At 42.1% G+C, this 72,089-nt stretch overlaps 3 protein-coding genes across 4 annotated transcripts; all 3 read right to left on the minus strand.

Annotated features, from left to right (window-relative positions):
* Positions 1-1,880: 1,880 nt before the first annotated feature.
* On the minus strand, positions 1,881-20,337 carry LOC106579880 (dihydropyrimidinase-related protein 2). Its single transcript, XM_014160210.3, has 14 exons — positions 19,930-20,337; positions 13,255-13,343; positions 11,482-11,666; positions 10,202-10,366; positions 9,961-10,022; positions 9,104-9,184; positions 8,760-8,828; positions 8,348-8,468; positions 7,961-8,117; positions 7,616-7,757; positions 7,196-7,366; positions 6,281-6,460; positions 5,945-6,134; positions 1,881-4,137 (listed from the first exon to the last, which is right to left on the minus strand). Exons 1-14 carry the CDS (start codon positions 19,969-19,971, stop codon positions 4,046-4,048), a joined length of 1,746 nt encoding a protein of 581 aa, XP_014015685.1. The 5' UTR covers positions 19,972-20,337; the 3' UTR covers positions 1,881-4,045.
* Positions 20,338-24,207: 3,870 nt separating this feature from the next.
* LOC106579879 (BCL2/adenovirus E1B 19 kDa protein-interacting protein 3-like) lies at positions 24,208-36,595 on the minus strand. Of its 2 annotated transcripts, none has more exons than XM_014160207.3 (6): positions 36,481-36,595; positions 30,612-30,867; positions 30,420-30,501; positions 27,063-27,169; positions 26,719-26,868; positions 24,208-24,850 (listed from the first exon to the last, which is right to left on the minus strand). In XM_014160207.3, exons 1-6 carry the CDS (start codon positions 36,563-36,565, stop codon positions 24,802-24,804), a joined length of 729 nt encoding a protein of 242 aa, XP_014015682.1. In that variant the 5' UTR covers positions 36,566-36,595; the 3' UTR covers positions 24,208-24,801. The 2 variants fall into 2 exon arrangements, with proteins under 2 accessions (XP_014015682.1, XP_014015683.1); XM_014160208.3 differs by lacking the exon at positions 36,481-36,595 and adding an exon at positions 31,179-31,302.
* A 2,784-nt stretch (positions 36,596-39,379) lies between these two features.
* LOC106579878 (serine/threonine-protein phosphatase 2A 55 kDa regulatory subunit B alpha isoform) lies at positions 39,380-69,120 on the minus strand. The gene is made up of 10 exons (XM_014160206.3): positions 68,848-69,120; positions 68,276-68,353; positions 46,662-46,759; positions 46,380-46,545; positions 45,198-45,310; positions 44,873-45,050; positions 42,980-43,144; positions 42,588-42,757; positions 42,188-42,279; positions 39,380-39,994 (listed from the first exon to the last, which is right to left on the minus strand). Exons 1-10 carry the CDS (start codon positions 68,852-68,854, stop codon positions 39,718-39,720), a joined length of 1,344 nt encoding a protein of 447 aa, XP_014015681.1. The 5' UTR covers positions 68,855-69,120; the 3' UTR covers positions 39,380-39,717.
* Between the last annotated feature and the right edge of the window lie 2,969 nt (positions 69,121-72,089).

A 72,089-nucleotide genomic window follows, 5' to 3' on the forward strand; every position in this document is an offset into this window, starting at 1 on the left:
AGTCCCGCAATGTTATTTTAGGCATATCTGACGCAGCTTACTTGCCAGCCATGGTCCCAGCAATTTAGCGCCCTATAGGCAATATCAAATGCGCAAAAATAACTAGGAAATAAGTTCAATTACAAGAGATTCTCACATGGCCCTTACATTGTGTTACTGGGCTATATCAGCCAATATGATAGACGCAGTTTGAAGAGAGCAAAGCTGGAGTCTTGCACCTTCTCTTGAGCTATTTTTATAGTCTACCTTTAAGGAGTGGGACAATTCCCAGCAGGGTCAGACAGCCAGGGAAGACCAGTCTATGGAGCTCAGGTGAATTTTGCAGTATATTCTGTTAATGATACAAAGTTCCATCTTGAATTCATGGGTAGACCTACAGTAGCTACATGACAGCAGCTTAAGCTTAAAGCTACAGTCTGAGATCTGAGAATAATCATCATTTCAATTATTGAACCATTTATTATATTCTTGGATAATATAATGTATAAATGTACACCAAGGTAATTCTTTGTCATGCCTATTTTTGCAGACACAACACTTTATTCTCTTTGTCCAGCAAACACTGGACAAGCCAGATGCTATTTTAAGGTAGTCTAACAAACCTCCAAAGTTGATTTCCAAACTGTATCAAGGGTTGATAGAAGATTTTCCTGATGACACAAAACATGTAAAGCAAAAATGTGAGGAAGACCCGGGAAACGCTATTGATGATGATGAATGGATACAGATATGTTAGAATGCACAGTCATGTTCATAAAATCTCAGACATAAATTACTGCAGTTTAAGAACATCCATAGAACGTACTATATGCCAGGGAAACTGAATATCATACACTCAGAAATGGTATTATTCTGCTGTAGGTAAAAAGCACAAAAGGGGACATTTTTGCACATGTTGTGGTCTTGTGAAGGCTGGCTGAATTTTGTCAAAGAGTATGTTCTTTTATCTCAGCATGTCTACAGATTCTCCCTTCTCCCTGTTTGCTTGGAATTGTTGATACTGTTATCAGAAGAAACTGTCTAACCTAGCATTTACAGTGGCTAATAAATACGCTGTCAGTAATTGGAAGGATGGTTATCCTCCCACAATGTATGGAAGAAATTTCAAGTTATGTACAGTATCACTAGATTTGTTTTAAGATTAAGGGTACACTGTGCAACTTTCATAAGGTTTGGATGCCTTATATGGAATACTGTTAGACAAAAGGAGTCTGTATTGAAAACATGCCCATGTCAGGGGAGATACCTACATCTGTACTTTGGTCTGATGAGTCCAAGTTTCATCATAGCGCTTGATGATTTTTGCGACTGCACTTGAAGAAACTTTCAAAGTTCTTGAAATTTTCCGGATTGACTGACCTTCATGTTTTAAAGTAATGATGGACTGTCATTTCTCTTTGCTTATTTGAGCCTTTCTTTCCATAATATGGACTTAGGGCTATCTTCTGTATACCACCCCTACCTTGTCACAACACAACTGATTGGCTCAAACTCATTAACAAGGCACACTGTTAATTGAAATTCATTCCAGGTGACTACCTCATGAAGCTGGTTGAGAGAATGCCAAGTGTGCAAAGCTGTCATCAAGGCAAAGGGTGGGTACTTTGAAGAATCTAAAATATATCTTGATTTGTTTAACACTTTTTTGGTAACTACATGATTCCACATGTGTTATTTCATAGTTTTGATGTCTTCACTATTATTCTACAATGTAGAAAATAGGACAAATAAAGAAAAACGTTGGAGTAGGTGTGTCCAAACTTTTGACTGATATATATGTTTATGCCCCCCCACTTCTTAAACCAAAGCTGCGCCTCTATTTTATGACCACCAAAAATAAACCAGTATCTGCTAGCACAATAACTGTTAGAGACACATCATTTTGTTGAATTTTTTTATGTTTAAAACCATTTACGTCAACACCGATGGGATTCAATGCCGTCAGGAATAAGTACCCCAAAATCCCAGTAGCCTACAAAACATACATGGTCAACAGTTTATCATTAGATGGTAGGGGAGGGAGGGCAATGACCGTGCTAAACTCCAGAAATAAAAACAAACACTATAGGAAACCTCTCCACCTGCAATTCACTTACATCACATACAAGCTTGGCATAATGACCTATACCTAAACAAGGCAAGGAGGAGGAAAGAATACAATGCTATACAGAAAACTGATCAGATAAGGAGCCTACTGTAAAAGGTCCCTACTGTACCTTTCACACAGTGGGTGCTTAGTGAGTAGTTAACTAGCATTGCCCATACCCTGATGAGTGGCACTAACAGTGGGGTCTAATGTGAATAGGTAAGAGGGTAACGAGAGTGATGATGGAGCACCTGTTAAAAGTGTCTCCCATCATCAACACTCACAGAGCTACAAGGAGATGCTATTCTAATGTCTCCAACAATAAGGACAGGAGTCAAACCACATAATCGGCACACTGTAAATAATGGATTTCATTATCATAGCTTTTTTCACTGGATCTCAAAGCACCACTTGTACTAGCTTTGTCACTGATAGTGCTTAAGATATATTTTTCATAAATACATGGTTCATATAGTGTGCAATCAATCAATACTTTATAGAATAGGCAGGCAAGTGATATTGAACAAACATTCTGAAAAATAACTAAAACAAACATCTAATACAAATCAACATTTTCACAGATTCACCTTTTGCACTTTAGCAGATAGAAAATGAAGACCTGTGACGTATGAGACCATGATGGAGGAATGGTAAGAGCTAACCCCGCTTCCCCCATAAAGTGGTTTTCACAAAGCTTGAATTTGTGTGGTTGAGTGGAAAAAGTAGGCAGCACAATCTGCACATACACAGCATTGATCAAATAGCACCAGAGAGGTTGTTCGGGGCAACCTTCTATCCAGCATGGCTGTCAGTGTCATTAGAAATAAACAGCAGTGTGATTATAGGAAGCCTGGTGTCTTGGCGAGCTTTAACTTTGGACAGCTAGAGAAGAGAAGAAAAAGGATGAAATAAGAGGCAAAATGTCTCTCGTCTGGGTTTTTTGCCGAAGGTTCTCCCTGCTGTCATGTATTGTGCATGCTTTGTGTCAAAGGTGTTCTGAGTGAGGAGATGAATGGTTTAACCCTACAATACTTTCACCTTTGACTTCTGTGCATTCCATCAGCAAACAAGCTAAGATCTAATAGTCAATATTTCAGAGATTACAGTAGTGTTTTAGCTCTAGACACGATTGAAAATGTAGAATATTAACAACAAAAATATTACAACAATACAAAAAGTGCAGCAATGAGAAAGGAAGATTAAAGTAAATTTGTTCAGCTGAAACTTCTGTGGTAATGCTGACCAGAAAGACTGGGAGGATAATACCTAGAACTCACAGCTGTTTAAAGTCATTCAAATACTGCAAACTGACAGAGAGGTTAAACGGTATTCTCAGTTACTTAAACAACACTACTCTAAAGCCTTAAAAATATGCCAAATGCAAGAAACCATTCCATTCACTTACAGGATGGATGGAAAACAATAAAGACGTATTTTAATAAAAAATGCCACACGTTTTTGACAATGATTCAATTCAGTGTCTCCGCAGTTCATAACGACATTTATCACTTCGTGGAAACAATGCGTGTCAAGGCCCATTAAATAGCAGATACATCAAATGCCACGACTGCAATCCACAGTTCCTCTTGTACAATTAAAAGCCAAAATGTAAACAAAGCCCAAACTTTAATTGGATATAAATATATTTGTCACAAAACAGTAAAACATCAAGCGCTGTCTAAATTCACTTGACTCTTCCTTTAAAAAAAAAAAAAAAATGAAGATGGCATATAGGTCATACAAAACAAAACATTGAGTGCTATCTCTTTTTTTTTCTTTGAATGAGGTGACAGAGTTGTTAAATATGGATGAAGATGAAGTGTTTTTGACCAGGGTGCAGTTGAGTCAGGGAGAAGGATCACATTAGAGGAAGCACCCTCCGTTGGTTGTGATGTTTTGTCTGGGAGTTGGGGTGGATTCTCCAGCTCATCTCCTCCCTGGCTCAGCTGACAGGAGAGCTTAACCCAGGCTGGTGATGTTCGACCTCCCACCTGGGGGTGCCGCGATGCGCTGGGTGTTGCGGCGAGGAATATTATCATCAACTTGTGCACCTGGGCATGAGAGATAGAGAGAAAAAAAGTCTAATCTTAAAGGGGATTTGAATGAGACATCGCTCTGATTCCCCTGACAAAAAACAACAACATGATAAGTTGTTTATTTGTAACAGATTAAATATATTGTAAAATTGCAGGCCAAATGATAATACTGGAGTGCCTACAGTCGTGGCCAAAAGTTTTGAGAATGACACAAATATTAATTTTCAGTCTGCTGCCTCAGTTTGCATGATGGCAATTTGCATATACTCCAGAATGTTATGAAGAGTGATCAGATGAATTGCAATTAATTGCAAAGTCCCTCTTTGCAATGCAAATGAACTGAATTGCAAAAAAAAACCATTTCCACTGCATTTCAGCCCTGCCACAAAAGGACCAGCTGACATCATGTCAGTGATTCTCTCATTAACACAGGTGTGAGTGTTGACGAGGACAAGGCTGGAGATGACTCTGTCATGCTGATTGAGTTCGAATAACAGATTGGAAGCTTGAAAAGGAGGGTGGTGCTAGGAATCATTGTTCTTCCTCTGTCAACCATGGTTACCTGCAAGGAAACACGTGCCGTCATCATTGCTTTGCACAAAAAGAGCTTCACAGGCAAGGACATTGCTGCCAGTAAGATTGCACCTAAATCAACCATTTATCAGATCATCAAGAACTTCAAGGAGAGCGGTTCAAATGTTGTGAAGAAGGCTTCAGGGCCCCCAAGAAAGTCTAGCAAGTGCCAGGACCGTCTCCTAAAGTTGATTCAGCTGCGGGATCGGGGCACCACCAGTACAGAGCTTGCTCAGGAATGGCAGCAGGCAGGTGTGAGTGCATCTGCACGCACAGTGAGGCGAAGACTTTTGGAGGATGGCCTGGTGTCAAGAAGGGCAGCAAAGAAGTCACTTCTCTTCAGGAAAAACATCAGGGACCGACTGATATTCTGCAAAAGGTATAGGGACTGGACTGCTAAGGACTGGGGTAAAGTCATTTTCTCTGATGAATCCCCTTTCCGATTTTTTGGGGCATCTGGAAAAAAGCTTGTCTGGAGAAGACAAGGTGAGCACTACCATCAGTCCTGTGTCATGCCAACAGTAAAGCATCCTGAGACCATTCATGTGTGGGGTTGCTTCTCAGCTAAGGGAGTGGGCTCACTCACAATTTTGCCTAAGAACACAGCCATGAATAAAGAATGGTACTAACACATCCTCCGAGAGCAACTTCTCCCAACCATCCAGGAACAGTTTGGTGACGAACAATGCCTTTTCCAGCATGATGGAGCACCTTGCCATAAGGCAAAGTGATAACTAAGTGGCTCGGGGAACAAAACATCGATATTTTGGGTCCATGGCCAGGAAACTCCCCAGACCTTAATCCCATTGAGAACTTGTGGTCAATCCTCAAGAGGCGGGTGGACAAACAAAAACCCACAAATTCTGACAAACTCCAAGCATTGATTATGCAAGAATGGGCTGCCATCAGTCAGGATGTGGCCCAGAAGTTAATTGACAGCATGCCAGGGCGGATTGCAGAGGTCTTGAAAAAGAAGGGTCAACACTGCAAATATTGACTCTTTGCATCAACTTCATGTAATTGTCAATAAAAGCCTTTGACACTTATGAAATGCTTGTAATTATACTTCAGTATTCCATAGTAACATCTGACGAAAATATCTAAACACACTGAAGCAGCAAACTTTGTGAAAATTAATATTTGTGTCATTCTCAAAACTTTTGGCCACGACTATACATGTCTTAGTATTATGCTATTCCTACTGATGTTCCATGTAAGAGCTGTGAGAGACATTTTGAGCTGTAGTCACCAGACAGGCTGAAGCCAGACTGGTGCAGGTTGCGGACTGGCTGAGGACCCTGCTGATGCTGTTGCTGCTGCTGCTGCAGCTTGGCTGGAGAGGTCTTCACCGAGGTGACCGGAGTCATGACCTTAGGGGTGACATTCTCACACACCGGCCCGTCATAGAGACCCCTGGGGACCCCCCTTAGCTCCGTCAGCTTGGAGGAGACAAACAGAGAGACAGACAGACAAGATGACAGCATCAGTTTGGCTGTTCTAGTTCTGCGATCATCACTGTCAGTGGGAATGGTCATAAACAATCAACAATCTATTCTGTGTCAATTTCACAGCACTATAGACTCACCCTGCTGCGAGCCTTTATTCTCTTGTAGACATGGTCAGGGAAGGGCTTGCGGCTCACATAGCGCCCACATCCCTCAGTGGTATGGAGGTCGCCCTCTTCCAACACGATTTTGCCCTGGCTGATCACCACCAGGGGAGCTCCACGCACCTCAATGCCCTCAAAGATATTATAGTCCACAGCCTGCAGAAGAACAGCTCTGATGAGAAGTGACAAATAGACTGACACTGTACAAGAGGGCAAATAACATAGAAAGACAACACCAAGACTGCTTTCACATGCACCCAACAACAACACATTTAAACACGTTGAGGCCAAATATGAACTTCCGTCTGGGCTTTAGTCTTTCAATGACTTGTGCCAGCATGGTGATGGCCATCAATCACATCAACACAGACGTCCAGAGAGAGACTGACTCACTGTTACACAGTGAGTCACTGACATTCAGCTGACATCTTAATGGGAAACTAGTGCTAATGTAGCCAGCTAGCTCCTCTAAATGAAGAGTAGTGATGACTCAGTAAAAAAATATTTAAAAAAAATACACATCGTTTGTCACACCAGATAGGTGCATTGAAATGTGACGTTTTACAGGGTCAGACATAGCAGTACAGCGCCCCGGACCAAATGATGGTTAAGTGCATTGCTCAAGGGCACATCAACAGATATTTCACCTTGTCGGCTCGGGGATTAAAACGCTCTAACAGCTAGGCTACCAAACAGTCTGCATGACGTGTTCTATGACAAGTCCTTTCAGGTGAGTAGATTTTTACTTGTTAGGCTGTATCAAAGCTTTGTTGGTAAAAGAGCTTCAATGTTTCATATGAAAATGAGTCCTACATACAGTAGGTAGTAGGTGCGACTAAAACCATGTATAAATACCATGGTCAATACAGTGTGGGTTGGCCAGGCTCTTACCACGTTGTGGCTCTTGGCAGAGATGATCCTGCTGACGTCTGGGTCCCAGAGGACCAGGTCGGCGTCAGAGCCCACTGCGATGCGCCCCTTACGGGGGTACAGGTTGAAGATCTTAGCTGCGTTGGTGCTGGTCACAGCCACAAACTGGTTCTCGTCCATTTTTCCAGTCACCTAAGGGAATCAGAAGACAAGGCGCTGTCACTTCCTTTCTAACAAAACAGCTGCAAACATTCACGACCAACTGAGACAACCGCTTGATGACATGAATAACTGTGGCACAAACAGGGAAAGTAGATTGATTGTTAATACCACAATACCGGTATCTATTTACAATAACAGGATACATTTAAAAGAAGCATGTGTGATTGGGGTATGTTTGATTGTAGGAAACCCGGCAGAAAAGTCAGTAGTGTGCCTCACCACACACTTGTCCCAGATGAGGGAGAGTCTCTCCTCAGTGCCGTTGGTGCCCTCTGGGATGAGGGTGAAGTTGTCTTTACCCACGGCACGCTGGGAGGTGTGGAATGTGCAATGAGCACTACCAGTCACCTGCAGGTCACCACTGGAAAGGAACAAAGGATGGAGGGGAAGAGGGAGAGAGACTACTGACAGGTCTTATGTTTGATGTTTTTGTCTTGAGTGATATGACTTTCCAGGAGGCTAGGATGACATACCGCCCTCTGGTGGAAGATGTGTGTAAGTAACACATGATTACTGCATAGCTCTGTGTTGAGTAGAGGTACATAGTGTAAATGATGCACCTACCAGGAGAGCAGTGAGTTGAGATAGTCGGGGGTGGTGGGGTCAGGGCTGAGGGGTGGGGAGGTGATGAAGGCAGCTGCCTTGGCCCAGTTCTTACTCCAGTAGTGGGTGCCGTCCGTGCCCAGGCTGGCAGAGATGGGCTCTCCATACACCACGGCGCCTAGAGTACCACAGAAACACAGCAAAACACGAGGTCAGCATGGAAGGGAGAGTCAGTGTTCTATACACCTCAGAGTGCTCGTGCCCTGTCTCCAAGGCAGGACTGATTTACAAGTGGAATAATTTATGTGGGATTTGACATTTAGTGTATCTATAACCACAGAGAGCAATCAATATAAAAGCTTTTTGCAGTAGTCCATCACCACACTTCTTTCTCCTTTTTACTAGTACCCTTTTTCCTGGCCAGGGCGATGACGTCAGCAGCACTCTTGCTCATCACCTTGGTGATGTACAGGGGGCAGTTGGTCTGATTGGCCACAGTGACTGACCGGTTGACTGCCTCTGCCTCCACCTACACAACAGACAGACACAGAGAGAGGGATTTCAGTCCCAACAGGCCAGACTCAGTGACCTTCATGTTGAGTTACAGACTAGCTTTAATGCTTGTAGGCATTCTGGAAGAAGCAAGCATAGGAAAGAACACTCAGACACTTGACTCTCTCATTTACTTTACATCTGTAGTGAATTCTGTTAATATCATACAGCCTCTTCCCTAACATCCATGTAAAGCAACCAAAGGCACACATCAAATACAAGCAGAAGGCTGATAGAAGCGCAGGACTTGGCCAGAGGTCATACTTACCTCCTCTGGGCGGCTCAGTACATGACCCTCAGGGCCAGTGATGCCCAGCTCCAGGATCCTGCACTGCTCCTGCAAACACATCAGACAACAGCTTTAAAAAAGATATATATAATTTATTGTCACATACAACAAAACTGTGAAATGTGTTGTTTTACAGGGTCAGCCATAGTAGTACGGCACCCCTAGAACAACCTAGGGATATCATCCTATCTTTCACCTCGGGTATTCGAACCAGCGACCTTTCAGCTACAGGTGCAACGCTCTAACCCTTAGGCTACCTGCGCTTGGCCAGCGGAGAAGGCACGCTGGGACAAGGTGATAGGGTTTATTAGAGGTTCTGTTACCTGGGCAATGATGTCCCCGTTCTCTGCGTGCACCTGAGCGATGGCACCCAGGTCTCTGATGACACCGAACACCTCGTACATCTACAGGAGGAAAGCAGCCGGTCACACACAGGGCAGGGAACCAGAGGCTTTAGCAATGAGGACATTTACAAGACTGGAGATCTCTTTATCAGAGCAACACGTGTTGGGTGAGAATCCGAATCAGAAGGACAGCGCTAAATGCACAGATTAGTTCATTTACTCCACTTCTCTCTTTAGCTTGGACCACTTTGTTCAACTAGGTATTCACAGCTGCAATCAACTAGGTATTCACAGCTGCAATAGGCCACAGGAAACGGTCAGGCAATCTTTCAGCACGTGTTGCAAGAGTCATCCTCAGTGTCAGTCCTAAACACTAACCAGCCTGTGCTGAGTGGGAAAACTCAATACTGGCCTATAGCAAAGCTCTCACAGAAAGACATGAGGCACATGGGAGAGTTCATTCACCCCACACAGACAATCCTTTACCTAGCATTCAGAAAGCAGTAGACTTTTCAGAAGAGGTCTTCAATAATCTCGGACTTCTTGGAGCAGTGACGTACCGTAGCAAGCAGGATACGCAGGCGTAACTTGGAACACTCGTGCAAATCTCTCATTTTACGTCAACAACTACTTTTTACGCCTGCTAATCTATAGTTAGGATTCAGCCTTCAAAAGAGTTTATCAGCAATGTAATACAGAATATAATTCTGTCATGCAATTTAGCTACACAAAGTGCAATGCAATCATTACTTTAAAAAGGCACAAGCCTCCAGAAATGTTGACTCCTCCATCCGTCGCCAGTAAATCATACCAATCTGAAATGCTTCAAATCGTACCTGGGAGTCGGAAAGTTGGAAAACATCCTTATAAGCCAAATAGACCAGGAAAGAGTTGACACCTAAAGATAGAAAACTTATGAGCAATAGTAGCAATAAAAGGTTAGAAAAGGGTGAGGAAAGGACAGTCACAGGAAGGAAATAAACCACAAAGAGTCTTAGTAGAAGTAATAACTGCCCCAATCCCCTGACATGAGTGAATGTAGGGAGAATGGGTTGTGTAATTGTGTTAGCGGCATACCGTGGTCCTTCACCAGGCTCTCCATCTCCTCCTGCATGCCCTGGTGCCAGTTAGTGATGTCCACATGCAGAGAGTAGTCACAGCAGGACTTGCTGTCGGCCCATTCCCTCCACTGGTTGAACGCTGCCAGCAGGCTCACACCAGGTTCTGGAACCACATGATCAACTACACAGACACACACACAGACACACCATTGAAAACACACTAGCAGTAACATTATCACATTTTACAGAGGCCAGATATATTAAAAATCACGAGACAACATGGACATCTGGTATTTAGTATTTTATTTAGTAATTTATTAGGATCCCCAATTAGACCGCTGCCAAGGCAGTGGCTACTCCTCCTGGGGTCCAAACAGGAAACAAAGCACAACAAATAAAATACATAACACAATTAAAAATACAGTACAAAATATTGTCCCTGTCGTGCCGTAAGGTGTTCTTTTATCTATTTTACTGTTAGCGGGGTGGCAGAGAGTTCCATGTAGTCATGACTTTTTAATACTGTGCGTTTCCCAGCCTCTGTTCTGGACCAGGGTACTGTGAAGAAACCTCTGGCTGCATGTCTTGTGTTGTACTGATGAGTGTCCGAAATGTGTGCAAACTGCTTGAACAGACAGTTCTGTACCTTTAACCCATCAACACCTCGCACAAAGACCAATAGTGATGCAGTCAATCTCTCCTCAAATCAACATGCGCGCAATGACGGACGGACATGCGCAGGCAGTCTGGTCAGCATGTTAGAGAGGCTTCCATTAAAGAAAACCCTCTGATCTATTAGATGGGTAACTCTCAATCCATGATAAGGCAGAGAATGTAAATCCAGAACACCTACGTTTTGTCAGCAATAGGTTATGATCAATGATATCAAAAGCTGCACTGAAATCTAACAAAACAGCTCCCCCAATCTTATTATTATCAATTTCTTTCGGCCAATCATTAGTCATTTATGTCAGTTTCGAGCATGTTGAGTGCCCTTCCCTATAAGCATGCTGAAAGTCTGTTGTTTTCTGTAAAATAACATTGTATTTGGTCAAAAGCGATTTCCAAAAGTTTGCTAAACACTATTAACAGGCTGATTAATGGTTCAAACAGCCAACCAAGGGGTGATTTGCTATTCTTTGGCAGTGGAATGACCTTTGCTTACCAACTTCAGCAATTTACCATCTAGGATGTCAGTACCAAGTATCAGTAAGTCAGAATCTACCTAGACATCACATGTATTATGGGTTTCTGTCAAGTGTGCCAGTGGGGATGAAGCGTTTCATTAGTACATACTGATCATGGTGGTTCCCCCAGCCAGAGCAGCTCGGGTGCCCTGGTAGAAGTCATCTGCTGACACCATGCCCCTGTCTGGCATCTGGAAGCGTGTGTGCACATCTATGCCCCCGGGCATCACCATGCGCCCATGGGCATCAATGATCTTCACCCCACCAGGTACAATCAGGTTCTCTCCAATTTGCCTGAGAGAAGGAGAAACGGATTGAGAGAAATGATCAAAGGGTATTACAAAAAAATATACAGATTTTCTTCATATAAACTCAGCAAGAAAAGAAACGTCTCACTGTCAACTGCGTTTATTTTCAGCAAACTTAACATGTGTAAATATTTGTATGAACATAACAAGATTCAACAACTGAGACATAAACTGAACAAGTTCCACAGACATGTGACTAACAGAAATGGAATAATGTGTCCCTCAACAAAGGGGGGGGGTCAAAAGTAACAAGCCGTATCTGGTGTGGCCACCAGCTGCATTAAATACTGCAGTGCATCTCCTCCTCATGGACTGCACCAGATTTGCCAGTTCTTGCTGTGAGATGTTACCCCACTCTTCCACCAAGGCACCTGCAAGCCCTCACCCTCCTATCCAACAGGTCCCAGACGTGCTCAATGGGATTGAGATCCGGGCTCTTTGCTGGCCATGGCAGAACACTGACATTCCTGTCTTGCAGGAAATCACGCACAGAACCAGCAGTATGGCTGGTGGCATTCTCATGCTGGAGGGTCATGTCAGTATGAGCCTGCAGGAAGGGTACCACATGAGGGAGGAGGATGTCTTCCCTGTAACGCATAGTGTTGAGATTGCCTGCAATTACAACAAGCTCAGTCCGATGATGCTGTGACACACCGCCCCAGACCATGACAGACCCTCCACCTCCAAATCGATCCCGCTACAGAGTACAGGCCTCGGTGTAACGCTCATTCCTTCAACGATAAACACAAACTCGAACCATCACCCCTGGTGAGACAAAACTGCGACTCGTCAGTGAAGAGCCCTTTTTGCCAGTCCTGTCTGGTCCAGTGACGGTGGGTTTGTGCTCATAGGCGACGTTGTTGCCGGTGATGTCTGGTGAGGACCTGCCTTACAACAGGCCTACAAGCCCTCAGTCCAGCCTCTCTCAGCCTATTGCGGACAGTCTGAGCACTGATGGAGGGATTGTGCGTTCCTGGTGTAACTCGGGCAGCTGTTGTTGCCATCCTGTACCTGTCCCGCAGGTGTGATGTTCAGATGTACCGATCCTGTCCAGGTGTTGTTACACGTGGTTTGCCACTTCGAGGATGATCAGCTGTCCGTCCTGTCTCCCTGTAGCGCTGTCTTAGGCGTCTCACAGTACGGACACTGCAATTTATTGCCCTGGCAACATCTGCAGTCCTCATGCCTCCTTGCAGCAGGCCTAAGGCGCTTTCACGCAGATGAGCAGGGACCCTGTGCATCTTTCTTTTGGTGTTTTTCAGAGTCAGTAGAAAGGCCTCTTTAATGTCCGAAGTTCTTATAACTGTGACCTTAATTGTCTACCGTCTGTAAGCTGTTAGTGTCTTAACGACCATTCCACAGGTGCATGTTCATGAATTGTTTATGGTTCATTGAACAAGCATGGGAAACAGTGTTTAAACCCTTTACAATGAAGATATGTGAAGTTATTTGGATTTTTACAAATTATCTTTGAAAGACAGGGTCCTGAAAAAGGGACATTTCTTTTTTTGCTGAGTTTATATAACCAACAAAGGTGCAGGCAAGACAATGGCACTCTAACTAATAGGACTTACTTGATGACTCCATCCTCCATATAGATGTCAGCAAGGAAAGACTGGTCATCATTCACAATCTTCCCACCTTTGATTAGGAGACGATCACTCTGTGGGAAGAGACAGAATTTCATTTACATTTGACTTGATTGTGTTTATAGCTGTGAGCACCACAACCGATTGATTAAAAATCAGATTCCACATTGAACAAATTTGCCATGAAAAGGCAAGCTAGCCAATACTCAACCCCGGCACATCCATCCGTCCAGGAGAGCTTTAACAGAATCACACTGAATAGAAGCACAGAGGCGTTCCATGAGTAGCTAACGAACAAGCTGCACAAAAGGATAGAATCCTCTCATTCCTGTATAGAACAGCACTAGGGCTTTGCCAAGACATGGCCATTGTCTTGTCTGCCAAGAAACCCCAAACAACAATGCATAAGCAGAGCTAAGTCAAAAACAAAGTAACACAACGGTATTCAAAAATGTAAGTTTGATTTGTTTACATGGACAATTTCAAAGAAAAGGAGACAGGTTTATGGCCACATCTTTCTTTCTTTGTCTCTTTCTACAAAGTTTTCATAACCAACTATTCCCAACCAGAGCTGTTTCTTTCTCTGTCAAACCAGTGACGCAGTTAACAGGGGAATTCCAACACATACTCATAATGTGTCTCCATATTATGTGAGTGCAAAGATTAGGCTAATGTCCCACAGAAAAGCCTTATTAAAGATACCACATCCATAATCTACTCAGACAGCACTCGGATTGTACATTTTTACTAGCCTAGGCAATATCTTTCATATAGAATCAGGCTTTATACATTAAGTCATTAGATACTCCAACCCGATCACAAACAGCTCAGATCATGGAGAATAGCTCAAATCAGAGGGGTAGCTTAGTTCAGTCTGAGATGCAGAGGAAAGTGCTATGTCGACTAGAACATGGGTTAATGGAAGACCAAGAGCACTTAAGCTGCAATACGCCATTTTTTAGGCGACCTGACCAAATTCATCTTTTACTTTTGGTTTTGTACACCAGCTTCAAACTGAAAATACAATATTTTTGGTTATTGAAAATATATTTCACAGCAGTTTAGATGGTACAATGATTCTCTACATTAGGCGAACTACACTGAACAAAAATATAAACGCAACATGCAACAATTTCACTGAGTTACAGTTCATAAGTAAAATCAGTGAACTGACAAATTCACTAGGCCCTAATTACATTTTTGTCATTTAGCAGACGCTCTTATCCAGAGCAACTTACAGTAGTGAATGCATACATTTCACACAATTTCATGCATTTTTTTTTCTGTGCTGGCCCCCCGTGGGAATCGAACCCACAACCCTGGCGTTGCAAACAACATGCTCTACCAACTGAGCTACAGGGAAGCCCTATCTATGGATATCACATGACTGGGAATACAGATATACATCTGTTGGTTAGATTAAAAAAAAATTTAAGGTAGAAGTGTGGATCAGAAAACCAGTCAGTATCTGGTGTAACCACTATTTGCCTCATGTAGCACGACACATCTCCTTTGCATAGAGTTGAGCAGGCTGTTGATAGTGGCCTGTGGAATGTTGTCCCACTCTTCAATGGCTGTGCAAAGTTGCTGAATATTGGCGGGAACTAGAACACACTGTCATACATGTCGATTCAGAGCATCCCAAACATGCTCAATGGGTGACATGTCTGGTGAGTATGCAGGCCATGGAAGAACTGAGACATTTTCAGCTTACAGGAATTGTGTACAGACATGGGGCCGTGCATTATCATGCTGAAACATGAAGTAATGGTGGCGGATGAATGGCATGACAATGGGCCTCAGGATCTCGTCATGGTTTCTCTGTGCATTCAAATTGCAATAAATATGCAATTGTGTTCATTGTCCGTAGCTTATGCCTGCCCATACCATAACCCCACCGCCACCATGGGGCATTCTGATGTCAACGTTGTGAACAGCAAACCGCTCGCCAACACGACGCCATACACTGTTTGCCATCTGCCTGGTACAGTTGAAACCGGGGTTCATCCGTGAAGAGCACACTTCTCTAGAGTGCCAGTGGCCATTGAAGGTGAGCATTTGCCAACTGAAGTTGGTTACAACGCCGAACTGCAGTCAGGTCAAGACCCTGATGAGAATGACGAGCACGCAGATGAGCTTCCCTGGGACGGTTTCTGACAGTTTTTGCAGAAATTCTGCGGTTGTGCAAACCCACAGTTTCATCAGCTGTCCGGGTTGCTGGTCTCAGATGCAGGTGAAGAAGCCGGATGTGGAGGTCCTGGGCTGGCATGGTTACACGTGTTCAGTGGTTGAGGCCAGTTGGAAGTACAGCCAAATTCTCTAAAACGACGTTGGAGGCGGCTTATGGTAGAGAAATGAACATTCAATTCTCTGGCAACAGCTCTGGTGGACATTCCTGCAGTCAGCATGCCAATTGCACGCTTACTCAAAACTTGAGACATTTGTGGCATTGTGTTGTGTGACAAAACTGAACATTTTAGAGTGGCCTTTTGTCCCCAGCACAAGGTGCACCTATGTAATGATCATGCTGTTTAATCAGCTTCTTGATATGCCACACATGTGTAACATGGATGGATTACCTTGGCAAAGGAGAAATGCTCACTAACAGGGATGTAAACAAATGTGTGCACAAAATGTGAAAGAAATAAGCATTTTGTTCATATGGAACATTTCTGGGATATTTTATTTCAGCTCATGAAACATGGGACCAACATTTTACATGTTGCGTTTATATTTTTGTTCAGTATATTACAATTTTAGCAACAAGGAAATGGAGGAGCAAATTCTGCACAATGCACCTTTAAGAGTAGGACAAATAATCCCATTTCCATCTAAGGAGAGCATGCTAGTGTAGGCTCGGGCTGGCCTACTTCTCATCAGGCCTTCCTCAGTGAGTGTGTGCTGGGTAGCTACTGTAATGAGGCTGACAGAGGCTCTCTCCAGACTGCACAGCAGCCCACAAGATGTAGGATGTTAGAATCCCCTAGCTAGCACCCTGACCTGACCACTTCCACCTTCAGACAGTGACCTATAGCCAACCACTAATGCCGCAGAGAAGACTTTAGACAAACCTCAGAATCTTAAAGGCAATCCAAAATGGCATTCTTCCATCATGATTTTACAAACTATTGTCAAGTGGGTCAATTGACATCAGATTATGCTACATTTCTGGACTCAAACGGGAACATTTTTAATAACAGGCCCGAATGCAGAGAATAAAGCACACTGGTTCCAATATCCTCTTTTATATGTCTTTGAAGAACCATGAGTGATCTTGTCTTACTTATCTTCCTCTGTTCATCATCCATAGTAATACCTGTATCTTTAATAGTCTTAGGAGATCTAGGCAAAATACTGATGTATTGTGTTTTAATCTATGTCTTGCCACTGCAGAGGCAGGTGATAACTGAAGCATCTTTTTATAAACCCCTCACAAACAGAATGACTTCATGAATCTCTGTCCCACCTAAAAGCACCAGTGGAGGTAAACTATTTATTCAGAGAAATAAACATCCCTGAGATTGAAAGCCTCAAGGGCAAGCATATAATTGATTTATGTCATGGTAATGGTGTTAACAATTGGGCCCAGGGTATAATTGTGAAAAATCTGAGCAACTCCATGCTGTGTAAATGCTTGACACAGCGATGAAGTGAGAGGGAAATTAAATGCAACCACTCCACTGAATGGCATTTAAAACATGCATTATGACTAGTTAGGTAATGAAAATCCATATCCTCAGTTAAAAAGGCATCCTCCTGCCTCATGTACAGTGAGCCCAGCCCAGTAAAATGCTGAGCTGGATGGGCTCTGTCGATGAGTGGATGGGTAATCTTTGTGACACGTAAATTATTCTGTACCAAACACTCTCCTGGAATTATTTAGACGACAGCCATAGACTTCGCATCATTGTACGTGTCCCATTATGGTGTCTGTGAGAGCACGGGCAGCGCCATTAAAGCCATCTCCATTTTGAAGTAGTCCATTTTCTTATTCTGCTACTTCTAGGAGTTTTGGGACGGCAGGTAGCTTAGTGGTTAGAGCGTTGGGCCAGTAACAGAAAGGTTGCTAGATCGAATCCCTAAGCTGACAAGTTAAAAATCTGTTGTGCTGCCCCTGAACAAGGCAGTTAACCCACTGTGCCTAGGCCATCATTGTAGATAAGAATTTGTTCTTAACTGACTTGCCTAGTTAAAATAAATGAGTTGGCAAACAAACTGAAAGGGTGCATGCACACTGCCACCTTGGGTGTGTTGTTTGAATAGGTATGAAGCCAAGGTTGGCAATTTACTGCCCCCTGCCTGCAGTTATGGAATGTTTCCTCACTAGCATAATTTATTGGCTGATCCCTTCTGGTGACTTGGATGGAATTATGTGATCCTTCCTTAAAGAGATTCTCTAGTACTTTTGTATACATTTTAGCCAGTAGTTCTGAAAGTAGCGCTCACAAGCATAAAGTGGTCCCTGAAAATTGCGTACTACGTCACATATGTGCAGATATGTGAACTATGTCACTGCTGTCTCTGCTGTGTGAATGATGTGCATCTGGCTAGCTGTCACTCAAATGGTGAGGGGCTGAAGCTCATTGGTTGAACTCAAATTGCTAGGGGGCTGGCCCATGTAAGGGAACATTTAGGGTAAATGGCACCGCACAGCTTCCAGAAAACAGTTGCTTTCAAACTAGGGATTTTGTGGCTAATTTAGGTAAAACACAGGGTTTCTATTAGCCGATAATAGCCGGCTTTTGGAAGATAAAAAAAAGAGAAAAGTCGCTAAAATTGGCGTCCACGGATTGTCCGAGGGAAGGAAAAAAACGTGTTTCGAAATAATGCTTTTTAACCTATTCATTGATGTAAATACATTTGACTGGTCATGCTTATTGGTCAATAGGTTAATAAGCATAAGAGGAATTAAATTGGCGCATGTGTACAGTATATTCGTTAAGTATCTTATTTATCACACGTGTACAGCATGCAAATACAGAGGCTTTGAGCTGAAAATCTGTCAGACAGATTCTCTTGTCCTTCTCGACAAGCTGACCAATAGAATAGGTCAACTTTTCTACTATTGGGGATAGTAGATTGACAAAGGCTAGTGATTTTGCTGTTCGTTACTCGTGTTGTTGGCTGAGAAAAAGTAAATGTGGCCCGTTACTCTAGCATCTCCAATGTGCGCATCAGAATTTGGTAAGAAGGACCGCACATCATTGCATCCTCGACTTGCGTGTTCTGTTAATATCAATTATAGTAATCAAATGTGATTCTTTAATTCTGAGCTCTGTGGGAGGACTCCCTAATCAGGTTACGCACCCAATGCTTAAACTGGCTTTAGGGCACTACAGTCCTCATCTATCTCTATGGCTACAGGTCAAATGTTCAGTAGGTCTAGGCATAGCCGTGGGAAGAAGGGATGCTGAGGGTGCTGCAGCACCCCGATAAAAAATATAAAAACAATAAAAATAATAATTACTTTTCAGCAGAGCGGAGAAAACTACTCCTCAGCATACCTCCCCACAGCCAAATCCATGTTCATTTCCAGCATCCCATAACTTATCTCTTTGCTTAGGTGGGGTGAGAGAGTAGCCTAGTTCATGCAAATAACAGGGCCCCCTTTTAAAGCCACACTGTCATCTGAAGGCTGGGGGCTGCTGGAATTGAACCGTTTGTATGCAATGCCTGAGATGTCATGGGTTTAGATAGGCCTCCTCCAGTTGTGAAGGAGATCAGACAGCTGCCTGAAAATAACACCCCTCCATGCTGCCCTTGCAGAAAAAAATGGACAGCTATCAAGAAGCTTTTTATTTCAATAATTTATATATTTTAGAGAGGAACACACACAAATGTGTGGTTTGTTATTTGATTCAAGCCCTTAAATGCCTAAATGTCATTACTGTATCTACAGTATATTTTGGCATATAGTCAAAAGCTAGGCCTTCACGATCACAGCAAAAAGCAAGGATGGATTTCATCCAATGACCTACTTTACAGAAATGTTTTTTGCCCTTTCAATTACTGTCCCCATCCCCAAATGTCATCATGGCAAATCAACCCTTTGCTGTCTAGGGTTGATAGGACGAATTGTTGTGACAAATACATATTTATTCAATTAATATATTTCCAAACAATTTGGAAAATAATGAGGCCTAGCTATAAAAAAAAAAATGCTATTGTTGCTGAGATTTTCCTCACATTTGATTTTATATGATGGTATCCCCAAGGTCTATAACTACAGTATTACCAATACTGCATTAAAAGTATAATATAATCCATCTGAATATAAGGAGGAAGAAGTACAAAATGTCCCAATCGTCTATATCATTCCCTAAGACCGCCGCTAGGCTAAATCGTCTAACATGGTAGGATATGGAATGGCTGCAGAATAGGATGCACACAATAAAATGCGCGTCCCGATGAGTAGTCGAATGATAAGAGCGAGCTACAATGCGTTCAATTTCTTATGACCAATTACCGTGCCTTTGTTTATTATAGCAGTGCAAGTGGTGACATTGCATTTGTACAAATGGACCCACTCCTCCTCAGACTATGCTGGCTGTAGCTAGCAAGCTAACTGTGTAATCCCCACTGCTAGCTTGTTCAGCATTGCCGGTCTAGATTTGACATACCATTTTGTAAAAGTATAAGCATTTAAAACACAATACTCACTGTAATGCGTGGGATATTTTTCTTTCCCTGGTACCCGGACATCTTAGCCGCGCGTTGTCAGCCTCCTCTATTATGGTAGTCACCTCACTTATGTTAACTAGACCGCTAGCAATGAAAGGAATGGATGCTCAGATGTGTTGAGACCAGTCCACGCCCAGACAAAATTGCATCTGCAGCTATCGCCTGCAACAGAACCAATGACTAAATTCGTGAAATAACTCTATCCGTTCCAACGTCCAAAGAGGTTTTCTGAATGAACCTAAACGGTCTGACAGTTTTTCCTCACGTTCCAATGCTGAGCCAAGCCTGTCCAGACAGCCAGTCACTAAAAGGGATCGAGAATATAACCGGTGATGAGGGCCATTGCCACCGTGCATGCGCAACGCCCCACCCTGCTCCCATCTTCGCTCTCCAGCTCACCTGATTGATACCAGCAAGTCTGGAGCATGAGAGAAGTAGCAGTAACACTGATGCTGATTTGACTTGCCTGAAACAATGCAGATTCCTTTATTCAGAAAGGACAAACAAAGTCAAAAGGGCTGTGTGTTACGAATAACCCGAACCTGTATAATCAAGTTGTGCATGGTCAACATGAATGTTACTATGTTACTAATGTAGTGAGGAAAAGGCCCACACACTGATGTTCCTATACCAACTCTATTGTGACAAGCTACTGTCAGGTTTAAAGTTAACACCACCTTTGAACGAAACCAATGTTGTGTTTATTTAGTAAGACATATTGTGTGTGGAAGCCTTATGGATTAAATGCTGTTATTTTTCACTAAACAATATGAAAGTGAAGTGCATGTTGATTTAATTCCTTAATTTACAAAAAGCAATTTAATTATTTATTACAAATAAAATGAAACAAGTAAAGGAGGCCATTCACTTGTATAGGCCCAGTTAGTGTGCCTAACACCTAACTCGAAGTCCTCCTGACTTCAGTCTGGAAAGGCTATTTGATGTTGTCGGCCCGATGCATCGATAATGAAGAGGATGTGCTTTTTTACTGATTGGTTCTCTGTGTCTTTCTCACTCAAACACCAACATGGACAAGCACAAACAGCCCCGAGCGCCCCCTTCCAATACAACAGTTGGATTTACAAATCCAAACAATTTGGTCTCAAACGCCAGGAAAGACACCCGATTAAACTAATTACCCCGTTAAAAGGTAGAGATCATCATAACAATCACACCATTGTAGTCTAATCTGGTGGGGGAAAATAATCACAACACTTAACACCTACTTCAACCTAAAACCTACGGTTAGCGGTTAGCCAATCAAAATGTCTGAAATCCCCAAACCCCTCCTCTGTTGCCATGGATTTACGATGAGATTTACGATTTGTGGTTTTGACTAGATAGTGCCGTTAACTTATGTCATAGTTGACTTTTAGTAGCAGGTTAGAATTTACGCAGCAGGTTAGGATAATGCATGTAGCAGGTTAGGATACTTAGGTTATGGTTAGGAAAAGGTTAGGTTAGCTAAAATGCAAACAAATCTACTTTTGACTTCAATTTGACATAAACTGTATCCCAGCTAGCCATGACCAGTATTTGTCCCTTTAATGGAGTATACAATAATCAATGGAAACGTGAATGGGATGAACCAAGAGGGATCTCTTTCCTACAAAACATTGTTCCAGCATACACACAGACTTAAAAAAAAAAAATCACTAAGAAATGTAAACATTAATTTAGTCACATTTCATGTTGAAGCTTAGAGGACAGACGCATCCAAATCCAGTACTTTTCTATTTACATAATAATTCCTCTAAACCTCAACATGAACTGCTCTGTAACGTGGTAAAAGGGGTAAATTGACATTGTTTATGCCTACATGACAGACAAAACAGCAACATACCTTGCAACAATCTATAACCTTTCACAGATATTAAGATAAATGCTCAATGGTCCATTTTTTAAATGTATTTCTATTTAACCTTTATTTAACTTAGCAAGTCAGTTAAGAACAAATTCTTATTTACAATGACGGCCTAGGAACAGTAGGTTAACTGCCTTGTTCAGGGGCAGAACGACAGATTTTTACCTTGTCCGCTCGGGGATTCGATCTTGCAACTTTTCGGTTACTGGCCCATTTGACCCATATTATTGATTTTGTGCATCACTGTTTGAATATATGGAGAGAAGGCACTGTTACATCTACCCAGTCCATGCTGTCTAGGTTCAATAACATCAGCCAATGAATAATGTGAGACCTGTGCACATGTCCTTGCTATTCTTTGTACTTTTCATGCATCCAGGTCAGCAATGTAAAGCCACCAAAAAGACACGTTAACACTAATCTATCACCTACCTTCCTCTTCTGTTGACATTTATAAGGAACTCAAATATTTGGAAAGCATCAATCCTCTACTGCTCACTCATTCTCACTTGATATGAGAGCACAGAATTTTGCCCTCCTGATTTTTCCTATTCAAAAGGTTGTAATATGCTCTTCCCACTTATAACCCCCCTCCCCTGGAAAAGGTATTCTAAAATGGTAGCATGAAAAGTAGTTGTGGGTGTGTATTTGGTAGGAGGGGGGTTCACAACAAGCAATGTTATTTCCATCATTTTGTTTGACAACACGTGTTTTACAGTACATTTATGTTCTCAGTTTTTTCCTTTAAAAAACTCTGCTTGAGAGTATTGTGGTTAATTTCTCATTTTAATGTCAGTTTTTTCAATATGATTACAATGAATCAATCTACATGGCTGAAACTTCTTGCTTCTGGAATATTTTTTTACAAGCATGTTCAATGAATTCCTGAGGGCCCTGCCCTCCATACAAACAAGAAAAGCATCTTTCATTTTCTATTTTGGATTATCAGAAGAAAAAAAACATCAATGATAATGTGCATACTTCTTCTGCCTTACAAACAAGGACGGACTTCACAATTTTAATGAAAGCTATAACATCTCGTGAATTATACTATGTAAATGCCAATTACAAACTAAGGGCATGCATGCAATGGGAGTCACTTTGAGTTGGTACAAACCAAGAAAAGGCACAAAAAAACTATCCCAATCAGAAGATTTGTTTTTTACCCCACTCATGTCATCACACCTATCCCTATTGCCCACCAACCTTCCCCCTAAGGATACAATACAAAACCCTAAATCACCAAGCAACTCAATACAGTGGTGGAGTGCTGGTTCTGTATAGTCACTTTCCCGGGAGTTCCTGGGATAATTACCTAGTGTGATTACCTAGTGTGATAAAAAGAAAACATGTTTTTTACCATTGCCAAAAAAGGGTAATTTTTCATAATTCTTAAAATAGGTCAGTGTTAAACACATATACAAAAAGCATTACTTACATTACCTTAATAAGGTAGATAATGTCTGCCTATGGGTAATGGCTGAATAGAGCCCATGCTTACATAAAATAGATCACCAAAGAACATGTCAAAACAAGGTAGATGACTTATCAGAGCTGGAGATAGGAGGGCATGTCGCTGTTTGAGTTTGTCTAACCCTATAGTTCAACTTCTTCAATAGTTCAGAGATCAGTGTCAGTGGTACCTTTCCAATGCAATGAAAGCGCTGAGATGAAAATATATCTATATTTGGCAATATGCAGTAGTCATTTGTGGCCAGTTATATCATAATTCTGCTAATACATCCAACTCAGTATGGTGGCTGGACCTATACACTGGATCTCACTCTGAGGGTATGTAGCCACACAGGAAAACTTCAATTCAAAGGTTTCTAGAATCAACTTGAAAAAAAAAACAAATAAGATATGACAAAAGGGAGGAAGAATGTGTAGCATTGACACATTTGAGTTACTGAACAGCAGGCATGCAGGTTGTGTATATTTGTATCTACTATATTATATCTACATAAAAAAATGACATCTTCATTCAAACTTTCCCCTTCTCCTTACTACTACAGTACTTCACCATGTACTGCATAGCATTTAGACATGCTACTCTTTCTGCATCAACACCCCCATCTGTATAACTATTTGCTAGGTTGTTTTCCTGATAATCAATGGAAACCTGCAGTAGCCACTAGCATTAATATTCACATCCTTTCACCAAGAGACCACACCCTCTTTAGAGAAAATTGGGGCTACTAAAATATGACCAAAATTTGGTATAACTAGAATAGGGTGGAATTACAACCAAACTCCTGCTGAATTAAAGTCTGGGTTAAAAACATATCAAAACTCCATGCAAAAAAAAAAAAAACTGAACAACAATACCACTTGATTCAGAGTCACTGCAACTCTTGAAAGGTGTACTTCAGATATGGAACTTATGTTTGGTTCAGGTGCAAGTCACTATGCAATTAACTGACTTGGAGTAAGGAGCAGAAAGATAAACACTCCAAGACACTTGACCTCTCACAGCACAATCTCTGTCTAAGCTAAGGCATCTATATGGAAATCTCAAAGAGATTCCCAAAGGTTCAGGCCTCCTGCCATCCAATACCAGCCACCTCAGTGTTTGTGCAGTATAGGATTTCAATAGCTGAATTGAGAATCATTTGTTCCAAAAGTACCACACTCAGGTTCAGGCAGGGGCTGTGAACTATTATGGGTTGATAGTGGTCATTACTGTCCGATGCTACAGTTCGCACTGTGCCCAATCTGTGTCAAAAGGTAAAGGGTCCCAAACGTTGACGAATAGTGAACCTTTCAAAAGCACCCAACGTAAAAAAACTGGGGTGAGTCAGTGTCAGATAAAGTGGTAAAAATATAGGGGAAAAATCTGAGTAAACAGAATATAGAATGGATGAATAGAATGGAAAAGGGAGGAGGAAGCTAGCTAGGTAAACAATGGATGCAGAGGAAAAGAGGGCATTTTAGCACAAATATTTGTTTTAGACAGGACAACTTCCAGGCACTGCTTTAGTTTGGGTTTAGAAAGAGCTGGTGGAAGGCGTGGTGAGTCTCTTTCCAAGGTAGACCCTAAGGAGAGAATAAGTACAGCATGACAATGATTCAACAGCAGACATAATCTACACTGAACAAAAATATAAACGCAACATGCAACAATTTCAAAGATTTACAGTTCATATAAGGAAATTAGTCAATTTAAATAAATTCATCAGGCCCTAATCGATGGATTTCACGACTGGGAATACAGATATGCATCTGTTGGTCACAGAAACCTTAAAAAAAAGTAGGGGCGTGGATCAGAAAACCAGTCAGTATCTGGTGTGACCATTTGCCTCATGCAGCGCAACACATCTCCTTGGCATAGAGTTGATCAGGCTGTTGATTGTGGCCTGTGGAATGTTGTCCCACGCCTCTTCAATGGCTGTGTGAAATTTCTGGATATTGGCGGGAACTGGAACACGCTGTCATACACGTCAATCCAGAGCATTCCAAACCTGCTCAATGGGTGACATATCTGGTGAGTATGCAGGCCATGAAAGAACTGGGACATTTCAGATTCCAGGAATCGTGTACAGATCCTTGCGACATGGGGCCGTGCATTATCATGCGGAAACATGAGGTGATGGCGGCGGATGAATGGCACAACAATGTGCGTCAGAGTCCCATCATGGTATCTCTGTGCATTCAAATTGACATCGATAAAATTGTGTTCATAGTCCGTAGCATATGCCTGCCCATTCCATAACCCCACCGCACCCATGGGGCACTAAGTTGACATCAACAAACCGCTTGACCGCACAACGCCATGCACGTTGTCTGCCATCTGCCTGGTACAGTTGAAACTGAGATTCATCCTTGAAGAATACACTTCTCCAGCGTGCCAGTAGACATCGAAGGTGAGCATAATGGCCGAACTGCAGTCAGGTCATGCACACAAATGAGCTTCCCTGAGACGACTTTTGACAGCTTGTGCAGCAATTCTACGGTTGTGCAAACCCACAGTTTCATCAGCTGTCCAGGTGGCCTGGTCTCAGATGATCCCGCAGGTAAAGAAGCCGGATGTGGTGTGGTTACACGTGGTCTGCGGTTGTGAGGCCGGTTGACTTTTTAAAAATTAAATGTTTTATTTAAAATGTTACCTTTATTTAACTAGGCAAGTCAGTTAAGAACAAATTCTTATTTACAATGACGGCCTACACCGGTCAAACACGGATGATGCTGGGCCAATTGTGCGCCGCCCTGTGGTACTCCCAATAACGTCCGGTTGTGATACAGCCTGGATTCTGTAGTGACGCCTCAAGCACTGAGATGCAGTGCCTTAGACCTTTGCGCCACTCGGGAGCCACCAGTCGGAGGAGGAAGGCCCAGAGAAAGACAGAGAAGATGATATCCTGATGAACAAAGGTGCAGACTGGGTTGCAGATTGGTCGTACTGCCAAATTCGCAAAAACAACGTCGGAGGCACAGCTTATGGTAGAGAAATGAACATTCAATTCTCTGGCAACTGCTCTGGTGGACATTCCTGCAGTCATTATGCCAATTGCACGCTCCCTCAAAACTTGAGACATCTGTGGCATTGTGTTGTGTGACAAAACTGCACATTTTAGAGTGGCATTTTATTGTCCCCAGCACAAGGTGCCACTGTGTAATGTACATGCTGTTTAATCAGCTTCTTGAAATGCCACACCTGTCAGGTGGATGGATTATCTTGGCAAAGGAGAAATGCTCACTAACATAGATGTAAACAAATTTGTGAACAACGTTTTTGAGAAATAAGAAATAATAATATTTTTGGTGCGTATGGAACATTTCTGGGATCTTTTATTTCAGCTCATGAAACTGACACTTTACATGTAGCGTTTATATTTTTCTTCAGTGTACAAATACTCACACATCCAATTGATTTGCTAGTTGTGTAAGATGGTACAGTCACTCACCCGATACCAAGGGCAAGGATGTGAGACAGGACTAAGGAGGGGATGAAGACTTTGAGGAACTCAGCAGAGAAGACACCCCCTTTCTTCATGGCTCCACTCTTTCTCATGCTGAGGGATACTGAGTGTCTGGGGTGTTGGAAGTGGAACTCCCTACAAAAAAAGAAAAAATAATATCACTGAACATGTTGGCAATTTTTAATTACATTGGCTTCCTACAGAAAATGATCATTTCTATTATATGCTTTAACGTTCTACATGGACTGATATGGAATTGAATACGTTTAGTCGATTTTCGCTATGATTTAGACTACAAGTTTATTAGATTGTGTGCAGTGTCTCCTTACTTGGGGGGAATGTTTTCGGGCCGACTGGACCAATCTGCAACCCAGTCGGCACCTTTGTTCATCAGGATATCATCTTCTCTGTCTTTTTCTGGGCCTTCCTCCTCTGACTGTAGATGTGGAGAAAGAGAGAGCACACAGGTGAGTGAGCAGAGAGGTCCTGTAGGCCTACACTGCATGCACAATTATTATGCAAGTGAGTATTCTGATCTTATCATTGTTTCTATTCACATTTTCCAACTCCAAACCATATAAACTTGAATGCTTATTGGATTTAATCATTTTCAGGTGATATGTATTTGTGTAATGAGGGAGGGTGTGGCGAAAGTGAATAACACCTTATATCAAGGTGTGCATAATTATTAGGCAGCCTCATTACCTCAGGTAAAATGGGCCAAAAAATAATTTTAACTGACACTGAAAAGCCAAAAATGTAAAATGCCTTTCAGACGGATGCGACACTCTTTAAATTGCTAAACTATTGAGGTGTGACCACCAGACATTCAAACGTTTTGTTGCGAATAGTCAACTGGGGCGCAAAAAACGCATGGGGAAGAAAAGGTGCAAATTAACTGCAAAAGACTTGAGAAGAATTAAACGTCAAACTACCAGGAACCCATTATCCTCCAGTGCCACCATATTCCAGAACTGCAACCTACCTGGAGTGTTCAGAAGTACAAGGTGTCAAGTGCTCAGAGACATGGCCAAGGTCAAGAAGACTGAAACAAGACCACCACTGAATAAGATTCACAAGTTGAAGCGTCAAGATTGGGAAAAGAAATACCTGAAGACACATTTTTCAAAGGTTTTATGGACAGATGAAATGAAAGTGACTCTTGATGGACCAAATGGATGGGCCCGTGGCTGGATCAGTAATGGACACAGGGCACCACTTTGAGTCAGGTGCCAGCAAGGTGAAGGAGGGTACTGGTATGGGCTGCTATCATTGAGGATGAGGTAGTTGGACCTTTTCGGGTTGAAGATGGACTGAAACTCAACTCCCAAACCTACTGCCAGTTTCTGGAAGATTCTTTCATCAAACAGTGGTACAGGAAGAAGTCCTCAGCATTCTAGAAGGCCATGATCTTTATGCAGGACAATGCCCCATCACATGCATCCAAGTACTCCACTGCTTGGCTAGCCAGCAAGGGCTTCAAAGATGCCTGAATAATGACCTGGCCCTGTTCCTCACCTGACTTAAATCCTATTGAGAACTTGTGGGCCCTTCTCAAACGTGAGATTTACAGTGATGGAAGACAATACACCTTTTTGAACAGCATTTGGGAGGCTGTGGTTGCTGCTTCAGCGAAAATTGATCGTGAATCAGATCAAGAAACTGGCAGACTCCATGGATGGAAGGCTCATGGCAGTTATTGAAAATAAGGGTGGCTATATTGGTCACTGAATATTTTTGAGGACAAAAATGTTATTTAATTGTCATTTTGTGTTACTTATCTGTTACACTTACTCTAAATATTGAGAATAAACAAGTGAGTTGAGAGAAATTATTTTTGTAATTTAGTTGCCTAATAATTCTGCACACTAATAGTTGCCTAATAATTCTGCACACTTATATATACTGCTAAAAAAAATAAAGGGAACGCTTAAACAACACATCCTAGATCTGAATGAAAGAAATAATCTTATTAAATACTTTTTTCTTTACATAGTTGAATGTGCTGACAACAAAATCACACAAAAATAATCAATGGAAATCCAATTTATCAACCCATGGAGGTCTGGATTTGGAGTCACACTCAAAATTAAAGTGGAAAACCACACTACAGGCTGATCCAACTTTGATGTAATGTCCTTAAAACAAGTCAAAATGAGGCTCAGTAGTGTGTGTGGCCTCCACGTGCCTGTATGACCTCCCTACAATGCCTGGGCATGCTCCTGATGAGGTGGCGGATGGTCTCCTGAGGGATCTCCTCCCAGACCTGGACTAAAGCATCCGCCAACTCCTGGACAGTCTGTGGTGCAACGTGGCGTTGGTGGATGGAACGAGACATGATGTCCCAGATGTGCTCAATTGGATTCAGGTCTGGGGAACAGGCGGGCCAGTCCATAGCATCAATGCCTTCCTCTTGCAGGAACTGCTGACACACTCCAGCCACATGAGGTCTAGCATTGTCTTGCATTAGGAGGAACCCAGGGCCAACCGCACCAGCATATGGTCTCACAAGGGGTCTGAGGATCTCATCTCGGTACCTAATGGCAGTCAGGCTACCTCTGGCGAGCACATGGAGGGCTGTGCGGCCCCCCAAAGAATTGCCACCGCCAAACCGGTCATGCTGGAGGATGTTGCAGGCAGCAGAACGTTCTCCACGGCGTCTCCAGACTCTGTCACGTCTGTCACGTACTCAGTGTGAACCTGCTTTCATCTATGAAGAGCACAGGGCGCCAGTGGCGTATTTGCCAATCTAGGTGTTATCTGGCAAATGCGAAACGTCCTGCACTGTGTTGGGCTGTAAGCACAACCCCCACCTGTGGACGTCAGGCCCTCATACCACCCTCATGGAATCTGTTTCTGACCGTTTGAGCAAACACATGCACATTTGTGGCCTGCTGGAGGTCATTTTGCAGGGCTCTGGCAGTGCTCCTCCTGCTCCTCCTTGCACAAAGGCGGAGGTAGCGGTCCTGCTGCTGGGTTGTTGCCCTCCTACGGCCTCCTCCACGTCTCCTGATGTGCTGGCCTGTCTCCTGGTAGCGCCTCCATGCTCTGGACACTACGCTGACAGATACAGCAAACCTTCTTGCCACAGCTCGCATTGATGTGCCATCCTGGATGAGCTGCACTACCTGAGCCACTTGTGTGGGTTGTAGACTCCGTCTCATGCTACCACTAGAGTGAAAGCACCGCCAGCATTCAAAAGTGACCAAAACATCAGCCAGGAAGCATAGGAACTGAGAAGTGGTCTATGGTCCCCACCTGCAGAACCACTCCTTTATTGGGGGTGTCTTGCTAATTGCCTATAATTTCCACCTGTTGTCTATTCCATTTGCACAACAGCATGTGAAATTTATTGTCAATCAGTGTTGCTTCCTAAGTGGACAGTTTGATTTCACAGAAGTGTGATTGACTTGGAGTTACATTGTGTTGTTAAAGTGTTCCCTTTATTTTTTTGAGTAGTGTATTTCCCTGAGAAAGACAAAACTCACTTTTCCTTTGTTAAACATTCAGGTTTGAGGTTCAATAACATTTTGGATTGACTGAGAGCATTGTGTTTGTTCAACAATAAAATTAATCCCGAGGAATACAATTTTCCTAATAATTGTGCACGCAGTGTATACTGTAACAGTGATGTCAGGGGCATGGATGGAGGAACAGACACATGAGAGCAGACTGGGTTTTTGTACCTGGCTCCCTCTCCTACTGGACATCTCCACGTCAAAGGTGACCTGGCTGTCATCCTGATCTGGACTGGAAGGTCTGTGAGGACTGAGGCACAACACAGGAAGAAAATAAACACGCAAATTATACAAACACCCAAACATGGAGAAAAGAGCTCAGGGAGGGGGCTCACCAAAAACATGACACTCCCTTCCTACCTGTCACAGGAGGAGCTGCTTTGGCTGGACTCATGCTGGGCATCCAGCAGGATCTTCTTCATGTCTGCATTGTGGATAGAGGAGGATGAGGGCACGTGCCCCAGCCCCCCTGTCAGACTCTCCTCCACCTCCTCTGGCACCACCTCCAGAGCCTGAGGGGCCTGACTCTCCCCCTCATTCCCGTTCTCCGTGTTAGGGTTTGGCAGCAGAGCCTGGTTCCTGTTGTTTCCATTCATCTCCAGCTCTACCCACGACCCTGAAAACACAAGCATAAAATGGGGATCAGAGTAAGTGTGGGTATCAGTACAAATGCTGATAATAGTGACATAAGTCCATGGTAAAGATGCAGTGACAAGTTCTCAAACTCAATGCACCAAAACATTGACATTTTGAAAATATAACTTGTAGCACTGTTGTTTTATTATGTGGCTATTGTGATTCAAATGAGCAAGCTGGAGAAAGAAGGCAGTGGTACTTCAGAAAAGGCCAAATAGCTGCTGTAAGTGCTTGCAATTAAAGTTACGTGGTCAACAAAGACAGAAATCATCATGACACAAAAATACTTACTCAGCCTGAATGGAGATCTAGGCTATAGATCCTTAATCAGCAGACATTTGCATTTCAGGTTGGTCTACAGCAGAGAGCCCCTGGCAGAGCAACGCATCCCTTCTGCTGTTTAGGACCCTTTATCTCAGATGCATGAGACCTGTGCTTTGTCTGGCACTCAGCCACTCACAGTATGTGTAAAGCAAAGTCACTGTATGGAACATACAGCAGTGCATGTTAACAAGGAGAGCCATGGTGGATGGCTGCCTTATGCTCTTGAGCATTAGACCTAACTCCACATTTTTATTTTATTTATTTCACCTTTATTTAACCAGGTAGGCTAGTTGAGAACAAGTTCTCATTTACAACTGCGACCTGGCCAAGATAAAGCAAAGCAGTGTGACACAAACAACACAGAGTTACACATGGAATAAACAAACACACAGTCAATAATACAATATAAAAAGTCTATATACAGTGTGTGCAAATGAGGTAGGATAAGGGAGGTAAGGCAATAAATAGGCCATAGTGACGAAATAATTACAATATAGCAATTAAACACTGGAGTGATAGATATGCAGAAGACGAATGTGCAAGTAGAGATACCGGGTTGCAAAGGAAAATAAATAAATAAATGTATGGGGATGAGGTAGATGGATGGGCTGTTTACAGATGGGCTATGTACAGGTGCAGTGATCTGTGAGCTGCTCTGACAGCTGGTGCTTAAAGTTAGTGAGGGAGATATGAGTCTCCAGCTTCAGTGATTTTTGCAGTTCGTTCCAGTCATTGGTAGCAGAGAACTGGAAGGAAAGGCGGCCAAAGGAGGAATTGGCTTTGGGGGTGACCAGTGAAATATACCTGCTGGAGCGCGTGCTACGGGTGGGTGCTGCTATGGTGACCAGTGAGCTGAGATAAGGCGGGGCTTTACCTAGCAAAGACTTATAGATGACCTGGAGCCAGTGGGTTTGGCGACAAATATGAAGCGAGGGCCAGCCAACGAGAGCATACAGGTTGCAGTGGTGGATAGTATATGGGGCTTTGGTGACAAAACGAATGGCACTGTGATAGACTACATCTAATTTGTTGAGTAGAGTGTTTAAAGCTATTTTCTAAATGACATCGCCGATGTCAAGGATCGGTAGGATAGTCAGTTTTACGAGGGTATGTTTGGCAGCGTGAGTGAAGGATGCTTTGTTGCAAAATAGTAAGCCGATTCTAGATTTAATTTTGGATTGGAGATGCTTAATGTGAGTCTGGAAGGAGAGTTTACAGTCTAACCATACACCTAAGTATTTGTAGTTGTCCACATATTCTAAGTCAGAACCGTCCAGAGTAGTGACACTGGACGGGCAGGCATGTACAGGCAGCGATCGGTTGAAGAGCATGAATTTAGTTTTACTTGCATTTAAGAGCAGTTGGAGGCCACGGAATGAGAGTTGTATGGCATTGAAGCTCGTCTGGAGGTTAGTTAACACAGTGTCCAAAGAAGGGCCAGAAGTATACAGAATGGTGTCGTCTGCGTAGAGGTGGATCAAAGAATCACCAGCAGCAAGAGCGACATCATTGATGTATACAGAGAAGAGAGTCGACCCGAGAATTGAACCTTGTGGCACCCCCATAGAGACTGCCAGAGGTCCGGACAACAGGCCCTCCGATTTGACACACTGAACTCTGTCTGAGAAGTAGTTGGTGAACCAGGCGAGGCAGTCATTTGAGAAACCAAGGCTTTTTTGCAGCTCTTTCAGAACATCAGCTATCTGTATTTGGGTGAAGGAGAAATGGAGGAGGCTTGGGCAAGTTGCTGTGAGGGGTGCAGGGCTGTTGACCGGGGTAGGGGTAGCCAGGTGGAAAGCATGGCCAGCCATAAAGAAATGCCTATTGAAATTCTCAATTATCGTGGATTTATGGGTGGTGACAGTGTTTCCTAGCCTCAGTGCAGTGGGCAGCTGGGAGGAGGTGCTCTTATTCTCCATGGACTTTACAGTGTCCCAGAACTTTTTGGAGTTTGTGCTACAGGATGCAAATTTCTGTTTGAAAAAGCTAGCCTTTGCTTCCTAACTGCCTGTGTATATTGGTTCCTAACTTCCCTGAAGTTATGCACATGCACAAAAGCAGAATAATTTTGTAAAACTAAAAATGGATGTGGATGCAAGGTTTATAGATGTCAAAGACAACGGTAGAGGTTCTCTGTACAAAAAGGCTGCATGTGCATATTACTGAAACAAGTGACGCCATGAATAAAAACAAACATAGTGTACATCTGGAAAGTTCAGTTTAAAACATGGTCCTGGACTAAGTCTAGCCTGCTTTAAGCTGCAACTTTGGAACAAAGCATGCTCTCAGTCTTTGCTCAAGTCATAAACAAGCTCCCATGCCTATTAAAGAGTGATTCTGCCACTTTTCAATCTCATATTCATTATTTCCAGCACCATACCAGTGTCCACAAATGTGAAAACGGTGCGTTTCTATGATCTGTGGTTAAAAAGATAAGGTCCTAGAAATCTCTGTGACATCTCAAGACAGGATTATAAGTAAGAAAAGCAGTGATTTTCAAAACCTGCAACGAGTTTCTAGCCAGAGTGTGTGTATTTTCTTAGTCCCGACATTGCGTGAATCTCAGTGTTTGAAAAGCAACCTCTTTAAATGTTTTACTTTTGATGATGTTAAAATTTTTAACTTCATATTTGTTTCTACAAAATGTAGAAATGCGCTGTTTTCACATATGCAAACGCTGGTATCGTGCTGGAGTTAATGAAAATGAGATTGAGAAGTATAGTGTTGGAGTTGCCCTTTGACCCTCCTGTTGTGTTCGCTTCATGTTAATTAATTCTGTTCCCGGTCCAAAATGACCGCCCCATTATAGCTGATTATAAATACATAATAATACATATATTATCACCTAATGTTTTGTTAGATTTTTTTATCAACTTACAAACTTGTAATGTTCAAAAGAACTTAAATTCCATTTGCTATTTATGGCCTGTAGGGCTCATTCACCTGAGCTCATACAACTCGTTTTTGAGTTTAAAAAAAGAATGTTTGGATTATTTTGACTATAACAAATACTCAGATGAAACATATTGTGCTAATTATCGCAGACTACTTTGTGTCAAAGTTTAACAAGGACTCTCTCCTCCTCACCAGTGTCATGATCAAAAATATGATCAAGATCCTCACATACAGTATATCGTTTGGTCATTGTGCTACCACAGAATGAATTGTGTGCAAGGCCTCAAAAAAGCTTATATACCAGAACTGCAAGAAAAGTTCTATATATTATTAAAACAGTGTTGCGATTGTTTGTGAGAATGCCAACAGGTGTGGTTCCCTTGGGGGAAAGATTATATTTCCCGTGGGGGTTGTCATGGAAGCCAAGAAGGGGAGTGAGGTGTGTGTGTGTGCTCAAACACACATGCATGTGAGGGTCTGGGAGAGGAAGTGTGTCCATCTGATGAATGGGCATGTGCCTGAACTCAATTTCATACACTAATTGTAGTCTCACCCATTCATTTTTAATGATTGGTCATTTTTGACAGGGAACACCAAAAGGTATTTTGTGTGTTCAGATGCCCTATGTGGACAAAGTCATGGAACCATAAACCAATCAGATTAAATGAACTACATTTTTTCAGAGAGAAAACGTGTAAATCGGTCCAATTCGACCAGAACACAGCAGGAGGGTTAAGCTAAAATATTCCTTCTTTCCTCTCTTTGAGGGACATCAATTGTAATTGGGTGGCCTAAATTCCACTGTACCAGTGACGTTATGTTGTTCCATTTCCAATATAGGCCCTTACATAATGTGCATATCCTATCAAACGTAGACATAGCACACAAAATGTGTTTATTTAATATAGAGGATGTATATCCATTATCAAATTAAAATGTTACTTGTCACATGAGCAGAATACAACGGTGTAGACTTTACTGTGAAATGCTTGATTACCAGACCTTCCCAACGATGCAGTTAAAAAATTATAATAAAAATAAAAATAGTAACACAAGAGGAATAAAATACACAAGAATGAGGCTATATATAAGGAGTGCCAGTAGCAGATCAATATGCAGGAGTAAGGTCCATTATCTGTAGTAGTATGCCTATTATATCATTCATAATTTACCATTATCAGTTTGTCTATAAATAACACACTATCCAGCCGATAGCCTGCATTTCATGATAGTGGTGCTGCCTCTCACAGCAGCCTGCCCTAACGGAATTCAGACTGCTCCCAGACAGGCCGGAAAGAAGGAGGGAGGAGAGTTATGCAATCTCTGGAAGCTACGCTAAAGCATCAAATCAAAGCTCCATTCCCCACACCCGTCTGTTAACCAGTTTAGCCTGAGCAACATTCACTCACTAAACCTCTTCTAGGAAATTCCCAGTGCATGCTACTAGAAACCGACTGCATCGCCATACCGTGTAAAGGGACAGAGCCTCCGTGACATAAAGTACTATACAAGGACACCGATAATTAAAACATATACCATTTTAACCTTGTGCTTTTTCCTCCAAAGTGGACTTCTTGGGCAGTTGAGACTGCATCTGATGGTCATATGAATATTGAGTCTGTTCAGCATACAGTAATTGTCATTGGGGGTTGAAGTAGGTTATACGCCTATTGCGTTAAGTAATTCAATGCTAGCTATACATTTGAAATTGTTTATTTTTCTTACGGATTAGATTGAATTGCCTATCTTTAGTATACACTTTATGAGAAAGCCTAAGGATATTGTATGATGACAGTATCACCGAGTATTATGGGCATTTGATGGGCCTACAGTTGTACAAATTATTTTTTACTCTAGAATGAATTAGAATATTTAATCTAGAATCTACATTGTCTAGTAGTCAGTTGTGTTGCATTGCATTCTTTCCACAGTAGACAAGCAGTTCCAAAGAATTCGGTTCGCCTTGATGTGGATTCAAAAATTCGACAATGCAGGCAGAGTGCAACAGACAATATAAACCAAAAATCCTTCTGAATAGCTGGAAATTGAGTTAAGTAAATATATTACACAATTAAAAACGGAGAATTGACTCTGATTCGAAAAAAATGTTTTGTGTTTTTCTCATTTTATTTGGACTTGTTTTGATATGGGTTAAGCCTGCCCCCAGGCAAACCAGCGTTTAGTTATCCATGATTGGTTGAAATCCTGTCACTCAAATATTTAAAGTCAATCCATTGGAGCAGCAAAGTTGACGTATGGTCAATATTGCTATATCCTTCTGTTTATAAACACATTCCACGAAAAGCAAGCCCATTCGTTGCAAATGTATTTAAAACAATTGAGATTGTTCAAAAAGGTGTACAATTATACTTACCGTTGAGGCCAGGCCCCCCGTTATTGTTTTGCTGAGCAGCAGCAGTGGTGGTGGACATGTTGCCTACCTTAGTGTTCGTCAACATGACGCAAGCAATGGCGCGCGCAGGCGCATAATTATTTAATGGCCCGGAGGGAGACTTAACACAATTATTTCACAAACTTTAATTTGTAGTCCCAAAATATGCAACAAAACAATATAATGCATATTGTTTGGGCACAAGTTATTTGAGTATGTGTAGCCTAGCACAAATACCAATCATATTTGAAGTATGTTTGCAATGCATATACCTTGTATTTCACATCTCAATATCCTGGTCTCCTTGATCCTTAAATTTTTTAAAAAAAAATTAAAAAGTAATGTTGCTTGTGCATGTAATGGCAAGATAATTTTCTGTGTGATAAGACACTATGAGGACATACAAATACAACGTAACTCAGCATCTGATAGAATAGTCAAAACTAATTATAAAAAGTGTTGTATTCATAGTTCAGTTTTGAAATACTTTACTCATTAAATCTAAACTATATTTTATTCCATTTGACAAAGGCAAACAGACCTATACAGTAAACCTTTAAAACTGCTGTATTGATATTTTTTTATCACCCAAAATGTCCCCCAATCTTTATCAAGAGCCCCTCAAAACATACAAATCAATGAAATTCACAAAAATAAAAAAGTGCATTCTGTTGCGAGTTCTGTGAATACATATTTAAGTTCCCGTGAGCAGTCTCGTGCCTGAAAAGCCACCAGTCACTTCAGGAAACATACTTGATTATCTCATTATTTCCTCTGCTATGAAAAAGGCAATTAGGTCCTTCTGAATGACATTTGGTGTGTTTGCACAAGAGTTGTGAAGACAGGAGTGTGTTGGGGGAAAGTACTCATTTATTTTGTTTAGGTGTCTCCATGTATTGACGCTTAAGAATAACTGACAGTAAATGTAAGAAAAATAAAAAAAGCAAATTTTGACAACTACATTTGTACCGTAACTGAGCCTCGATGTTCTGATGCCAAGTGTGTGATAGTGGTATGGGGTCAGGGGTATAACGTGTGGCTTCTCCTATGGAGCATTTGACATCTTAACCATGACAAAACATGTACAGTAGGCTACTCTTGTTCCTCAGGTCATGACACATTCTCACAACAGCTAACAAAGTGACAGCCATTAGAAACTGTCCACAAAACATAGGAAAATCTAAGTATTCAACAAGACATAGGCAGAGTCCCAAGGAAGTGACAACACCAGTAGAACTAATGACCTTGATTGCAGACAGTCTGCAATAGTGCTTATTGGTAGCATTACTAGTGAGTGAGCCTCAATTCTTAAGCTTAATGCTAACTTATTATGATCCAATGGCTCACAATTGGCATCTCGTCAATCAAGTGTATACATAAACAAATGTACTACAGACACAACCTCCCAAAACATCCTTAACAAATAATGCCACATCAACTAAAATACAGTACAAATGCTGGACATGCCATACGTTTGAAATACTGTCTCCAATGACCTGAGGTGACATTAACCAGTCATTTCATCCAATGACACACTTAACAGTTTTACTTTGTTTCCTGCATAAAGAACTTGTTATGCACAATCGAAGAGAAAACATCTCATTATAAAATATATGTCAGTGAACCTGTCTAGTCAATCAACCTGATTCTCCTCAGAGTGAATGTGGTTATGAGTGTTTCTTCAGTCAAACTGAAGCAGAGAAAACAGATAATGCCTTGCCCATTCTCACTGTACAATGGCCTATTTATTATTAATTATCTTTCACTCAGTGCAAATGTTTAGAAAACATAGCCATGGCACACACAGAGTTGAAACAACTCGCGCAAATGAACTAAATAAACTGAAGCAACCGAATCCATTCCAGTCAATATCAGTTACAGTAACCCAAATAGAAAAACATTCAGATAATGACCCCTAATGAGTCCGCAGTGGCACGATTACCTGAAAAGACTGCTCTTTGGACATCCAACATGCATTAAGCCTTTCTTAATGGTACATTAATATGCACTCCATATTTAGACCAGCGGCCCACTTGAATTTAACAATAAGTCACATTAAATATCACCAGTTCAAGTAATCCTTCAGTCTACAGATCAGCCCAAAACCTACAGTTTAACAGACAACAGTGATCAGACTAAACCAAGTAGTGTGAGGGGGTTAAATGTTATCAATATTTCTGTCTTAGTTCATACAAAAATAAACTAATTATAGTGATTATTATTTATCTGAAGTACAAAACATCATTAAAAAAATGTACAAACAAAAAACTTGATCCAGAGGGAAACAATTCATAAGAAACATAAGCGTAAGTCAAGACACATGCATGGAACTTAGCAGCAGAGGTACAAATGAGTGCCTCTCACATTTAAACTGACACAAGTCATGCAGGTCAGCACAATATGGCCAAGGCATGCCTCTGCCTGAATACTCTCTTACAATAACTGCACTGGAGCCTCTGTGCTGAGCTGTACATGGTGGCACTAAGTGCAAGAGGGACCAGTCCCATCCATGTGAGATTAGGCTGCCTGCAGCACCTCTGCCCACTACTATTTACTTGGAAAAGCAACGGTTTCATACTGCAGGTTACCTCTGGAGAAGGAAACTGTGTTTACCAGACTGTTAAGCCTTGTCTGTAGTCGCAGACTGGATAACAACTGTGCATTTGGCATAGTTGTCTCGAAATTACCCACAAACCAATCCACCAACTGAGTTGAGCTTTGTGTGTGTGTCTACATCGATGTTAAGAGTGAGTGTGTGAAAGATGAGGGTGAGGAAACTTGGCAACTTGACAAACAGCCTGGGACAAATATGGAAAGCCGACAGCTTGCCAATTTGTTCAATGCAGAATGTCATTTTGTAATGTGTGTCAACAATAGAGGTTTGGAGGTGGGAACCCAGTTGAAATAACTCCCTATCAAAAGAAAAAATGCTTGTGGCACCAAAACCGTGAAATTAGCAACATAGGAAATTAGCAAAATAAACAATATCCCACCAAAAGACTAGAGTATTAGAAAAGTGTTCCCTTTGGGATGTAGTGGACATCAGTTGCAATGTGGCAGGAGAAGTGTGGTACTGTTGGAGCCCCCTGAACAGGAAATAAGACTAAGAAAGCCATCAAAACAGATGCGTTTTGCTGCACTTCTCCAGATGAGATGTTGGGGACCAGAGTAGTGGGGCTAAAGTGGGATCTGGGATATGAAGGGTTCATTGAATACTAGTTACAGTCTGTTCTGAAATATATAGAGGTTGTTAGTGGTGGCCACGGCAATGATGTTGTCCTGGGGGTGCCAGGCCGTGTGGAGGATCTTCTTGTTAAAGTCCAGGCTGTCTACACTGATCTCGTCCTTCTTGCGTTTCCCACCTGTGCACACCTTGCGGGGCTTGAGCACAGAGCGAGGCTTACTGCTCTCCCGAGACGCCTCCAGGGTCACATCCTGCCGGTAGCCTCGGTCAAACATCCGGAAGAAGTTGTTGTACGAGCCCGTCATCACAACACTGAGGAGGACAAGGGTGGGGAATGAGACTCAGAGGTAGTGGCAGACTGACAGTGGTTTCACATCGGAGTCTTTCAATCACAGAATCTAACCAACACATTCATTAAAATCAGCCCTTACAACATTCAAGAGTACTGTGGCATGTACACAATGATGTCAAGGGACAGGAACAACAGTCTGTATAATGGCAATCCAGTGGAGTTTGTGCAGGATGGGAAACCTAAATGTGTACGGTGAATGAGTAAAAAAAAAACATGTATTAACAAGCTAATACAGACAGATCCACCTTGAGTACACCATTACAGAAGTAATGCAAGGGGCAGCCTTGAGTTCTGTTTGACAGAGATAAAGGCAGCCTTTGATAAGCGCTAAGTTCAGATGAGGGGACATCCCAATATAGTGTCTTACAGTAGCTACAGTCTTTCTTCTGTAGGCCTAACAGAACATAAAATGACTATGTACAACTTATAAATTAATACAACTATTACTTTGATGAGTAAGTGTCCTCGATGTCCAACATTGATCTGATGTATCGTACCGCATGAACTTCCTGATAAATGTCAGACATCTATTAATATTTAGTGCCTGACCGATATGTGGATGTATTTGGATCAGCGATTAATCCACCGAAAAGGACCAATTTAAGATGCGGAGAAAACGCTCTGGAAAAAAGCTGTTCATAGAATTTGACAATTATTTGGGCATTTTATTACTTGCCCCGAAGAGGGAGCTCTTTATACGGCTATAAGCCTATCTGCCTTGGCGCGGTACAGACTGGACACTTATCACAATGCAACTATACCAGTTGGAGAAGAGAGTGAAACACTGTGAACTAACTGTTAGGCCTACTGCTTCTACGGTGAGTAGATAGAAGCACGCCAGCTAAATAAAGTGGCAAAAATGCACACTGGTCATATACTGTTGCGTGAAGTGTCATGGTAGGGTGTTGGGTGTCATGACAAACAATGGATGTAATGCCCAAATGTGCTAAGAACGTTCAACTCTATGGAAATGTTAACGTTACAGCCCCTTAGTGAAGCAACCTAAATCTGGTGTGTTATATTTGCTCTTCGCGAAGGGTATTCCTCAAGCTCTGCCTTTGTCATTCAAATGTTTTCAGAAACCAAAAAAGCAACATATCAGGTTACAAAGTAGCGCTTCGCTGCTACGTTTTGGGTTGTCACTTGTCAGGGACTGGTCCAAATTCACGTTTCACCACCCCCATTTCTACGACAAGCGCTAACTAGCTGTGTGAGAGTACTTGACGCCGTTCACTGAGGGTTAGCGCTATCTGGAATCCTTGGGACGTCCCTACCCTAACCATTTGAAATGTCAACTTTAATGCGGTAGCGATGTCCCAAGGATGCCGGAGAGCAAGGACAATTCACAGAGGCAACGCTTGGAGCGAGAGGCAGCGCGGTGCCAGCAGTTCATTTTTTGATTGATGTTTTTCCTTTAAGTGACAACTCCCAGAATTCAGTGGCTACAGCCCTAAAAACAGTGATAAATACCAATACATTGAAAATCTGTGCTATGTCATTGTTGTCCAGCTGGCTAGCATGAGGCAGCTCAGTTCTCAGAAGCTAATGTTTTGCTGGAATTAGTGCAGTTTATCCTCCTTTCACTAGAGTAACACAGTTTTTCCATAACAAAACCTCATCTTTCTGGTGCTCTAAAAATTTTATGTGGTGTCCTTAACATTTTAGGGCACAAATCCAAAGCTTCCTTAATCATTTTGATTCTATTATGTCCAGCTATCTGTATTTTATGTTATTTTGTCTTACTGTTTAATTATTCAGATAATGACCCCTAATGAGTCCGCAGATACCTGAAACATTTATTTATTTATGATCTACTTTTGGAATACACCGAATGACTATAAGCAAACACCACGGCCTCATTTGTCAAAAACAAAAAGTTAATAGTAACCATTTATCATAAATGCTCGGCTTCCAAATGTTCTTTCCTCAAATTTAAGAGCATCTTTGAGTATCTTTGTAGGGCTGTTTAAAGCACAATGTAAACAGAAAACGTTTTTTTGATCTCCCCGTTTTCCAGCTATAATAATAAAAACATTGGCAGATATATCGATTATGGTGTATATTTCCACCATAAAATCAGATCCGTATCAGTCGGGCTCAATTCATAGATCCAGTATCAAGTTTAGAATTTATGGCAACTTGACAACCCTCACCTGTCATTTCCATTCCAGCAGCACTCAAACTTATCAAAGATGCAGTCATTCTCATAGAGTGAGCACAGTTTACTCCTGAGGTATTCATGAACCTGTTGGGGGGGAAATGATAGTGAATCAAGACACGAGTACATAATATTTGCACACAAAAAAACAATGGTTCAGTCTAATATAAGCATACCTTCAAATGATAACATTCAAGTGAATGTATCTTTGCTATAAATAAATAAATAAAGACAACAGGACCAAATACAGGACAGGACACATTTACACATAACATCTCCCCCTAGTGGAGGATGTACTTATCAAACGAGAAGTTTAGAGCTGACAAGCAAATTGAATTTTGGATGCAACATCCATGATGATGTCACTACATCCCACCACACAGACATCAGCTGACCTGATAAGTCTCTACTGGACGGGACTCCATGTTGAGGTCCCAGATTTTGACGGTGAGGTAGTCCCGGGTCATCATGTAGCGCCCACTGTGGCTGAACTTGACATCAGAGATGGAGGAGATGATCTCAGAGAAGAATGAGCGGTTGCTTGGATCCTCAGGCTCTTCAAACACTGAATGAAACAACGAGAGGTGTGCTAGCTCAGTCATTTCAATCGAGAAGTCAAAGACAGCAATGGACTGGTGAAGCATCTGCTTCTGAGGTCTCTGAAATTGCTGGGCTTTTCGGTACGTAGTCATTTCAATCATTATGCCACTTTACCTAGTCGTCTCCACAGGGCACAGAATTCTGTCTGAAACTAATATCATGGACTCCACTGTCACCTGCCACTTACGTTTGGAGTGCTGGTCACAGAGAGCTGATGCCCTCATGTCACAGAGGCGGATGGTGCCCTTGCTGCTGCTGTAGACAAAGGTGTTGCACTGGTTAGGATGGAACTCTGCTGCTGTAATCACCTCTGTCAACTCCTCCATGTTAGCTGGCTTGATGTCCACAATGTCTAAGGAGGTCAGGGAGGTCAAGGGCAAACATAACATCTGACACCACAGATAAGAAATGGGGCTCCTGAACTACTCTTGACCCAAAAATGACTAACTGTGCTTTGTTGAACTGTCTCAGTAAAATGAGTAACAGTGCTATCCAAGCAAACTCAATGCATAATTAACCTCTCTGGGCTAGGTGGGACGCTTGCGTCCCACCTACTCAACAGCCAGTGTAATCCCGTGGCGCGATATTCAAATACCTCAAAAATGCAAAAACTTAAATTTTTCAAACATATGACTATTTTACACCATTTTAAAGACAAGACTCTCGTTAATCTAACCATACTGTCCAATTTCAAAAAGGCTTTACAACGAAAGCAAAACATTAGATTATGTCAGCAGAGTACCCAGCCAGATATAATCAGACACCCATTTTTCAAGCTAGCATATAATGTCACATAAACCCAAACCACAGCTAAATGCAGCACTAACCTTTGATGATGTTCATCAGATGACAACCCTAGGACATTGTTATACAATACATGCATGTTTTGTTCAATCAAGTTCATATTTATATCAAAAACCAGCTTTTTACATTAGCATGTGACTAGCATGTGACTAGCATTCCGACCGAACACTGCCGGTGAATTTACTAAATTACTCACGATAAAGGTTCACAAAAAACATAAATTATTTTAAGAATTATAGATACAGAACTCCTCTATGCACTCGATATGTCCGATTTTAAAATAGCTTTTCGGTGAAAGCACATTTTGCAATATTCTAAGTAGATAGCCCGGCATCACAGGGCTAGCTATTTAGACACCCAGCAAGTTTAGCACTCACCAAAGTTAGATTTTCTATAAGAAAAATGTTATTACCTTTGCTGTTCTTCGTCAGAATGCACTCCCAGGACTCCTACTTCAATAACAAATGTTGGTTTGGTCCCAAATAATCCATTGTTATATCCAAATAGCGGCGTTTTGTTCGTGCGTTCAAGACACAATCCGAAAGGGTAAATAAGGGCGACGAGCATGGCGCATTTCGTGACAAAAAAATTCTAAATATTCCATTACCGTACTTCGAAGCATGTCAACCGCTGTTTAAAATCAATTTTTATGCCATTTTTCTCGTAAAAAAGCGATAATATTCCGACCGGGAAATCGTTTTTTATTACAAAGAGAGTGAAAGTAAAAGCATGCTATCCCCTCATGCACGAGCCTCAGTCTAATCGCCCTCTGATAGAGCACTTGCCAAACGCGCTAGTGTGTTTCAGCCTGGGGATGGAATTACATCGTTCAGCTTTTTCCCGCCTTCTGAGAGCCCATGGGAGCCGTAGGAAGTGTCACGTCATGCCAGAGATCCCCTGTATTTGTTAGAGATGATCAAGGAGGGCAAGAAATGGTCAGACAGGCCACTTCCTGTAAGGAATCTTCTCAGGTTTTGGCCTGCCAAATGAGTTCTGTTATACTCACAGACACCATTCAAACAGTTTTAGAAACTTTAGGGTGTTTTCTATCCAAAGCCAATAATTATATGCATATTCTAGTTACTGGGCAGGAGTAGTAACCAGATTAAATCGGGTACGTTTTTTATCCGGCCGTGCAAATACTGCCCCCTAGCCCCAACAGGTTAACAAAAATGTAAAGCATTAAATCAAGATGGAACAAGATCACCAAGAAGACCTTCTGAAGTGCTCATCAGAGACCGAAAGGAAAGTGATGGGGACCAAACAGAGAGGATACTAAAGCTGCGGTCAGTGATCTCCAGGTTCCAGAGGTTGATGCGAAGGTCATCGGCAGACAGGTAGGTCTCACAGTCGCTGTTGACCGAGATGGAGTTGATGTGGTAGGTGTGCCCATTAGCAAACACTCGTCTGGGGCTGGCCTCCACCATCAGGTCCATGGGATGAAACACTGGGACCTATGGTGAAGAGGAAGGAGGAGATTTAGCAGGTTCTCTCTAGCCAGGTGTACGAGTTGTGTGTAGTGTATAGGATGAGGTGTATAGAATGAGTCAATGTTGGTGCATCTGAGTGTGCAGGGTATATGTACGTGAAGGTCTACACACCCGTAGTGTTGTGACAGTGGTGGGGTCTCTGTAACGCCCATCCTCTTCCTTCAGGTTGTACCCCTCTGGTCTCTTGTCCCGTTCACTGATTTTCCACAGCTTTATAGTTTTATCTGCAAGAGAGCACATATGTATGTCAACGCTGCTTCTGCACCAGCAATATATTTCCAGACCTGCCAACACTGTCCAACTTTTTAGAGTCCCAGACGCGCTCAGCAAATTGGAGATTCAACTCGCGCGGATCACACGCACCGAATTGGGGTTCTTTCCCCCGCACGCTTGTGCATGCGCTGTTTGAGTCAGATCACAATTATAGAACTGTACCAAATAGCTAATACCAGACACGCATTCATTCTTCATCACTCAGTCTTCTAAACTCCCAACTCCATTTAATGCCAAGATGTTTACATTTTTATTTTGGATTATACTTTTGTAATGTTTTTTGTGAAGTGGATCATAATTATAGTTACAATCTATCAGGTTGCGTGGAAAATACAACTAATGGGACGCAGAATTAAACATCACACAAACGCGACCAGTTATTTTTTGGTATTTGCATTTCATTTCTTTCACTAGCAAATGCGAGTGAACTGCTTGCGAGCCCACTGAATGTCCATCTTAGGTTCGCTGACGTTAGCTTGAGACAACGTGTTTACCTTTCCACAACACATGGAGTCAAAAAGGGATTTGTCCATGTGTTTATGTACAGCTGACAGTCAGCAAACTCAGCATCACAACAAACAGGAGGAGGAGGAGGGGCAGACACCGGGTAGCTACGTCCAATAATGACGTATTCATCTCCATGTGCGTTGACACAAACACCATACATGTATGTGTGTTGCAGCTCGAGAATCAGGATGTTAGATTTACTCAGCGGATGTATTTTTTTATTAAAACGTTAAAAAAAAATTAAAAAAAATAAATCGATATTTATTTAAATCAGGCCCTATTCATTTCTGCGTACTTTTAACTCGGATCTCGTACCTGCGTACATGGACAGAGAAGTGTGTAGTTGATACGCAAAATGCGTGCATGTTGGCAGGTCTGTATTTCCGTTGCTCCCTCTCCTATTCAAAACATACAAATGAGTCAACGTAATTAACAGCTTCTCTAGAGTCCTGTCAGGTCCCCCAACAGAGGAAAGGGCTGGGTAAGGCTACATGCACATAACGCTCTACTGACCATTGGTGGACAAGAGGAACTGTGCAGCGTTCTTCTGAGGCAGCCACCGGATCTTGTTGATCTTCTCCTCGATCTCAAGGCTCTTCAGGTAGTCAAACTCAGGCTCGTGGCTCTGGAAGGTGCTGTAAACATTGTACTCTCCACGGCACTGTGGCTGGTTCTTACTCTGCTCCATGACAACATGCATAACACAGTCATGTCAAAAATAAATACACTACTGAGACGAGACTCTGTCCAGTGTTTAATTACTGTGGACTGTGTTGAGCAGTAACCTCCACTTACCTCTAGCTCCTGCTGAAAGATGACAACGCGGCCCCCCTTGTCCCCAGTGGCTAGTAGCTCCCCAGAGTGATTGAATTCCACAGTGGATATGATGTCAGCTGTCACAAATAACATGGAAATTAGTAGGTTCAATTGCTTATTGCTAAATAATAGAAGGATCAACATTTGTAATGTTTTGGGGGTACAGGGCATTCGGAAGGTATTCAGATCCCTTGACTTTTTCCACATTTTGATACATTACAGCCTTATTCTAAAATGGACTACATTATTCCACCCCCCTCAATCTACATACAATAACCCATAATGAAAAATCAAACCGTTTTTTATTTTTGGGGGGTAAAATAAATAAATAATTTACACAAGTACTCAAACCCTTTGCTATGAGACTCGAAATTGAGCTCAGGTGCATCCTGTTTCCATTGATCATCCTTGAGATGTTTCTACAACTTGGAGTCCACCTGTGGTAAATTCAATTGATTGGACATGATTTGGAAAGTTACACACCTGTCTATATAAAAGGTCCCACAGTTGACAGTGCATGTCAGAGCAAAAACTAAGCCATGAGGTCTAAGGAATTGTCCGTAGAGCTCAGAGACAGGATTGCGTCTAGGCGCAGATCTGGGGAAGAACACAGTGGCCTCCATCATTCTTAAATGGAAGAAGTTTGGAACCACCAAGACTCTTCCTAGAGCTGGCCGCACGGCCAAACAAGGGAGAAGGACCTTGGTCGGGGAGGCGACCAAAAACCCAATGTCACTCTGACAGAGCTCCTGAGTTCCTCTGTGGAGATGGGAGAACCTTCCAGAAGGACAACCATCTCTGCAGCACTTCATCAATCAGACCTTTATGGGCGAATGGCCAGACGAAAACCACTCCTCAGTAAAAGGCACGACAGCCCGCTTGGACTTTGCCAAAAGGAATCTAAAGACTCTCAGGCCATGAGAAACACTCTCTGGTCTGATGAAACCAAGATTGAACTCTTTGGCCTGATTGCCAAGCGTCACTTCTGGAAGAAACCTGGCGCCTTCCCTACAGTGAAGCATGGTGGTGGCAGCATCATGCGTGTGGATGTTTTTCGGTGGCAGTGACTGGGAGACTAGTCAGGATTGAGGGAACGATGAACGGAGCAAAGTAGAGAGAGATCTTTGATGAAAATCTGCTCCAGAGTGTTCAGGACCTCAGACTGGGGAGAAGGTTCAGCTTCCAACAGGACAATGACCCTAAGTAGGCAGCCAAGACAATGCAGGAGTGGCTTCGGTACAAGCCTCTGCATGTCTGAGTGAAAATTGCTGTGCAGCGATGCTCCCCATCCAACCTGACAGAGCTTGAGAGGATCTGCAGAGAAGAATGGGAGAAACTCCCCAAATACAGGTGTGCCAAGCTTGTGGTGTCATATGCAAGAAGACTTGATGTAATCACTGCCAAAGGTGCTTGAACAAAGTATTGTGTAAAGGGTCTTAATACTTAAGTAAATGTAACACTTAAGTCTACTTTTTTTTGTTATACATATGCAAAAACTTTTTTTTTTTTTTTACTTTTTGCTTTGTCATCATGGGGTATTGTGTGTAGATTGATGAGGGGGGAAAACTATTTTGTCAATTTTAGAACAAAGCTGTAATGTAACAAAATGTGGAAAAAGTCAAGGGGTCTGAATACTTTCCAAATGCACTGTAATCTAGCTCCCTGTTGTGCCACACTGATTTCTCAACTACGGAGCCTAACTACTAGCGTATATCTCATTTTGTGAAGTTGTGGAAAGCAAGATGTACATAACCACCCCAGAGGGAAAATGTAAAACAAACGTAATATCTGCAGCTAACCACTTCCATAGAAGTTGTTAGCTCCACTCAACAATCTCTCCCTTGTTGACAGAGGTTGGCACAAGCCTGATAATGTAGGGTTGTGCAGTGCTATCTCCCATATAATAGGAGTTCTATGGAGGTGCTTGACCTCTGCTCCTGCCACAGCCACACACTGCCTCCCCACACCTCCAATAAACAGACAAAGGGGAAAGGAAACAAGCAGAAAGAAACTATTTTGCAGCAGCATGAACACCGTTGAAGAACCCACATAGCCACAGTCTGAGTCTTGCTTTTGTATGTCTGAAAGTGTGTGATAAACAAAAAGGGACAGGCACACACAGATTCTGACCTAAACCGTTTTGTTATGCTTGTTCTCAGATTCTGACCTAATCCGTTTTGTTATGCTTGTTCTCAGATTCTGACCTAATCCGTTTTGTTATGCTTGTTCTCAGATTCTGACCTAAACCGTTTTGTTATGCTTGTTCTCAGATTCTGACCTAAACCGTTTTGTTATGCTTGTTCTCAGATTCTGACCTAATCCGTTTTGTTATGCTTGTTCTCAGATTCTGACCTAATCCGTTTTGTTATGCTTGTTCTCAGATTCTGACCTAATCCGTTTTGTTATGCTTGTTCTCAGATTCTGACCTAATCCGTTTTGTTATGCTTGTTCTCAGATTCTGACCTAAACCGTTTTGTTATGCTTGTTCTCAGATTCTGACCTAATCCGTTTTGTTATGCTTGTTCTCAGATTCTGACCTAATCCGTTTTGTTATGCTTGTTCTCAGGCAAAGCCTGTACTGTAAACAGAATCTTGTAATGTGCACACATGATCAAGCACACTCAGCTCTAGCCATTCATACACTTCAACAGAGGTCACCCAACACGATCTTACCTTTCCATTGGGACACACAATCAATAAAAAAAAAGAAGTGTCATGCCCCTTTATTTGTGGACATGTTTTGGTGGATATATGGTGTTTGGTGAGGAGAAGTGAAAGTGAATCAGGGACTGATTGTCAGTCTGAACATAGTGCCTTCAGAAAGTAGTCATTCCACATCTTGTTGTGTTACAGCCTGAATTCAAAATGGATTAAATAGATGTTTTTCCCTCACCCATCTACATACCATACCCCATAATGACAGAGTGAAAACACGGTTTTAGAACTTTTTGTATTTATTTTCAATAAATGTGCAGACATCTCATTTACGTAAGTATTCACATCCCTGAGTTAATACTTTGTAGAACCACCTTTGGCAGCAATTACAGCTGTGAGTCTTTTGGGGTAAGTCTCTAAGAGCTTGCACACCTGGATTGTAAAATATTTGCCCAATCTTTTTTTAAATTCTTCAAGCTCTGTCAAGTTGATTGTTGATCATTGCTAGACAGTCATTTTCAAGTCTTGCCATAGATTTTTAAGCCAATTTAAGTCAAAACTGTGACTAGGCCACTCAAACATCCAATGTCATCTTGGTAAGAAACTCCAGTGTAGATTTAGCCTTGTGTTTATCGTCTTGCTGACAAAGTGAATTTGTCTCCCAGTGTCTATTGAAAACCAGACAACCAGTTTTTCCTAGGATTTTTCCTGTGCTTATAAGAGGGCACAACACCACCTCTTCCCCCTCAGGAGGCTGAAAAGATTTGGCATCCTCAAAGATTTCTATAGCTGCACCATTGAGAGCACTGGCTGCATCACATCTTGGTATGGCAACTGCTTGGCATCCGGCCGCAAGGCGCTACAGAGGGTAGTGTGTACGGCCCAGTAGAGCACTGGGGCCGAGCTCCCTGCCATCCAGGACCTCTATACCAGGCGTTGTCAGAGAAAGGCCCTAAAAATTGTCAAAGACTCCAGCCACCCAAGTCATAGGGTGTTTTCACATATCATCCTATTTAAAATAACCGATCTCAGTGTTCTTTAAAGTTAACTCTGGGGTAAGAAATAAGCTAAAGAACTGCGTTATCTTTGTATTCACACTTCCCTTTCAATGAGGACTCAACTCTTTTGCCAGTACACTTCACTTATTTGGTGGTCTGAGTCCTCTTTGCATTCACATTGCTGTTTAGAAAGGAACCAATATTTGTCCCCCAACATTCACCCAATGAACTCTGGGTTTTTACAAAGTGCAGGACAAGCCATTGCATCAAAATTACTTATAATCAGTAGCTACATATTGGTAGCTAATAGATTGCGTTTAGTTAAATGACAAATTCTAATCAGAAGATACTATTAACATGTAAATATTATTGGTAACAGAATAAATACCAGAAGATTAACTGCAGATTAAATAATGCTGTAATTGAAAACTGTACACCCAATTTATGCTACTGCCCCTTTAAGATTCTAGAATAGATTTTGTACCCCATGTTGTCTTCTCACTCTAGCATTTTGCTCTAGTCCAGGAGAGGTGGATGCAGCCTTCCAACAGGGGGAAGGCCAGCATAGGGGTCCAAGGTTTTCTGGGTATTTTGTTGTTTTTAACGTTTTTTTCTTTTCTTTATATTTTATTACTCTGACCTTTCAGCACACTGGCCATGTGATCATACTAACATTCATTTCTGATTACTATGACTGCCTAATTCACATACTCTAGGCTCCACATGCTTTATTAGCTGGAACGTGAAAGGAATTAACCAGGTGGTAAAGCGTAGCCGAGTGTATGCTCACCTTAAGTCCATAAGTCCGAACATTGTTTATCTCCGGTCCAGCGAACACTTCAAACTAAAGAGAGGATGGGTAGACCAAATATTTCACTCCAACTTTGGTGCTAAGGGGCAGCCATCCTTATCAGAAAAGACACCCCGTTTGTCTCCTCCAAAGTAATTTCAGATACTAATGGAAGATATATTATAGTGATGGGGAAATTGTTTAGCACACAGGTTATTCTGGCTAACCTCTATGGTCCTAATTGGGATGACGCTCAATTTCTCTCTGACCTCATCACAATACTTCCCGACCTTAACTCTCATCATTTGATATTGGGCGGAGATTTCAAATTGTGTATTGCATCCAAGTCTAGACAGATCCAGACCGAAGCCCAACAATGTAATTTCAAAATCAGGCGCAGTAATGAAATCATTTCTAGAATCCTATAATTTGTCTGATCCATGGAGGAGGAATCCCACTGCTAAACAGTACTCCCTTTTTCTCCAGTCCACCGCTCAAACTCTAGGATTGACTTTTTCCTGCTGGACAATAGAATTCGTCCTTTTGTAACTAATAGCCAACATCACAGTATCATTATTTCAGACCATAGCCCTGTCCAGCTAGATATCTGCTTTCTGGACAGTATTGTCACAACGCGTGTGGCGACTTGACCCACTACTACTACCCTGTAGTGCCTTTAAAAAAAAACATAACTCACATTGATGTCTTTTTACAGATCAACCGCACCCCTGACGTGTCTCACTTTACTGTGTGGGAGTCGTTAAAAGTATATCTAAAGGGGCCAAATCCCGAAGGGCCAGCATCCGAGTCACCTCTTCACTGTTGACGTTGAGACTGGTGTTTTGCGGGTACTATTTAATGAAGCTGCCAGTTGAGGACTTGAGGCGTCTGTTTCTCAAACTAGACACTAATGAACTTGTCCTCTTGCTCAGTTGTGCACCGGGGCCTCCCACTCTTTCTATTCTGGTTAGAGCCAGTTTGCACTGTTCTGTGAAGAGAGCAGTACACAGCGTTGTACAAGATCTTCAGTTTCTTGGCAATTTCTCACATGGAATAGCCTTCACTTCCCAGAACAAGAATACACTGACGAGTTTCAGAAGAAAGCTCTTTGTTTCTGGCCATTTTGAGCCTGTAATCGAACCCACAAATGCTGATGCTCCAGATACTCAATTAGTCTAAAGAAGGACAGTTTTATTGCTTCTTTAAAATCAGCGCAACAGTTTTCAGCTGTGCTAACATAATTGGAAAAGGGTGTCGTAATGATCAATTAGCCTTTTAAATGATAAACTTGGATTAGCTAACAATGTGCCATTGGAACACAGGAGTGATGGTTGCTGATAATGCGCCTCTGTAGATATTCCATTAAAATAAAAATCTGCCGTTTCCAGTTACAATAGTCATTTACAACATTAACAATGTCTACACTGTATTTCTGGTCAATTTGATGTTATTTTAAAAATGGACAAAAAAAAAAGAAGGTGCTTTTCTTTCAAAAACAAGGACATTTCTAAGTGACCCCAAACTTTTGAACGGTAGTGTAGGTGGCGAGCTACCCGATGATATATGGCAAAGTGTTGAGCGTATCCTTACATAATTTTGCATAAGGCATGGGCTTATTCAGTTTAAGGTTTACACCGTCTCCATTACTGAAATGACAGATTGGCAAAAATATACCCAAATGTTGACCAAGTGTTTGAGATGCCACCAGAGTCCAGCGACTGTGGGACACGTTTTGGTCATGCCAATATTTGAGTGGCCTCTGGGACCCCTTTGAGGCATTCTCACATGTGTAATACAACTGTTAGCCCCAACCGGGTCACTGACATTTTTGTCCAGAAAGTGAATATGGGAACAATATTTCTAAATTAATGTTAAAAATGGTCCATGGGGATCTAAAGAATAATCCTGTCATACTGATTTTAATTTTGTGATGTCATTAAAAACTGTATAACTAAAATACTAACTTAGGAAGGAAACACATTCTAGCTGTGAAGTTTCCATCCAACAGGAGGTTAACCTGTTAGGGCTAGGGGGCAGTATTTGCACGGCTGGATAAAAAAAATGTACCAGATTTAATCTGGTTACTAATCCTACCCAGTAACTAGAATATGCATATACTTATTATATATGGATAGAAAACACCCTAAAGTTTCTAAAACTGTTTGAATGGTGTCTGTGAGTATAACAGAACTCATTTGGCAGGCAAAACCCTGAGACATTTTCTGACAGGAAGTGGATACCTGATGTGTTGTATTACCTTTAAACCTATGCCATTGAAAAACACAGGGGCTGAGGAATATTTTGGCACTTCCTATTGCTTCCACTAGATGTCACCAGCCTTTACAAAGTGTTTTGAGTCTTCTGGAGGGAGATCTGACCGAACAAGAGCCATGGAACGATGATGGCCCATTAGACACCTGGCGCGCGAGTTCATGTTGGGTACCCTCGTTCCAATACGTTATAAAAGAGAATGCATTCGTCCACCTTGAATATTATTCACGTTCTGGTTAAAAAAGGCCCTAATGATTTATGCTATACAACGTTTGACATGTTTGAACGAACGTAAATATATTTTTTCCCCTCGTTCATGAAGTGAAGTCCGGCGGGCTTAGATCATGTGCTAACAAGACGGAGATTTTTGGACATAAATGATGAGCTTTTTTGAACAAAACTACATTCGTTATGGACCTGTGATACCTGGAAGTGACATCTGATGAAGAGAATCAAAGGTAATGGATTATTTACATAGTATTTTCGATTTTAGATCTCCCCAACATGACGGCTAGTCTGTATCGCAACGCGTATTTTTCTGGGCGCAGTGCTCAGATTATTGCAAAGTGTGATTTCCCAGTAAGGTTATTTTTAAATCTGGCAAGTTGATTGCTTTCAAGAGATGTAAATCTATAATTCTTTAAATGACAATATAATATTTTACCAATGTTTTCTAATTTTAATTATTTCATTTCTGGTGCTGACTTGACTGCCGGTTATTGGACTGTAACGATTTCCTCAACATCAATGCCATAGTAAAACGCTGTTTTTGGATATAAATATGAACTTGATAGAACTAAAAATGCATGCATTGTCTAACATAATGTCCTAGGAGTGTCATCTGATGGAGATTGTAAAAGGTTAGTGCATCATTTTAGCTGGTTTTATGGTTTTGGTGACCCTGTCTTTGAATTGACAAAACATTACACACAACTCTTGTAAATGTACTGTCCTAACATACTCTAAATTTATGCTTTCGCCGTAAAACCTTTTTGAAATCGTAAAACGTGGTTAGATTAAGGAGATGTTTATCTTTCAAAGGGTGTAAAATAGTTGTATGTTTGAAAAATTTGAATTTTGACATTTATTTGGATTCAAATTTGCCGCTCTTGAAATGCACCTGCTGTTGATGGAGTGCACCACGGGTGGGACGCTTGCGTCCCACCTAGCCCATAGAGGTTAATACAATAAGAAGAACCATTAAACTATGTGTGTTATGATAGGAATGTGATTTGTTTTCTGATGAGATAATGTTTTTTCCATGTCCGCTGCACATGAACTAAGACACACCCCTAATGAGGTCAGAAGAGCATGTCAGTGTGATGGAACCGCCTTTCCGACCAGTGTGCTTAAAAGGACTCGCTAAGAATTAACATATCAGACAAGAAAATGTGAGACGGTAGATGGACAGGGTGAGCTGAACGTTATGAAATAGTTGGAAACTTTGAAAACCAACACGAGGTGAGAAATTAACCCCCACTACAAGACCAGAAACATTCAGTCTGCAGCTGTGCATGAAAAAGTGGTCCTAGAACTTTGACTAAAGACAAGATGGGAAGGAAGAAATCACATCTCAGACAATCACTGGTGCATTTTAGTCTGTTCTATTTGAACCCTCCACAACTAAAGGACATTGTGACCTCTGGTAGACAAGCCTTATAAGGAAACGTGAACTACAACTACCCCGTCCCCATAGACGGGTTGATTGGTTCAACAGAGAGAGGACAAACAAAGACATCTACACATACATATATACAATGCATTTCTTATCCAAATGGGCGGTGGACAGGGTGCTAAGTATTCTGAATACTTTGAGGGTAGTTTCCAAATGTACGATAAGTCTCTCCCTCTATCGACCCCTCCCTCTCCATATGTGTAACATGCTGTCATATCTTGTCAGTCCACTAGGGACTTTTGTATCATGTACAGTGCCTTGCAAAAGTATTCATCCACCTTGGTGTTTTTCCTATTTTGTTGCATTACAACCTGTAATTAAATTGATTTTTATTTGGATTTCATGTAATGGACATAGACAAAATAGTCCAAATTTATGAAGTGAAAAAAAATTACTTGTTTAAAAAAAAAAGTAAACTGAAACGTGGTACATGCTTATGTATATACCCCCTTTGCTATGAAGCCCCTAAATAAGATCTGGTGCAACCAATTACCTTCAGAAGTCACATAATTAGATTGCGCACTGGTGGACTTTAAGTGTCACATGATCTCAGTATAATATATCCCACATACATCGGTTCTGAAAGGCCCCAGAGTCTGCACCATGAAGACCAAGGAGCTCTGCGAACAGGTCAGGGACAAAGTTGTGGAGAAGTACAGATCAGGGTTATAAAAATAAACTTTCAACATCCCACGGAGCACCATTAAAGCCATTATTTAAAAAAATGGAAAGAATATGGCACCACAACAAACCTGCCAACAGAGGGCCGCCCACCAAAACTCACAGACCAGGCAAAGAGGGCATTAATCAGAGGGGCAACAAAGAGACCAAAGATAACCCTGAAGGAACTGGAAAGCCCTACAGCTGAGATTGGAGTATCTGTCCATAGGACCACTTCAAGCCGTACTCTACACAGAGCTGGGCTTTACGGAAGAGTGTCCAGAAACAAAGCCATTGCTTAAAGAAAGAAATTAGCAACCACGTTTGGTGTTCACCAAAGGCATATGGAAGAAGGTACTCTGGTCAGATGAGACTAAAATATAGCTTTTTGGCCATTAAGGAAAATGCTATGTCTGGCGCAAACCCAACACTCCTCATGACCCCGATAACACCATCCCCACAGTGAAGCACGGTGGTGCCAGCATCATGCTATGGGGATGTTTTTCCATCGGCAGGGACTGGGAAACTGGTCAGATTGAAGGAATGATGGATGACGCTAAATACAGGGAAATTCTTGAGGGAAACCTGTTTCAGTCTTCCAGAGATTTGAGAATGGGACGGAGGTTCACCTTCCAGCAGGACAATGACCCTAAGTATACTGCTAAAGCAACACTCGAGTGGTTAAAGGGGAAACATTTACATGTCTTGGAATGGCCTAGTTAAAGCCCAGACCTCAATCCAATTGAGAATCTGTGGTATGACTTAAAGATTGCTGTACACCTGCGGAACCCATCCGACTTGAATGAGCTAGAGCAGTTTGCCTTGAAGAATGGGCAAAAATTCCAGTGGCTAGATGTGCCAAGCTTATAGAGACATACCCCCAAGAGACTTGCAGCTGTAATTGCTGCAAAAGGTGGCTCCACAAAGTATTGACTTTAGGGGGGGGGGGGGGGGGGGGGTGAATAGTTATGCACGCTCAAGTTCTGTTTTTTTTTGTCTTATTTCACAATGAAAAATATTTTGCATCTGCAAAGTGGTAGGCATGTTGTGTAAATCAAATGATACAAACCCCCCCAAAACAATACATTTTAATTCCCGGTTTTAAGGCAACAAAATAGGAAAAATGCCAAGGGGGTGAATACTTTCGCAAGCCAGTAAGTGTATATATATATATAAGCCAGTAAGTAAGTAAGTAAGTATGTATGTATATATATATATATATATATATATATATATATATATATATATATATATATATATATATATATATATATATATATATATATATATATATATATATGTATATATATATATATATATATATATATATATATATATATATATATATATATATGTGTGTGTGTGTATGTATATATATATATATGTATATATATATATATGTGTATATGTATGTATATGTATGCATGTCATTTACTAATCATTACCTACACACACACACATATATATATATATATATATACACACACACACACACGTATATATCATCTTGAGTTTAATTCGGGAGATGGTAACTCGTTAAACAACTTCTTCGGTGGTGCCCCAAATTCCTAATGAGTTAATTGTTACATGATTAATAATAATTAAAAAAAAAAAAAAAAGGTAAAATAATATTTTTGACTCATCACATATGCTGCTGTTACTTTTTTATCTTTCCTGTTGCTTAGTCACTGTATCCCTACCTATTTGTACATAACCACCTCAAAATTACCTTATACCCCTGCAGACTCAGTACGGGTACTCCGTGTATATAGCCAAGTTTTCCTTACTCATTGTGTATTTATTCCCTGTGTAATCCCTGTGGCTCAGTTGATAGAGCATGGTGTGTGCAACGCCAGGGTTGTGGGTTCGATTCCCACGGGGGGCCAGTACAAAAAAAATAAAAAATGCATGAAATGAAATGTAAGAAATGTATGCATTCATTACTGTAAGTCGCTCTGGATAAGAGCGTCTGCTAAATGACTAAAATGTAAAATGTAATTATTATATATATTTTTTCTCTGCATTGTTGGGAATAGCTAGTAAGTAAGCATTTCACTGTTAGTCTACACCTGTTGTTTACCAAGCATGTAACAAATACAACTTGATTTGAGTGCATTCAGGACAAAAACTTACTTTCTTTGCCACATTTTTTGGAGTATTACTTAAATTCCTATTTACAAACAGGATGCATGTTTTGGAATATTTGTATACTATACAGGCTTTCTTTTCATTTTGTTATTTAGGTTCATATTGTGGAGTAACTATACTGAACAATAATGTTCCATACTCACAAAAAGCTTATTTGTCTCAGATTTTGGGCACAAACTTATTTACATCCCTGTTAATGAGCATTTATCCTTTGCCAAGATAATCCATCCACCTGACAGGTGAGCAGTTTCCTTCCTCTTCGGCAACGGAGTTATAAAGGATGCCTGTATTGATTTTTAAAACACATCTACTAATCGGTGCCCTAATTTGCAAGGCATTGAAAAACCTCCCTTGCCTTTGTGCTTGAAATTCACTACTTGACTGAGGGACTGTAATATTAATGCGTAAACATACCGAATTGTAATAGGATGCATTTTACCACTGTTATCATACTGCGCTGATTGGTTAAGACCACCCAGGTGGTGAGGTCATCTTCACCACCTGGGTGGTCCCGTGTGGCTCAGTCCCGTGTGGCTCAGTTGGTAGAGCATGGTGTTTGCAACGCCAAGGTTGTGGGTTCGATTCCCACGGGGGACCAGTACGGAGAAAAAAATTGTATGAAATGTATGCATTCACTACTGTAAGTCGCTCTGGATAAGAGCGTCTGCTAAATTACTAAAATGTCAAATGTAATCTTCGGTTGATCATGGTATGAGACACGTAAACATGCCAGTTATAGCTAGCTAATAAATGCAGTCCTGTTGTACTGCATTTAATTATTTTGTACAAAGCGTGCAAAAACAAGATATGGTGTCAGAGTAAAATTACTAAAAGATGGACTTTGCTGGAGTTCATTCAACTCCATTTTTTTTCCTAACTTAACTGACTTGCCTAGTTAAATAAAGGTTAAGAACAAATTCTTATTTACAATGACAGCCTAAGAACAGTGGATTAACTGCCTTGTTCAGGGGCAGAACAACAGATTTTTACCTTTACCAGCTTGGGGGATTTGATCTAGCAACCTTTTGGTTACTGGCCCAATGCTCTAACCACTAGGCTACCTGCCGCACCAACGGCAGGTAGCGAATGGACTGGGAGCCTACAAACTTACCCGATGCATGGCGTTAGATCAAACATCATGTGGAGCTAATGTTCACGGGTCCTCTGAAGGAAAGAGGAGAGGAAAAGTGCAGCTACCTGCTCCTCTGGATCGGTGAAAAAGGGAGCGATATTTACAACACATGGACACTTACTGAGACAATCAAAAAGGTACTGAAAACATACTACGATCGTATTGAAGCATATGTTGTGCCGAAGACCAATAGGATTTTCGCTAGGTACAAATTCCATGAGAAAGTACAGGGAGCTAGCGAATCGTTTGAACAGTTTGTGACTGAGCTGCGTCTGCTTGTGAAAGACTGTGATTATGCAAACAAGGATGAGATGGTCAGGGACCATATTGTATTTTTGAATACACTCACCGCGAGTGAGAGAGAAACTTTTGAATGTTGGGTCTGAGCTAACGCTGGACAAAGCTAGCCAGATCTCACATAGCCAGATCTAACGAGCTAACACACGTTCAGATTAAAACCATTTCGTGCGGCATCACGAGCGCATCACTTGAACAAGCAGTGCATTCAGTCAGGCAGATATCAAAGCACACCTCCGGTGCCCAGAGAGCGCGCTTCAGAACAGAGAGAGACAGAACTCCAAAACACAGCAACACAGACTCAAAACATGTGGATACAAAGTGCATGGCGAACAGGAAAATTGCCCAGCTAAAGGCAAAGAGTGTACTAAATGTTGAAAATGGAATCACTTTCCAGAAATGTGCAGAGATTACCATGAAAATAACAGTACACGTAGTGAGTGATGAAATGTCAATCAAAGAGTCAAATGCTGATGAACTGTTTGATTCAGTGACAGAAAAACCTAATATCAGAAAGAGCAAGCCTTTGCTGACATTGAGATAGGAACAAAAGGCAGAAAGCTAAAGTTCAAGCTAGACACTGGTGCACAAGTAAACATTATTCCTCTGAATAAGTACCGCAGCTTGACATCTGAGTGCGAGCTGCAGACTGACTGGTTATGGTGGTGAAGAGCTCCTAGTAAAAAGCACATTCACATTCAAATGCAAATACAAGGAAAGTGACATGATGTTGGACTTTTACATTGTTGACACTCGAGCACCTGCAGTGCTAGGTCTTAAAGCATGTTTAGACATGGACCTCATTAAGCTAGTGTTTAAAGGATTAGGACTATTCCCAGGAGAATGTACCATTCATCTTGACCCAGACGCAACCCCTGTGGTCTACCCACCGAGAAAGATTCCCCTTGCTCTCCACGCCCATCTGAAGAAAGAATAGGATAGCATGGAGCAATCTGACTGTCACCAAGGTTACAGAACCGACAGATTGGGTAAACGCGTTTGTGGTGTTGGAGAAACGACGCACAGGCAAGCTCAGAGTATGTCTCGAACCAAGAGACTTGAACAAGGCTATCAAACGCCCCCATTACCCTTTACCGATGCTAGATGGCATCACAAGCTAGCGGGAGCATGCTACTTCAGTGTCATGGACGCCAGATCAGGCTACTGGGCTATAAAGCGCACAGCAGAGTCATCTAAGCTCACAAAGTTCAAAAATGTTTGGACGCTACAGGTTTCATGGCCTTTTGGGATTATCTCAGCCCAAGACGAGTTTCAGCGAAAGATCGACGAAGTGTACAAAGGCCTCGACGGAGTTGTGGCAATTGTGGACAACATCCTTGTCTATGGTCGAACCAAAGAGGAACACGACAGAAACCTTCGCGCGATGCTGCCAAGGTCCCGCGAGAGAGGAGTCCGGCTCAACCCCGAGAAGAGTACAGTCGGCGCTACAGACATCAGCTACTTCGGACATCTTCTCACAGCGAATGGAATCAAGCCAGATCCACAGAAGATCTCAGACATAAAAGAAATGGAGCCACCAATGAACTGTGCAGAACTGGAAACAGTGCTTGGCATGGTCAGCTATTTATCCAAGTTCGCCCCCAGCCTCTTCAATGCTAATGCACCCCTGCGTCAGCTGCAAAAGCAGTCAAGTGAGTTCATCTGGGACAAGTAGCAAGACATTGCATTCCAGAATGTGAAAGACTTGATCACGAGAGAACCAGGACCAATCCTTGCCTACTACGACCCCAACAAAGAGCTCAGACTCCAAGTGGACGCGTCGTAGTATGGACTAGGTGCAGTGCTACTGCAATAAGGAAAGCCCATCGGCTACGCTTCCAAATATCTCAAACTGTAAAATCAACTATGCTCAAATCGAAAAGGAGCTGTACTCCATTCTGTTCGGATGTAAGCATTTCCATCAGTATGTATATGAATGATAGGTCGTTGTGGAATCCGACCACAAGCCCCTCGAGTCAATCCTGAGGAAACCGCTAGCTGCTGCCCTGCCAAGGCTTCAGAGAATGATCATGTAACTACAAAAATACGACTTCACAATCACTCACTGTTTAGGCAAAGACATCCCTGTCGCAGACACACTACACTCTCCAGGAAGTTTCTTACCTACAAGGACAGCAGCCTCAGTGAAGGCATGGACATGCAAGTGCACAGCAACTTACCAGTTAGTGACACAAAACGAAGGCAATGTATGTAACCATGGTTATGTGAGCTATATGGATCACTCCAATATATTGGTATCACTCCGCGGTGGAGGGATACATCCCAGGTGAGGATTTACAGATTTACTGTCATGTACAACTGTGTCACGGCTGGGGTCCGCCCCTATATCTATATATAGACACCATGGCCGCGACACACATTCTCTACATAATTTGTGGCAACTAAAGCACCGTAGACGATTGGAGTGATCCATATAGCTCACATAACCGTGGTTACATACGTAACCTTCGTTATGTTTCACTATATTGGATCACTCCACTATATCAGTACACCCGTACCAGATTAGTCGATGCTAGAGGGACCTGGCCAGCCAGCAGCAAAGTCCCAGTGCGGGATGGAGACGCAGGGGCCGTCAATGTGGAAGGGGCGACGCCCAGGACCGCAGAACCAACCACTGAGGGAGATGCCACATTTAGCCGATAGTACCTAGCAAAAGTGCAAGAGCAAGCCCAGCTGGGTGCAGCACAGATATCAGCGAGGGGTACTGATCTCAGTAGTGCCCAGGATACAGCCACACCTCGTGTTGAATGTGCCACCACAGATCCCAGCCAGGCAGTATGCTGTCGTAATCGTGTCCACGATCCAATGAGAGAGCCTCTGCTTTGATAAACTAGCCCCCAGGACTCTCTCAGCATAGCAGACAGAGCTGGTCTGTTGTTCTCACTGACCATGACCGCTCCACATAGGCAGCCAGTGCCCGCACAGGGCACAACATTCCGGAGGGAGGCCCAGACTCCCCTGCCGGGGGTCATAAGCAGAACCTTCGGAGGAATGAAGGGTTGGGACGGAGAGATATACTCCTCCCACCAGGGTCCATCCGGTAGCACTCAGAACTTACCGAAAAAGCATGGAGCTCACCCACCCTCTTCATTGAAGTAATCGCTACCAAGAAAACCACCTTCATAAAGGTGTTTCAGGGAGGGAGACTCCAACGGTTCGAAAATCGGCTTTGTCAAAACCACACCCAGATCGCCCTTGAGCCGGTCATAGTTGGACGCAGGCGACGAACCCCCTTCATAAACCTGGAAAACAAGGGATAGCGCCCCACCGACCTGTCCATCCACCCCACATGGCAGGCAGATATAGGAACCAAATACCTTCTCAGAGTAGAGGCTGCCTGGGCCCTCCTCCAAGCGAGACTGTAGATACTGGAGGACATACTGCACAACCTCAATACCTGTGCACGTAGAGCAGAACATCCGCCAGCGCAACTGGTATGCCGCGGTTGTAGCCGGTGGCCTTGCGCTCTGCATGGCGTTCATTACGCACTCCTGTAGTCCTAACATGGACCAATGGTGCCATTCTCGGACACCACCGAGTTCCCCGGCAGATCGGGTCTCAGGAGCAGATGCCAAGGTGTCCCAGACAACAGGAGAAGGCTGAACCAGGGTCATCTGGGCCAGTATGGGGCCACCAGCAGCAGACGATGCACCGCCATCCTGGTCCTGTCCAGCACAGCCTGGATTGGGGGAAAAAAGAGGGGGGAATACGTAAAGTTCCAGCCCTGGCCAATCGTGAGCCAGAGCATCCAAGCCCAGAGGCCCTGGTGGATCCGACATGGAGTACCACAGGGGGCAGTGTGTATTGCCCAGGGAGGAAAACAGGTCCACCTGCACCCTCCCAAACTTGTCGCACAGGTGCTGCACGACCTGGGGATGTAGGCTCCAGTCCCAAGGTGGCGGGCCCTCCCTCGAGAGCATATCCTCTGTCACATTCAGGATGCCAGGTACATGTTCTGCGCGTAGAGACGCTAGACGTCCCTGAGCCCAGGGAAGGAGCTCCAGTGCCATAAGATGGAGGTGGTGGGACCTCAGGCCACCCTGATGGTTGATGTAAGCCACCACTGTGGTGTTGTCTGTTCTCACCAGGACATGTCTTCTGTTCAGATGTGGAAGGAAACACTGCAGAGCCAGCAGTACAGCTCAGAAGTTCAGTGTATTGATGAGGTACAGAAACGGTAAAAACCCTCAGTCTCTTTTTGGGACCCCAAAATAAGTGGAGTAGAACCCACTTAGCCATTCTGATGTCTCGATAATGTGGATAGCACCCTTGTCCAGGAGTGAGGAGATCTCCAGTCACTCCTGGCTCAAACCCAGGCAGTGCATACACAAAGTATGCAGATCCCCAGGGGGAATGCCACCATCACACCTGTCAAAGGGAAGCCATAAGCTCAGGTAAGCCAACAAGGACACGGAGCAAGGGTTCGACGCCCTTGGAGAGCTTATGTCGTGACCCGCTTGGAGGAATAGGAACCCGGTGAGGGATAAATTACCAAGTAACTCTGCAAAAACTGGAGAAGACCCGTGTGGGATAAACAGGCAGACAAAAAACAGCAACCAGGTAATGGATTTGATTTATATGTTGTTTTTTTGACTACAATATTACCTTTAATATCCAAGCAGTAAAAACAGCAGTATATGATGAAGTAACTCCATTAAGGAACTCCAGAGTTAATGTCTCAATGTAGTGGAAGCCCACCACGATACTCTTACACTCTGCAGGGGTAAGAACAAGGAAAAAACCCTGCAGGATAATTAGCAGCACGTTAAAGCAATTCACAACAAACACTTAGAACAAGCCAGTCGGCAAGTTGTGCATGGTCAATTACAGTTTGTGACAGCAAGAGCCACCATACTAATGAATGCACACGGAGTCGTAGTGTAACACTAACAAAACACAAGTAAGACAAACCATGGACGGAAGATACAGATCAACCGCGCGCAGTGGGTGGAGCACTCAAGAGGGGCTGGCCATTAGGCCAGTTGCTCCAGGCTGCAAACAGCCAGTGAGTATACTTCCACGCAAGATATTACACTTCCCAAGCAAACTTTAGAAAGTTTGTAGCTCAAACGATATGGACGTCTACCGAGAAAATGAAAGAGAATGTGTGTCGCGGCCATGGGATCTACAGCGGCTTGCGAAAGTATTCACCCTCCTTGGCATTTTTCCTATTTTGTTGCCTTACAACCTAGAATTAAAATTGATTTTTTGGGGGGGTTGTATCATATGATTTACACAACATGCATACCATATTGAAGATTATTTTTTTTTATTATTGTGAAACAAACAAGAAATAAAGACAAAAAAACTAAACTTGAGCATGCATAACTATTCACCGTCCAAATTCAATACTTTGTAGAGACACCTTTTGAAGCAATTACAGCTACAAGTCTCTTGGGGTATGTTTCTATTAGCTTGGCACATCTAGCCACTGGAATTTTTGTCCATTCTTCAAGGCAAATCTGCTCCAGCTCCTTCAAGTCGGATGGGTTCCGTTGGTGTACAGCAATCTTTAAGTCATACCACAGATTCTCAATTGGATTGAGGTCTGGGCTTTGACTAGGCCATTCCAAGACATTTAAATGTTTCTGTTTAAACCCCTCGTGTTGCTTTAGCAGTATGCTTAGGGTCATTGTGCTGCTGGAAGGTGAACCTCCGGCCCAGTCTCAAATCTCTGGAAGACAAACAGGTTTCCCTCAAGAATTTCCCTGTATTTAGCGTCATCCATCATTCCTTCAATTCTGACCAGTTTCCCTGTCCCTGCCGATGAAAAACATCCCCACAGCATGATGCTGCCACCACCATGCTTCACTGTGGGGATGGTGTTATCGGGGTCATGAGGAGTGTTGGGTTTGCGCCAGACATAGTATTTTCCTTATTGGCCAAAAAGCTATATTTTAGTCTCATCTGACCAGAGTACCTTCTTCCATATGTTTGGGGAGTCGCCCACATGCCTTTTGGTGAACATCAAACGTGTTTGCTTATTCTTTTCTTTAAGCAATGGCTTTTTTCTGGGCACTCTTCCGTAAAGCCCAGCTCTTTGGATAGTACGGCTTAAAGTGGTCCTATGGACAGATACTCCAATCTCCGCTGCGGAGCTTTGCAGCTCCTTCAGGGTTGTCTTTGGTCTCTTTGTTGCCTCTCTGATTAATGTCCTCCTTGCCTGGTCCGTGAGTTTTGGTGGGCAGCCCTCTCTTGGCAGATTTGTTGTGGTGCCATAAAACTTTGTCCCTGACCTGTTTGGAGAGCTCCTTGGTCTTCATGGTGCCACTTGCTTAGTGGTGTTGCAGACTCTGGGGCCTTTCAGAACATGTGTATATATACTGAGATCATGTGACACTTAAATAAGGTCCACCTGTGTGCAATGTAATTATATGACTTCTGAAGGTAATTGGTTGCACCACATCTTTTTTAGGGGCTTCATAGCAAAGGGGGTGAATACATACGCACGCACCACTTTTCCGTTTTTACATTTCTATTTTTTAAAACAAGTAATTTTTTTCATTTCACCAATTTGGACTATTTTGTGTATGTCCATTACAAGAAATCCAAATAAAAATCACATTTAAAATTACAGGTTGCAATGCAACCGAATAGGAAAAACGCCAAGGGGGATGAATACTTTTGCAAGGCACTGTGTATATATAGGGGCGGACCCCAGCCGTGACACAGGTGTACACGGGAGTAAATCTGTAAATCTTCACCTCGAATGTATCCCTCCGCCGCAGAGTGATACCAATATATTGGAGTGATCCAATACAGTGAAACATAACTGAAGGGGATCTGAGCAGAAACAGAAAAGGACTCAACTCACACAGCTGAGGAAAGTCATACAGGATGGATGGCCTGAGGAGAGGAGAAAATGCCCTCAGAGCATCTCAGAGTTCTGGAACCATCGTGATGAACTATCACAGATCAACGGAATCATTTTCAAATGAGAGAAAAATCATAATTCCTGCCAGTCTCAGAGAAGAGACAAAGATCCATGCTGAACACATGGGCATGGAAGAGTGCAAACAGAGAGCACGGGACATTTGTTTTGGCCTGAAATGTGCAAACAATACAGGACATTGTTGGTAAATGTGCCACCTGTCTTGAACGATGCCCCTCAAACACCAAAGAGCCAGCGTTACCTCACTGTATCCAAGACCAACCCTGGCAGATCATGGCAACCGATCTGTTCACCTGGAACAACGAGGACTACATCATGACAGTGGACTACTGCAGCAGATACTTCGAACTCGACAAGCTTCACAGCACCACATCTGCAGCTGTGATACACAAGCTGAAAGCAATCTTTGCCAGGCATGGCATTGTAGAGACTTTAATATCTGACAATGGCCCCTGTTACAAATGAAATGAGTTTGAATCCTTCACAAAAGCATGGGAGTTCACACGTCACACATTACCCTCAAAGTAATGGCCTTGATGAAAAATTGGTGCAGATTGCTAAATCACTCATGGACAAAGAAAAAGCAGACAAGTGAGACGCCTACCTCAGTCTCCTTGAATACCTCAACACTCCAGTTGACAACTTCAAATCACCAGCCCAGCTTTTGATGAGCCGCAGACTTCGCTCAAACCTTCCCAGCACCAACCAGCAGCTGCAACCTGAGGTCGCCAGCAACAAGGAAATGCATGAAAAACGTACACAGAGACGACAACAACAAAAGCGATACTACGACAGGTCAGCGAGACCACTGCCACCACTGATCGACGGAGAGTCAGTTAGAATCCAGGAGCATGGCCTCTGGAAGCCAGCAGTCGTCATCCAGCCAGCTGACACTGAACGCTCATATCACGTCCGCACCGCAGAAGGAGCGGTGTACCGCCGCAATCGTCGTCGCCTACTGAACACAAAAGAACAACACACTGATGAGATGAACTGTTCCCCTGACAGAGAAAGTGATGGACTAAACACACACAACACCACAAGAACTGTTGACTGACACAGAAGCATGCTCAGCATCATATCACACAAAGTCAGGAAGACCAGAGCTGTCCTAAACCTGTGAAATGTCAAAGGGTGTTGGCAGATCGCTGCCCTAAACGAGTTCCAGACTGTAAACTTGTTATTGAAAAGTTGACTTGAAATGCTTTGGTATTGCATTTGCTTGAAATGTTAAGATGTCATTGCTACAGTGAATCCTTCATAACAGTATGCTCAATCATTGTTTCAGAGTCTTATGTTGATTCAGTTGGTGCAGTATAAATGGTTACTTACCTTGAGTTCAAACTACAGAGCATGTATTCAAAAGAAACACTTAGAATATGTCAAACATTTTTATTTTAAAAGATGTAATATTCATGTGTAAACATACTGAATTGTAATTCGATGCATTTTACCACCGTATCATACTGCGCTGTGATTGGTTAAGACCACCCAGGTGGAGAGGTCATCTTCATTTGATCATCGTAGGAGACACTGAACATGCCAGTTATAGCTAGCTAATAAATAAATAAATAACCTGTCGTACTGCATTTTATTATTTTGTACAAACCATGCAAAACAAGATAGGGACCTTACAGATAATTGTATGTGTGGGGTACAGAGATGAGGTAGTTATTAAAAAATTATGTTAAACACTATTATCGCATGAGTCCATGCCAATTATTATGTGATTTGTTATGCACATTTTTACTCTTGAACTTCATAACAAAGGGGTTAAATACTTATTGACTCAAGACATTTCAGCTTGGAATTGGTTATTAATTTTAAAAAAAGTCTACATACAAAATTCCACTTTGACATTATGGGGTATAGTGTGTAGATCAGTGACACACAATCTCAATTTCATCCATTTTAAATCCAGGCTGTAAGTAACGGTGTGAATACTTTCTGAAGGCACTGTACAGTAGCTAGCTAAATGCATTATTGACTGCACCCTAGCGAGACCACATCAACTAACGTAGCTGGCTGTCTAGAGCCTGAATCACCAGTCTTACCTTCAGCCACATCGTCATCAATCGCTCCTTTGACTTGAGAAAAACACCACTGCACATCATTGCCCCCGCCGCCGGCTCCTGGAACCCCACAAACAGAGCAACGCTTTAGATTTCAGAAGCTGCATCATGCATGGCTTTGATGTCAAAGAGTAATGTTAATCTTCTATATCTAGTTAGCAAGCTTTTTTCTAATCTAGTAACGTTACTTTCCATAATCAGAGAAGACAACTATTAAGCAATTTATTGACATCTTTGTTTGGTAGCTTCAATACAGAGAAAGTGATAGCAAATATAGAACGTTAGTTAGCTAGTTAGTTAACATTAACTAGCTAGCTAATGTTGTTGGTGCAGTTAACTACTATAACTTTATATCTAGCGGAAGCATCCGATACGCGGGACAACATGCAGAGTACACGCCCAACTCGGGGGAGGCTAATGTTAGCTAGCTAGATTCTCTCCAAATGGCAAGAAAGCGGACAATATACATAGAAATAACTTAGCAAATGTATGGGCGATAAACAAGCCCCTTCAATGTATGCATCAGACATTATTAGCTTGCTAGTTAACTTTACCTGCCATGGTGAGATGGAATCTCTGTCGAGGGCTTGGTTGGGGCCCTTGCTTATCTTTCCAGTTTTCCGGGCTAGGGTGTGTACAAGCAGAATCTCGCTGAGTGCGCAAGTGAAGCTATGGAGGGTGTGGCTCTTTTCCCCTGCTATTCTTCAACTTCTCCTGTCACTTATCTTGCTAAGCAATGCTTTGACAATCAGCAAACGCTTTCTCTGATCACTTTGCAACTATTATTTCCCTCTCCCTTATTCTACTTTCAAAATGGCGCAACCTGGTCCTGCACTGACGTCAGTGAGAGGCAGGTGCGCGCTTCCCAACAGTTTAAAGTGATTCCATATCCAAAACAGGCCCCTTTCGAATACTAAATAATATCCTTCCTCTTTTCCTTGACGGAATCACTGATCTGACAAATGGTCGGTGATCCACTCCTATACTACGGATCCACTACATAGTTGCCTATCACCAAAAAGAGCAGCATATACGACCATCTTTGCTATCACCAATCAGAATAATGCATTGGAAAGCATTAAAAAATAATACCACCTATGATTCAAACAGGTCATCCAAATAAAATAATCTGGTTCCCCTTGAGTTCAGTGGCGGTTCTAGACCATTTCAACTGGGGGGGCCAAGCTGGGGCCAGTTGTACTGTTAGAGGGGCCTGTTACATTAGACGTTATTGTTGTCATATCGTTTTCTTCACTGCATAGCAGGCAAAAGACCATGTTCATAATGCAGATGCATGTGGTACGATACTGTTGTGTTCCGCCTAAAGCCGTCCCTCTAGAAAATGTGTGGGTTAAATTAGTGTTCCGAGTTGCCATTGTCTAATAACTGATGTAAAAAAAAGAACGATAGCAAAAATTAGTTATGTAAAAATGATTTCATACTCCACATTTAGGGGGGCCACAAGGGGGTCCAAAATTGTTGTCACAGGGGGCACTGGCCCCCCCGGCCCACCTCCCAGAACCGCTAGTGCTTGAGTTTGCCTTAGGGGTTAAAGACGTAAAAGTATTGAGATGTGTTGACTTAAAAATACAGTAACATTATAGGGTCATTCCATTTGATTTCAATCACTTTTTGAACGCACTCCTTTTGATTTGAACAAAACTTTCTATACATATTTGCACGTGGTAGAAGTGGTCAGAAAGTTACTTTTTGGAACTGAATGCCGAAACATTTAGGAGATAGACGTGCTCAAAGTTGACCCATTTTGCATACTCCACCATAGCATGAGACATCCATGTCTTCCTTCATCACTGGAAAAGATTAACATTTTAATTTATATAATTTAAAAGATTACAAATAGGTTTGTCAAACAAATGTATAATTATGTAATAAAAGAAAATACAAATAAATTAGGATTTTTTTTGCCATTCGTGTCAATTATCCAAAAATCTATAATGCGTAAACTAATATGTCGTAGTTTATACCCAATTTTACATAATCTGATGGTGGTATGTGGTATGTGTTGTGCCCGCCATCGGTTGAGACACAGCAATTACTGAAATACAGGGTAGGGTGGGTGTCATGTTTTGGCTGATAAATGTACTAAAATGGGAATAACATTTACATTTGAAATCTTAAAATTGTAGCACAAAGATGGTTGGAAGGCCACACATCAAATAATGTTGACTTGAAAAAATATAATATGTTTTAAATTATACTGTCAATCTTCCTTAGGAAACCGCTAGAAATAATAGACATTCCCATTTAGGTGCACATTCAATGGTGGGTTGACCTGCACCCATCTTTGTGGTAGTAATTGGAAGTAAAAATTGTAATGCAATTTAAAATTCAATGACGTACCAGCTAAATTACACTGGTCTGAATAGATATGTCCATTCTATGAATTCTATTTCTATGATTGAAATGACACCCACCCTGTATTCAAGAGTATGCTGTGTCTCTATCGATGGGGGGCACAACACAAACACCTCAGATGATGTAAAATAATAGGGTCTAAGCTACAACATATGCAGAATTTTTTTGTTGTTGTTGTTGAGTTTATGCGTTTTTAGATAATTGATGTAAAAGGTAAAAAAATGACCAGATTTCATACAAAAAAATAATAATTATCAAATTGTTTGACAACCCTGTTTGTAAGCTTTTAAATTATATCAATCTCAAGCTTTGTGATGAAGACAATTATGTCTCATGGTATACGGGTCAACTTTGAGCACCTCTATCTTCTAAATGTTTTGGCATTCAGGTCCTTTCTGACCACTTCTACCATTGGCAAAAATGTATGGAAAGTTTTGTTCCAATCAAAAGGGGTGTGGTCAAAAAGTTATTGAAATGAAATGGAACAACCCTGTGTTATTGTTTAATGTTATTAATGGTATTAGAATGGTGTGGTGAACAACAACTTTCCAAACATTCCGCTAATTTAAATGAATGTGGGTAAATACATTTAACTATTAGTCAAAGGCATTCTATATAATATATCACATGCGATGAACCATAACCCAGCATCCTGATTCCTGATTTCCATCAGGGAGAAAATAGAACAACTTCAACCACAAGATGGCAATAATGTAACATGTAATCTGTGTTTCCAAACTGGTTCTTCCATGCCTGGCAGGCAACCTGCATATTTGGAAAAGTAGGGCAAAACAACACTTCAACACAGCTCTACCTTCCACAGTAAGTAAAAGCTGTGTGTACCATAGTAACATGGATGCCAGTCAGTATTCATATGTCATATACCTTTTCAATCCAGAAAGCTCTCCTTGATAAAAAAAATGTAAATCATTTGTTACACTGTCCAAGAATCCCATTTCACTAAGATTATCAAAGAAAGGTAGGCTACAGACTCGAAAAGCATGTTACTTATATGTGGAATCTATCTTTGTTACAGTTAATTTCCAGCTCGGACAATTGCTCTTTGCTGTACAATGATAAAACATATGCCTAAATCATATTTCTGAGTTTGATTCCACCAATGGGGCGGCAGGTAGCCTAGTGGTTATAGTGTTGGACTAGTAACTGGAAGGTTGCAAGATTGAATCCTCGAGCTGACAAGGTAAAAATCTGTCATTCTGCCCCTGATCAAGGCAGTTAACCCACTGTCCCTAGGCTGCCATTGAAAATAATAATGTGTTCTTGCCTAGTTAAATAAAGGTTTAAAAAATGGTTTTATTATTTGTTTGCTTCAAAGTGTGGTGATGTATGTTATCCTTGTGGTAAAATCTGACAGATAACATGACTGAGACTGTTGCCTGTAGCCTACTCTCTTGTACAT

Source organism: Salmo salar, chromosome 20 (genome assembly GCF_965601325.2).
Source record: "Salmo salar chromosome 20, fSalSal1, whole genome shotgun sequence".
Classification (NCBI taxonomy): Eukaryota; Metazoa; Chordata; class Actinopteri; order Salmoniformes; family Salmonidae; genus Salmo; species Salmo salar.

Coding starts and splice junctions, on each gene's coding strand:
- LOC106579880 (XM_014160210.3), bottom strand. CDS start 19,971: ATGTCCGGGTACCAGGGAAAGAAAAATATCCCACGCATTACA. Junction 11,667..13,254: donor ATGGAGGATGGAGTCATCAA/GTAAGTCCTATT, acceptor TCCTTCTCTCAG/GCAAATTGGAGAGAACCTGA. Junction 10,367..11,481: donor TGGGGGAACCACCATGATCA/GTATGTACTAAT, acceptor GTGTCTGTGTAG/TTGATCATGTGGTTCCAGAA.
- LOC106579878 (XM_014160206.3), bottom strand. Junction 46,760..68,275: donor TGATGACGATGTGGCTGAAG/GTAAGACTGGTG, acceptor TATTTGTGACAG/CTGACATCATATCCACTGTG. Junction 43,145..44,872: donor GATCACTGACCGCAGCTTTA/GTATCCTCTCTG, acceptor TGACCTCCTTAG/ACATTGTGGACATCAAGCCA.
- LOC106579879 (XM_014160207.3), bottom strand. CDS start 36,565: ATGTTGACGAACACTAAGGTAGGCAACATGTCCACCACCACTGCTGCT. Junction 30,502..30,611: donor AGCAGCTCCTCCTGTGACAG/GTAGGAAGGGAG, acceptor GTTGTGCCTCAG/TCCTCACAGACCTTCCAGTC. Junction 26,869..27,062: donor CCCGAAAACATTCCCCCCAA/GTAAGGAGACAC, acceptor CTTTTTTTGTAG/GGAGTTCCACTTCCAACACC.